This window comes from Desmodus rotundus, chromosome 9 (assembly GCF_022682495.2).
Source record: "Desmodus rotundus isolate HL8 chromosome 9, HLdesRot8A.1, whole genome shotgun sequence".
NCBI lineage: Eukaryota > Metazoa > Chordata > Mammalia > Chiroptera > Phyllostomidae > Desmodus > Desmodus rotundus.
The window spans coordinates 109170590-109235039 of NC_071395.1; the positions used below are offsets into that span (position 1 = coordinate 109170590).

At 58.4% G+C, this 64450-nt stretch overlaps 2 protein-coding genes across 2 annotated transcripts; both read left to right on the forward strand.

Moving 5' to 3' along the window:
- Positions 1–7134: 7134 nt before the first annotated feature.
- On the forward strand, positions 7135–38186 carry TTYH2 (tweety family member 2). The gene is made up of 14 exons (XM_024553634.3): positions 7135–7353; positions 14601–14773; positions 18349–18460; positions 23290–23510; positions 26542–26637; positions 27040–27112; positions 30667–30736; positions 30957–31012; positions 31493–31585; positions 31815–31907; positions 33211–33353; positions 34010–34195; positions 34543–34621; positions 36281–38186. Exons 1-14 carry the CDS (start codon positions 7225–7227, stop codon positions 36359–36361), a joined length of 1605 nt encoding a protein of 534 aa, XP_024409402.1. The 5' UTR covers positions 7135–7224; the 3' UTR covers positions 36362–38186.
- A 2874-nt stretch (positions 38187–41060) lies between these two features.
- DNAI2 (dynein axonemal intermediate chain 2) lies at positions 41061–59250 on the forward strand. The gene is made up of 12 exons (XM_053911944.1): positions 41061–41264; positions 42898–43059; positions 44010–44131; positions 46721–46863; positions 47745–47858; positions 49772–49911; positions 50781–50903; positions 53102–53325; positions 54970–55105; positions 55406–55552; positions 56571–56795; positions 58475–59250. Exons 1-12 carry the CDS (start codon positions 41082–41084, stop codon positions 58595–58597), a joined length of 1842 nt encoding a protein of 613 aa, XP_053767919.1. The 5' UTR covers positions 41061–41081; the 3' UTR covers positions 58598–59250.
- The last annotated feature ends 5200 nt before the right edge of the window (positions 59251–64450 follow it).

The following is a 64450-nucleotide window of genomic DNA, read 5'->3' on the forward strand; positions in this document are numbered from 1 at the left end:
GAGCATATCTGCTTGTTCCCCTCCCTCCACTTTGCTATTTCCTCCTGGATCGAACCAGCAGACGCAAGATGAGCTGACCAGAGAGACCCCGGGAAGAACGCTGCTCTGCCACCTGCCACCCGTCCTGTTACCCACCCGGGCTCCCGGGGCAGCGGCTTTCACCCAGAGCACAGCTGCGGGAACCTCCTTCTCCGGCCCCGTGGGGACCGACTGTGCAGCTGTCAGGTCACAAGCCGGAAACATGGGTTTTGTTTTGACACAGCTGGGCCTTGCCTGGATCAGGGGAGCTCTCCTGGTTTCCCCACTGTGGTCACCTCAGGAAGCCTCGTCCCTCTGCTGGGAGCTGTCCAGGAGCCCCCAGAGCCCTCTCCCTCCAGCTGCATCACGCAGGAGACATGGTTACTCCCTCCTGGACGAGGCCTCTAGAAGCACAGCCAGAATTCCTTTCCACCCTGCAGTTTCTCAGATGTATTTGGAGATGTCACTGGCCCTGAAGCTGGTGGCCAAGTGCCAGGAGGGGAAGGTGACCCAAGGGAGGGGTGTGGATTCCTCCCGAGGCCCCGTTTGTACTTCAGGGGGCAGGTAGGGGGGAGTTTATTCTTTCAGGAGTCTTGTTACTGAACAGAAATTGGGGTCCTGCTGCCCACCGCCACCCTCGAGGCAAAATTCCAGGGGCAAAGTTTTAGTGGTAAAGGAAAGGAGTGTTTATTCAAAAGCTTCACAATTTTGGAATAACTGCTTACCACACTCACTAGTCACTTAAGCCTATCAATTAAGGCTAGACTCTGTAACTCTTTAGTTATGGCTTTGATCTCTTAAACCTGTCGATTAAGGCTAAACTCCAACACCTGAGTTCCCCTAGCATTTTCCCCTGTTTTAGTTCTCTTATTTCTGCAGGGTTAGTTTACAAACTAAAACAACATTGGTACAAAAGCTACACAATTTTGGAAGAACAGAAGGCTTCTGCCTCAGAGTCCGACCCCTCTAGAACACCCAAAGAATAACCCTGCCACCCTCGGCCAGGCCAGCCCGGTGCTAGGCCCCGCTGAGTCCCTTCCCATGCAAACACCGCGCTGGGAAACGCAGGCAGCCGCGGCAAGTCTTTCGCCCGTGCAGCTGCGTCTGGTGGCAGGCTTGGCGTCAGAATCGGACAGTTACTTTAGTCTGTGTGTGGCCCGCCCGTTACATTTTTACCATGTCCGCCCGCGCCTGTTTCCCACACTGCGCACTTGTCTCGGTTACAGTTTTGTAAGCCCACATGCTAACTCTAGCCAAAATGAGTTAAAAAAAAAAAAAAAACATCGCTGGAGAGCATGTTTGAAAAGAGGGAAAGACCCAATGATGAGACAGCAGCAGCCTCTAAGACTGCCAACAAAAAGAAAGCTGTGCTTAAAAGAAAATACCACGAGTCCTCCTGACACTCCGGGTTCATTGCCACAGGCGACTCACATTCTCCGAGCCCACTTTGGATGGTACGTGGGGACCAGCTATCCCACGAAGCCACGAAGCCTTCAAAACTGTTTCGCCACATGGAGACCATTGCATCGAAAGACAAGCCTTTGGAGTTTTTCAAAAGAAAAAAGAAAAAAAAAAAAAGCAAACACAAAGAACAGAAGCAGTTACTGGAGGCCACCGCTGCCTCGAAGGTGTCTGCACTGACAGCGTCGTTCCGAGCGGCTGGCCACACTGACCGCTGACGCTGAGAAGGCTTTTCCTACTGGAGAAGAGTGGGTCCTGCCGCTGCTGAGGACATTTGTCGTGAGCTTGCAGGAGAGGCTGCCCTTCAAAAGGTGGCGTGTGTTCCCCTTCCGGCCAGCACCGTACCTCGACAAATTGATGAAATAGCAGAGGATATTGAGGCAAAATTGTTAGTGTGAATGAGTCACCGGGCTACATAATCCAGGTTGCCGAGAGTCTACCGATGTGGGCCACACGGCAACAAGGCTTGTTTCTGTGCGATATGTTTTTCAGGACGTGCACGAGGATACGTTATGTGCCCTTTTGTTGCCAACCAACACCACAGCTGCAGAGCTATTCAGGTCCCTGAGCACTTACGTACCAGGAAAACTGAATCGGTCATTTGGGGTCGGTATCTGCAGGGACGGCTTTCTGGTTCCACCGTTCGGGGCAAAGAGGTCGCTGCTGAATGTGAGTCTAGGCACTGTGTCATCCATAGAAAAAATGCTGGCTAGCCGAAAAATGTCACCTGAACTTAACAACGTCTTGCAGGATGTGATTAAAATGATCAGCCACACTCAATAAAGGGCATGCCCGTAGCACACGTGTGTTCGCGCAGCTCTGCGAGGGGTGGACGCGGCACACCGTCTTCTCTCACGCACAGCAGTGGGGCGGCTTTCAAAGGGAGAGCACCGGCCCGAGTTCCTGAGTTTCGAGAGCTGCCCCAGAGACCCCTTTTAGAAAAACAGCACGTTTCAGTGACACGGAGTGGCTTGCAAAACTCGCTCACTCGTGGGCCGTACTCGACCTGCTCAACGAACGCACTCTGTCACTTCAGGCGAGAAAGACAACTGTGTTTAAGTCGGCAGATAAAGGGGCTGCGTTCAAAGCCAAACTGGAATTACGGGGGCGACGAGCAAAGATTGGGATTTGTGACATGTTTCACGCAGTAGCTCAGAGTTTGAAAGAGACCGAGCCAGGGCCTTCTCTCTCCCAGCGGGTGCACGGTCCCCTGTCTCAGCTTTCAGAAGAGTCTGAGCGTTCCTCTCCACCACAAAAGCCTGGGAAGGAGTGGATCCGCCACCCATCTGTGAATAACCCCTTTGTCCGTGCTGGAAGAAGACGCACAGCTTGAGATCACTAATGCCGGTGGCCTTAAAAGTATGTTTGAGACGACTTCGAATCTCCCTACGTTCTTGGCCTTAAAGCCGAGGCGGAATACCCTGCAATGGCCACAAAGGCACTGAGAACCCGCTTCCATGTCCAGCGCCCTGTCTTTGTGGGGCAGGGTTTTCTGCAGTGACAGCATCCAAAACGAATTACGGAGTAGCCTGGCCATAAGCAACACACTTCGGGGGTCACTGTCTCCCATCACCCCCCAAATGGGACCATCTAGTTGCAGGAAAACAAGCTCAGGGCTCCCACTGATTCTGCATTACCGTGAACTGTATAATCATTCATGATGTATTACAATGTAACAATAATAGAAATAAAGCGCACAATAAATAAATGTAATGCATTTGAATCATCTCAGAACCACTTCCCTCCCCACCCCCACCCCTGTCTGTGGAAAAAATTGTCTTCCATGAAACTGGTCCCTGGTGCCAAAAAGGTTGGGGACTGCAAAATGAAACTAGGGGCCCGTCCTGGTGTGGAAGGACCAGGAAGCTCAAAGGGGGTCTGGCGGCTGCATCTTCACCATGGAAAGTTAACCAGTTAACCAGTCTGCTTGGCTTTCTCAGAACGAATGGGGACCTCTTTGTAAAGGCTGACAGAATTTTTTTTAATGACACACTAAGTATTTTAGGCAAAACCTTCCCAGTGGACTTAATTTCTGAGCTTTGCGAGCTCCCTTCAGCCAAGCACAAAATCCAGACAAGCCACAGTAACTAAAAATGTATCTTCTGGGCATCTCACTTTTAGGTTTGGAAGCGAAGGGACTGAAGTGAACCAGGCCCACTGATCTGTATCAAAATGTTCAACATTCTTAGTGTCTTGTCTTCTAAGACAGGAAGGGAAGTGTTACCTGGTGACAGCTTCTGTGCGGGTGGGAGGGAGGCCCTGGCTCCAACCTCCTCCCACCCCTGTCTTGGGCTGTGGTCCCAATGGATAATAGAGCGCTCCTTGTTTCAGCCTAAGTTTGAAACTAAATAGATGGAAATAGGCAGGAGGGCCAGACTCTTGTGGAAATAAACCAGTATGCACTCCGGAGATTTAGGTCACTCAGGTAAAACGAGCTCCCCGATAATGAAAATGGTAGTTAAAAGCAGGAGTTGATGTGCCTTGGGAATGGCTGCAAGCTAAGCCATCCTTGGAAGGTGGGGCTGCTCTCCCGTCTGCCATGCTGAAGCCGAAGCCCCGTTCTATCCTAAGACGCTGTGCGTTTCCTAAGTGTCCTCCCTGACAAAGGAGCTGGGGACAGGACTGGCGCGATGAGGCTGGTGCAGGTGAAAGGACAGTTTAGGAGCCTCCACCGCTGAGAGCAGACGACGGGGCGTTAGCCTTGCGGAGTGGGTGGAGCGTTCCCAGGAAGAGGGAATGTCCTGAGACCGGGAAGAAGCCGTTGCACAGGACGGGGAGACCGGGCTGTGAAATCAGCTGACATACAAGGGGAGGAGCCAGGTTCCCGCGGAGGTCCGACCTTGGGCCTCTCAGCAGCGGGATGGAGGCCGGAGTTCACGGGGCGGTGGGTGTGTGGAGGGGGCACTATGCGAACACGGGCAGCGCGGGGTGCGGGCAGTTTAGGTCCCAGCCAGGCCTGACTCCCTGGGGGCTAAATCCTGGTTCCAGCACTTGGTAACCTGCATCATCTTGACAAATCAACTCGCCTCTGGGCACCGTGCAGAGGCGGTGTTCACTGAGCTTGAAGTGTTCCAGGCCCGTGATGCACCGCGAGGCCTCGCTTTCCAGGCTGTTGGATCGCATAACCACGATGCTTATTTCCTTGGTTTGATCAAGGTAAGAGTTCAGTGAGGTAACATCCAAGGTTTAGAAGTGCTCTCGGCCGCGAGCAATTTGATGAAGACGGGGTAATGTCAGGAGTGACCACTAGGTGGAGACATACTCCAACAAATGAGCAGCTGGCCCGGCAGTCGAGGAAAGGTGTACAGGCTGAACTCAGACCGCAGATTTTTCTGTTCAAGCGTTTTAAGGGCGTGAGGTAGTTCTTGAATCGGGTCATCAGAGACATGAATTTGTTTCCTCGAGGGGAGGGGCCCACGGGTGCTCAGTGACTTGAGGGCCCCCAATGGGGAGGCACCTCCAGTGAGTTCGGTCTACGCCCCATTCAAAGTTCAATTCGCAGGAAGGAGCGTGCACGGGCTGGGCTTCCTTTGTCCCGGCAGGTCGTCCAGGGACCCGCCCGGCTCCCAGACGACGATCCCCCCGTGCATCTTTCAAGCCATGCGGTTCTCCGCCCTGGGCTTGCGCCTTGGAGCCACAGTTTGCTCTGGTGGCCGCAGCAGGTTCCAGAGATTGTGGTTAAGCTGGTGGGAGGCCCAGGTGGGTTTCTAAGCCCTCCAGTGGCTGGGCCCGCGGCTGCCTTGCTGAAGTCCTATGGGGCCGTGTGGGACCTGACTTTTGCCTACCTCACAGCCTCTTTTTTCCTTAAAAAATAAATGTATGTCTTTTATCTTTTTATAGAGGTATTTACTCTAAAGTAAGGCTTGTTGGGGGTATAATTCACAATGACACACACCCTTTTGGGGGCACCGGTCTGTGAATGTTGACAAGCGCCCCCAGCTGGGTGACGGCCACTGCAATCGAGAGGGCCTGAGTGTTGCCCCCGGAAGTCCTCGCGCTCCCCAGCCCGGCAGCCAGCCGCTGACCTGTCCTCTGCAGTTTCCAGTCTCTCCTTGTCTCTCCCCGACTTTGGGGTTTGCGTGCACTTGGCTCCCCTTCAGCCCCCTGCCCACTGTGGTCCCTCATCTTGTAGGTACTGCCCCTCTGCTCAGAGTCCCCGCCTCTCCATCATCTTTCCGCTCTCACCTTGTCTCATTCTCCAGGAAGCATCCCTGCCCCGCCCCCGCCCCAGCTCCATCCACTCTGTAACCCCCTCACAGGGGCCCTGTGTGGGACCAGAGGCTGCCCCCACCTGTCAGGCTCCAGATCCCATGCACACAGGGGCCTGTGTGTTTTGCTCATTTCTGTTCCCCCAGGACAGAGGGCATTCCATCAAAACTTCTTGCAGGAAGGGAAGCCCGTAGGAGAGAAGAGTTGTGTCTGGCCTTCTGGCCACCTGCGGGCACCAGCCTTGGCCATGCACAGACGAGAAGGCCCCCCGGTCAAGCTCTGGGAACTGAGACTCACACTGACAGCCAGGAGGAGAGGCCCGACACGGGACAGGACCCCAGGACCCCCTCTCCTGGCCCCGGGGTCTCTGAGGGCACGGGGCTGCTGAGAGCTGTCCAGGTGTGTTTGTGTTTGCGGGTGTTTGCAGACTCCCGCATCCACCTGGTTCCTGGAGCCAGGAACCTGGGAGTCTCCTTCCCAGGGTCTCTGCGTCACGGGTGTCTGCCTCTGTCACTACCACCCCTTAGACTGGCTGTCAGGGGGCAAGCCCCATTCCGTGGCGACCCCTCAACTCCTCCACTCCCATCTTCCCAGCCACAGGCGCCCCGTGCCCTGCCCGGACCTGTCTCAGCCGCCCCTCCCAAGCTGCCTGCGCCGTGTTCTCTGGGCGCACTGTGCTCCTTTCAGCTGTGGAACCGCGGCCTCTCCTGCCCCGGCCTCCGCAGGCCCTCAGAGAGCTCAAAGGAAGCGCACCTGCCAGGCTTTCTCAGGTCTGCGGCTGCCCGCAACTGTGTTTGTCGGCTGACCCTGCTCTGCTTCTGCTTTTCCCCAAAGCGCCCCTAGCATCGCTCCGCCGCCCTCGTGCGTGGGCCGTCGCCATCCGCCCACTGGGTGCGGCGCACCCTCCGGGCAGGGGCTTCGTCTACTTTCGCGCACTGGTAGGACCGTGAGGCCCACAGTGGGTGCTCAGTAAACAGGTGTTGCTGACCTCCCACGCGCTCCCCTTCCGCTCAGGACGGCTCCAGGGGCCCTTCCTCCAGGAGGCCCGCCCTGCTTCGCCTGCCAGGGAGAATCACGTTGCTCCTTCGAGTCTCCATCTTTCGGTTTCCCACCCTCTAAAAGCCCTAGGAGCCGCCGGCCTAGTCTCTCTCCTTCCAGGGCTGCTGGCTGCACTCACCCGACACTTTAAATCCTTAATTAGATAATAAGTAATTAGTGAGAAGCCCAGGGACTTAGAGAGTGCTATGGAGAAACAGATTTAGGAGGGTTCGGGGGCTTTTTTCACTTCTCCTTCCCTGTTCTCCAGTAGGGCCAGCACAGATCCCAGACCACAAAAGGGTTCTTGGGCTAGACGCCCTGAAGCCCGCGGGCGCCTAGGGGGCGGGTCCAAGGCTGGGGCGGGGTCTGGGCGGGGCGAAGTCGGGGGGAGGGGCTGGGCTGGGCGGGGCCTGGGGCCGGCTTGCTTCCTGGGCTGGTGGCGGCTTGGGCTGGTGGCGGCTTGGGCCGCAGCGCCGAGCAGTCTCTCGCGGCCGAGCCATGCCGGCCGCACGCGTGGAGTACATCGCGCCCTGGTGGGTGGTGTGGCTGCACAGCGTCCCGCACCTCGGCTTGCGCCTGCAGCGGGTGGACAGCACCTTCAATCCCCGCGATGAGAATTACCAGGAGGTGAGTCGCGCCGCCCCAGACCCGGGCCACCCCTTCCTCCTCCCCAGCCCTCCACTCTCTGCTAGCCTCTCAGACCTCCCCCTCCACCGCAGCCCCTACTCTTCACCCCGCTTCCCCTTTCCCCCAGGACCCTCGGACCTAGGCCCTCCCATCTGGAAACCTCGTGCGCCCGGGAGTTGAGCCCTTGGTGGGAAAGGGCGCGGAGACTGCCTGCGGGGGGTTGGGGCTGAGCCGCCAAGGGGAGGGCCTTTGTGTCTGTACTCGGGTATTTCCAGCCCGGGCCCAGGGGCTCCCGGCGTTTTCCTTCTCCTGCGGTTTCAAGACAGGCGCTCTCTTTCCGGGGCTGGGAGATCTGGGAGAAGTTTGGTCAGAAGATAAGGGGAGTCTCCCAAGTTCGACCGCGCAGCACCCCACCTTTCCAGCCCAGGCCTGCAGCGTGGGAGCTGCGGCCAGTACCTCTTCCTGGGCCACTCCTGGAAGGCAGCAGGGCTGGGGGAGGCCGAAGGGATGACTTCCCTCTGGTCCCCTGAGAGCCCACAGACTCGTGTTGATGTTTGAAGGAAGGATAGTGGCCTCGGCCCTCCCCATCTCACCAGCGGCACCCTGCCGCCCTCTCCCCCCCCTCAACTACAAACACACCTGGACCCTGAATGTTCGAGGTCTTGGCTTCTTGGCCAGACACTGCCCTCCCCCCTGCTCCCTGCACTGGTACCCTTTCCTCTTTGGACTTTGCACCCCGTGGGCTGGGGGGGCGTGAGTGGGGTGCTCCCCAGGCCTCTGGTCCCAGGCAGAGCTGCAGAACCTCCTAGCCTTCTCAGGTCTGGCCTAACCCAGCTGAGTCAGTTCTCTGCAGAATCAAAGATTTAGGCTGCACAGCCAGGGACGGGGGCCTACTTGTTTAGAGCTTTGGAGCCCTTTTTGGGACTTTGACCCTCAGGGCAGCCCGGCCTGCAGAGTCAGGTTCTCAGGCACCGCTTCCCTGTGTGGGGCCATTTGTTCGGGCCAGCCAGAGACTGAGTCTGTGGTCAGCTGTTCGCCTCTTCCTGCCAGGTCTTCCTCCTGCAGGCCTGGGGACGGGGATCCTGATCCCGGACAGTGGGCAGTGGGAGCTGACTGGGACTCTAATAATGACCCCTGGCACCCCCAGGCCCGGGGCAGTTGGTGCCGGCCCTTCCAGAAGGAGCGAGAATCAGGACCCTCCCAGGCTCCAGCAGGCAGATCCACGGTTTGCCTGGCCAGGCTCCCTCCTAATCGTGTTTGCCCCTCCCTCTGCCAGAGCCCCGCCTGTGGAAGTCAGTGTGCCTGAGAAGGCTGCTTGGGAGCAGCTGGGGACAGCTCTGGGGAATCTTCCCTCCCCCTCCCTACACGTGTGGGGAGAGAGGCGATGAGATTTCAGAGACAGCTGTGTTGTTTCGTGTGTGTGTGTGTGTGTGTGTGTCCATCCCAAGCCCTGTGCCCCAGGTCCCCCAATCCTGCACCCAGGGTCTCCAGTCATAGTTTTCTCCTCCCCACTGGAGGAACTCTAAACTCCTCATGGGTCAGCTGGCTCGCCCCTGAGGCCCCCAGAGACAGCACCTGTTGGGCCAGCAGCTACGGCTCGCTCGGCCTCAGCCTGCTCCATCCCCCTTAGTCCCACAGAGAGGTGTGGCGTCTGAGCCAGAAGGACCCATTCACAGCCCTGCCCCTGTCCTCCCAGGGTTTGGAGCCTGGCACACCATTGGGAACCAAATGACCAGAGAGCATCGCCTTCCTGTGAGCCAGCTCCTGGGCTTCGGCACCCCCAGCCCCAACCCCCTGCTCCTTGGCCCACTTAGGCCTCCTGAGGACGCGGAGTGGGAGACGAGTTTGCCGGGCCGGGATGGGCAGCCAGGCTCTGGGTGTTATTTAAGGCGGCTCCTATTTTGGTAAATCCCCCTGCTGTCTGACTACCGGCTGCCCTGGACATCCCCTTTCGCCTGAGTGGCAGTGACAGCCAGAGTCGGGCAGCAGGCCGGTTAACACCACGGATTGGGCACCTGCTGCTCTCGGTCGTCTCGCTGCTCAGCGGACTTGACTGGAAACAAGCTCTCTGTCAGGCGCGGGTGGCGTGCTGACCAAGAGAGCCAGGGCCTGGCGCTGGGGCTCCGCCATCCGGCTTTCCGGGTTGGAATCCCAGTTTTACCACTTACTGCGTGACCAGGGCAGGTGTCTGTACCTCTCTGAGCCTGTCCTCCCTCACCTGTGAGTTTTAAATGAGGTGTCCCATGTGGCATCCTTAGTACCTAGAGGGTCCCATAGCACATAGTAGAACCCAGTGATATGCGTTATTACACGGACTGGCATTGAGGTTTAGCATCGTGTTCAAGTGCGTACCCCGCAGGGGGCACAGAGGCAAGAAGGCTCCAGGCACTGACCAGAGAAGACTGGAAAACCGCCTGCACACCCGCGTGGTGCCAGCTGGTGGTGGGGTTTGTGTGTGTGCGGGCACGTGCGCGCACCAGGGACCGAGTGGCGATGGACACAGGCAGGGGCGGGCCTGGAGCAGATCGCGGAAAGGAGATGAGGAGCAGGCCACCTGGTAAATGGACTGTCCTAAGCCAACCCAGTTCCCCAACTTCCCTGAGGAGACAGGGGCTCCCACTCACTTTCTGGGGTCTTGGGGAGCTGTGGAAAGCCCCTGATGGTGTGTCCTTCCACCCCTCCACCCCAGTAGACTTGACCCCATGTCCTTGCCCAGGTCCTGGGGAGGTCACACTGGAGTCAGCAGAGCCAGGTGAGCCGAGCAGGGTGGAGGAGGGAGCCCTGGCCCAGCCAGGCCCCCAGCGTCAGGCTGCCCTTCCCGGCTCTGTGTCCAGAGGGGAAGCAGCTGGGAACTCCTCGCCTGAGTCTCCTCCCCTTTGACTGGCGAGAAGGACAGAAGACGGAGTTGATAGAGAACCCAATAAGTTAGTGGGTATAAAGCACATGACCGGGGCCTGGAACCCCATCCATTGCCACAAGTACTGCTGGGAAGGAGACCCCAGCTGGCCAGGTGTGTCTGCTGGGCAGAGGTGGGGACAGCAGGAAGGGCCCCTGGCACTGCCTCCAGCTGTGTCTCCTAGAACAAGCCACCTCACTTTCCTCCTTCAGTTGCCGCCACCACCATCCACTGCCCCCGTCTCGGGGAGACCAGACACTAGTGAGCTAATGTGCTTGATGCGCCAACGTGTCAGTGGGCCCCAGAAGGCTGTGCAAACGCACACCGTTGCTCTGTCAACGTGCAGGAGCCGCCTGTGTGCTTCCGGCCTCCTGGTCCGTGGACCAGCCGTTCTTCTGGGACGCACATGGGGAAGCAGGGATGTTTTCACTGCTCATATTTACACATGCATTTTCATGCCTTGACTTTGGGTGGCTCTGTTTATAGAAACCCCCCCCCCAGAGAGTGTCAAGTGTGTGTCCCCAAGCCATGGGAGGGGACAGTGGGGCCTAGACCCAGAAGTACAGGCTCCCCCACCACCCCCGTCCCCGCCTTGGGGGCAGGTCTCAGGAGGAAAGGCCAGGCGGGGCCCCCCAGAAGGATCTGAGAGGTGCCTGGGATGAGGAAGTCCCATTCATCCATCTAAACATTGGGTCCTGGTCATCAGACAGTCACGCTGGGTCCTCCCCAACCCCCAGCCCTGGCGGGGGCAGGCTGGTACTTAACCCTTCCCAACCCGTGGCCTCCAGCTCCCCTCCCCCTGGCCTCGCCCCTCAGCCCTGGGCAGGCCCACTCTGTCTCCTAGGGTCTTGGGTAGAGGGGCTCAGGTGGTTGCTCCTCCCCCACTGAGTGCAGAAGCCCCTTGGGGTCCAGTTCTAGCCTCAGCATTCCCAGAAAGCACATTGGTCGCTGCTGCCTCAGCTTGGGTCCTGGGGTCCCGCTCTGGGTGTCTCGTTGCAAAGCAGCAGACCAGAGCTGGCCTCCGATGAGGAGAGGCGCTGGGGACTGAGCCCTGACGTGGGGCTGCGGGCACTGTGCGAGGGGCTGGGTGGCGTGGTCACTTGTCCTTTCCAGGCTCTGTCAGAGCAGGACAGTGTGTGTGAGCAGAGCTCCTGGCTCCCTCTGGGCGGGGCTTCTCCCTCTTCCATCCGCCCCCTATGCCTTGCACATGGGGACTTGCCAGTGTTTATTAGAAGCAGGAACGTCATTGCCTATTAGAGGACGTCAGGGGACAGACACCGTGGTGGCTGTGGGAGATGGTTCCGTGGTTAACCCTCCTCCACCCCTCCCCACCTTCCTCCTCTCCTCTTCCCTTACCACCTGCTCCTCTCCCAGCCCCTCTGCCCTGGCCCACCCTTGCCCCCGCAGTGCCTGGGAGAATCCCAGAGGTAAGCTGTTGCCAACACCCTCGAGTCTGGGTTCCCCAGGCCTGGGCTGCATTATCTGTGACCTCAGTGAGGCCAGCTGCCCAGCCCGGAGAGGCCCTGTCCGCCGCCCACCCGACTGGGTTCCCAGGAGGTCAGGAGGCTCGAGTGGACGGTGAGAATAGGAAATGAGGGAGCCAGCGCAGGGACCGAGGGGGTGGGCACGGGCTGTGCTCGGAGAGAATGAAATGGCACAGCCCACAGGTCGCACTTCTCGGGGGCCCTTCCTTGTGGGGTGGGGACACATGTTAGAGGCAGTGGACTTTCCTGTTTGGGGCAGTTGGGAGGCAGGGGCCGAAGTCTGGATGTTAACCAGTCTCTCATCTATACAAGAGGCTTGTCTGGGTTTGCATCGCTTTTTGCCCCCATTAGGAATAACTTACAGGGAAGTGAACAGGGGTGTGGGGCGGCGGTGAGTGTGAGACACACTCCAGAGTCCATTTCTGGGCCTCAAGAGGCCTACTCCCGCAGGCTCTCCCCCAGTCGACGCGCCCCAAAGGTAGCTACTGTTCGGACTCCACTGCTACGGATGCGTTTCTCTGACTTTGCGGTTTACGTAAGTGGAAGCATACCGTCCCTGCTTGTTATTTCCTCCGACATGGCGTCTGGGGGTCATCCACGTGGTCGTGGGTGGCTGCCGCCCACTTTTCGTGGCTGTAGCACACACCCTGTATCTCTGCTCTTGTGGGCATTCGGGGTGGGTCCGGTGTTTGATGTGGCCTCTGTATTAAGTAAGCTGCTGTGGATTTTCGTGTGTGTCTCCTGTGGGGTGGGGGTGGCGAGCCCTCCTTTCTGGAACGTACGCGTGCAGGAGCGGAGTTGCTGGGTGGGGTGTGGGGTGTGCACATGGCCCACTGGTCTGCCACGTGTTAAGGGATCCCTGGGCTTTAGCAGCGGGGCCTCGGAGGCCTGCACTTCCGCCCACTGCTCGGTTAGGCAGGCAGGTACCAGTCCCTGCTGAGCCAGTCTGTCTGAAGAAAAGGCTGAGCCACATGGGAAAGGGTGAGGAAGTCTGTTGACACCGATCATCAATGCTTTCTGGACTTAACGGGGTACAAGCACCTGGGGGGGTCTCTAGGCACCGCCCCAATTCACTGGGTCCACGGTGGGACCTGAGAGCCCACGTCACTACCACCCCCAGAAGGCGTTCCAGAAGGCGGCAGCGCCGGGGCCACGGGTCGGCGAGCTTCACTTCAAGTAGTGAGGTTCTGAACCGCTCCTGTGCTTGGCCCCTTGACCTTGGTCTGACTGAGGCTGCAGGGACCTCCCAGAATGCCGTGGGCTGGAGGCAGGCAGGGGGCAGCTCCTTCGCTTTGTCCCACAGGACAGGGGCCTCCTTGGGCAGGCCTGCTGGTCCAGGCCAGGGCCCCATCCCCTGCCTCACCATGGGGACTGCAGCAGGGTGACCTGGGCAGGTCCACTAGGCCACCCATCAGCCTAGACGGGGACTTACCAGCCACGCTGGCGAGTCGGGGAGGCGAGTTCCTGGTCACACCTGTGACATTTATCCCAGGTGAAGGTGAAAACCACACTTCAAGTCACATTTGCCTCCCCACTCCCAAACGAGCCATCTCTTCTGTGTTCTGGGCTGTCCCCACCGTGATGGCCATTGGTTGCTGAGGCTCAGAAGCCCATTGGCCCAGGTGACCAGCAGGGCAGGTCGAGTCAGGGATCCAAAGGCCTCCCCGGACCAAGCCGCTGAGCAGGCCCAGGAAGGGCTGGTGGACCCAGCAGGTGCCTTCGCCACCAAAAATGACCTCGGTTGCTGGGGTCACAGCCTCCGGTGTCCAGACTTGTGTCCTGGTGTGTGTCTCCTGCACAAGGCTGGCCTCCCCCTAAGCTCGGAAAGGCCCCGCATGTCCCCACTCTGCTGACCTCCACCACCAGCATGGCGGCTCCCTGAAACATGCTCCCCATGCCCCTGGACTGCAGCATCGGGGGCCTTGGACCAGGACCCGCTGGGGGCCCACGGGAAGCCGGGTGAGGCTCTCACCGCAGGAGCCTGACTTGCAGCCAGGTCCAACCCTGGCCAGCAGCCACCAGTCCTGGTGCCAGCTGGTGCCCATCTGGCTGGATAGAGAGTGGAGGGCACGGCGTGGGGCACAGGTCTCCGGACACACAGAGCTTTCTACAGGCCCCTGAGGTCCTTGGTGGGCCTGAGGCTGTACCTGCTCCCCCCCTGCAGAATTCGGGGCGCTGCTGCTGCCATTGGCCCGTGGGGGTTGCCGTCCTATTCAGATGTGGTGAGAGGGACTCCGTAGGTGTGTGTGCTGACATCTCCCCATCCCCTAGCTCAGTGCTGGCTTCTTTCTCTGGATGGACCCCAATACCTGGGACAAGGCTTGGGGGAAGCAGACACGCCAGGCCACCCCTCCCAGGCCCTGTCCCAGGTCCCACTGGGCTTCTGAGCTCTCCAGGAGGCCTGACCCCCTGGTCCACAGGGATGTCCCTCTCCCTGTCTGCCTCCCTCAGTCACACTGGTCGCCTGCAGCCCTCGCTGCCAGCAGACGCCTGCTGCCTGGGGCGTCCATCAGGCAGGGCCTAGTCCATTTCTCCATCCAGGTGTCAGCCACAGACCTGGGGGCCGGCCTTCAGCGGCTTCCCATCCCTCACCTCCTGCCCAGCTCCCTGTTGCTCACCTCCTGCCCGGCTGACCACACAGCCTGTTCACTATTCTCGGGTCCCCCCCAGACCCAGCCCAAGTGCCTGGCACTGTGTTCAGAGCAGGAGCTTCGGTCAGGAGGAAGGACGGCAGACACCCCACTTGTCCCGGCTCCTACACCCACTGCCCCGTGGGAGCTCCGGGCCTGAGGACTGGACGCTTCCCAACCCCCCCACCCCCACCCCAGTGGGAGCAATGCTGACCCTGGTCTTCTCTGCCTCTGCAGTCGCTGCTGTTCCTGGGGCTGGTGGCTGCTGCCTGCCTGGGCCTGAACCTCATCCTCCTCACGGCCCACCTGGTCTGCGTGTGCTGCTGCAGACAGGACGGCGCAGTGCAGACCAAGCAGCGCAAGTCTTGCTGTGTCACCTGGTCGGCCGTGGTGGCCGGGCTCGTGTGCTGGTGAGTGTCCCTCCACGCCAGGCCTGACGCATGTGGCTCGCGGTTCACCGTGTGCACGAGGCGAGGTGGGCCCAGTGGGTGGGAAGCGGGCCTGACCCCCTGCGTCTTACCAATGGTTAGCCCGTGACTGCGACACCCCGTCCTCCCCCTCCACCACCAGCTCTCCCCACAACCCACAAGTGGCTGGTGCGTCCGCTTTCTGGCCACCTTCTCCTGGCTGAGCTCGGGGTACCTCAGTTGGAGAGCCTGTCCCTTTTCTTGCCAGGCAACAGGAATTAGATGCCTGGATGGGTGATGGGGACCTCACTAGTGCACCCACCCCTGCCCAGGTGTGAGCCTGTCCAGCCGGCAGCCCCGAAGGTAGCTCCCTGCTCAGTGTGTTGAATGTTGTGGCCGAGCAGCTCTGCTGTCTGGGTCCCTGTCCCCTCCCAGCTGCTGCCTTGAGTCTGTGAGGTCAGAGGAAGTCTGACTCCAGCCCAGACCTGTGGCACCTCCCAGCTGGATCGACGGCGCTTGCTGCCATCAGCAGGGGCTTCTTCGCTTTGGATGAGGAAGCCTGGACCTGTCACTTCCGGCCGGAGCCTTCAGTGTGTCCACACGCTGGCCCTCTTGTGACTTGGGGCGTTTTTCTCATTTTCGTATCTACAGTGGTTTCTTCCAAAAGTTTCAGGTCTCTGCCCTGAGACCTGCTGGGGGTGGTCGCCCTCATGGTGTAGGGTCTCTTATGGCTTAGCATCCATTTCATGCAAGACCCCGTAGCGGGAGCAACTGTAGCAGGACAGAAGGCAGAGAGGACGCCGAGAGGGCGCCGGGCTCCGCGTCCCAGGAGGCTTGCCCCACCACGGCAGCTCCCTCTGTTCGGGCATGTTCACCAGCGCATCCTGCCTGCAGCGTCGCAGGGATGATGGAGCCCCGAGCGCATCCCCTGGGCGGGACACCAGGCTGGGTGAGACGGGCGGCCGGGGCTCTAGTCATAGACGTGAAGGCGAGAGCCCTAGCCCAGGTCTGGAGCTTGAAGGCCAGTGCGGGTCCCTGCAGAGAGCGGCGCCTTCAGCGTCACCACGGCATTGGAAAGCCTGCTCCTGGGACTCAGCGTGCCCAGGTGGGCAGGGGAGGCGGGGCGTGGGACAGAGGACGCAAGAAAGTGCTGGCACACGGGGAGCCCTCTCGTGTGAACTCAGTTTGTTTGTTTAAGATTTTATTTATTGATTTTAGAGAGAGGAGAAGGAGAGGGAGAGAAACATCAAGCAATTACCCCCCACCGGGGACCTGGCCTGCCACCCAGGCATGTGCCCTGACTGGGAATGAATTGGCGACCTTTCCATTCCCAGGTTCCCAGGCCAGCGCTCCACCTACTGAGCCACACCCGCCAGGTCTGACTCAGATTTTTTTAAAAACATGACAAGGGACAAGAAAACTGTGGAGCAGTAAAAAATAACTTTGGAGGGTCAGTGCCATTGAAGGAAAACTCAAAACAGAAGGATGGCACTTGGCATGACTCATTCTAGAGAGTTCCGCGTGTTGTTTGTGCCGGGCAAGAGGGAGCCAGCGGGAAGAGAGGCACAGGCACCGCTCCTGCCTCCTTGTAGCTCCTGGCGTGCCGGGAAAGGCACGTTCCCAGACCACGCTGGTACGTGGGCGCCGGGCGGGTGCCCCCCACCTACGCTTTCAACGGCGCGCCAGGCGGTCCTGCACTGTGCTCCTTGGACGCCTTCCTGAGGAACGCTGAACCCTGAACCTTGTCTAGGTCAAAGACACCTAGAAGGAGGTTGCTGTAACAGTCTCCCAGGAGACTGCCCCCTACCTCCTGTCCTGTTTAAAGGAAAAAGGACAATATACGTGCATACATGTGTGGATTTGTCTCCCCCCACACCACCCCCCCCCCGGACTGGTGTTTTGGAAGAAACCTCGTGAGACTCCCTGGTGAATGTTCATATGACCCCCAGGGTTTGGGTCGCACAAAATGTGACAGATGCCCCAGGCAAGATTTGAGATGATGTGTTCAGCCTGGAATGTTGGACTAAAACCAACCAGGTGAAATTTCAGAGACAAAGTGCTTCCCTTCGATAAAACAAAACAAAAACCAATTCAGCGCCCCAGGAGGGAGGAGAGACTGGGCTTCATGGCAGCTGCTAGGAGGGAACCCAGGGTATTTGGGGATCCCCAGGTCAGCGGAGGGAGAGGAGGGTCTCGGGACACCAGCACCCCCATCCTGTGCCCAGGGCAGGATGGAGCACCTGGGCCTGAGCGCCTCACTCAGAGGCCACGTGTAAGGGCGGCCTTGACCAGTTAGACCCTGGAGGACGGCAACAAGGTAGACAAGGGTCTGCGGGGCGCATGTCTGACTTGGGAGCAGGAGAGAGAGGGTGACCCAGAGACACGGTTAGGGTTCTGACGGGGCATCTTGCAGAGGTGGAGGTTTCTTCCGGGCTGCCCCGGAGGACACCCGAGAAGCAGCAGGGGCCTGGTTCAGGGAGGTGGGCTTCGGCTCAGGATGAGGCAGAACTTTCTAGAGCTAGAAGGTTTCAGTGGGGGAGGGGTGCAGGGTTGGGGGGAAGGCAGAGAATGGAGAGGGAGTCCCTGACCCCTGGAGGCTTCAAGAGAGATGAGTGTGGTTTCAGGAGACCTCATTGGTCCCTCAGCCCAGCTGTGTCAGTCCCCTGGGGAGCTGGCGAAGACACAGGGTCCTGGGCCAGCAGTCCACCAGCCTTTGGAGCCACAGGAGTAGAAGGCTGGAGTCTTTTCCTGCTGGAAAGATGAACCGCACAGTCGAGCTGGTCGGCCAGGCCAGGGACAAGCTGGCCGCGAGCCTTCACCTCCCACCCTACCTGCCGGAACTTTAGACATCGTCCCCTGCCCAGCCCCCAGGAAAGCATGTTCCAGCTAAAGTGGAAAACCCGCCCTCCGTGGATATTTTACCAGCTCCGTTCATAACCATCAAAACCTGGAAGCAGCCAAGACATCCTTCAGCAAGCGACCATTCATAAACTGTGGTCCATCCGGACAGCAGTAGAATATTGCGCAGCACTTGAAAGAAATGAGCTGTCCGATCATGGGAAGCCACGGAGGAAACTTAAGTGCATGTCAGTAAGCGAGAGAAGCCGATCTGAAAAGGCTGCGTACTACACGATTCCAGCTGTGTGTCCCTCTGGAAAAGGCAAAACCGTGGAGACAGTGAAAGATCGGTGGTTGCCGGGGCCTAGGGGGGACAGAGGAGTGAAGAGACCGAACAGAGAGGACTTTTAGGACAAGGAAAATACGCTGCATGGTCCTTAATGGTGGACACCTGTGATTACACATTGTCCAGCCCATAGAATGCACACGGAGCATGAACCCGAATGTGCCCTGCGAACTTCGGTGAGACAATGTGTTGATGTAGGTTCGTCAGTTGTAATCATTGCCCCACTCTGGGGGGCACTGTTGACAGTGGGGCAATCAGGGAGGGCAGGAAGTATGTGGTTCATCGCTGATCTTTCTGTTCAATTCTGCTATGAACCTAAACCTACTCTTAAAAGTAGTATATTAAAAAGATGCTCTGGTGTCACCTCTAACTTCCTTTGGGGTCTTTCCCCTAGTGCTGCGGTGGGCATTGGTTTCTATGGAAACAGTGAGACCAACGATGGGGTGTACCAGCTGATCTACTCCTTGGACAATGCGAACCACACCTTCTCCGGGATCGATGCGCTGGTAAGGCTTTGGGCAGCTGGCCAGGCTGGGCGAAGCCCTCGAGGCCAGTGTGGTTGGAACAAGGGCCCCAGTCAGAGCCCCGCCAGCTCGGCGCCCAGGGGTGCTGGCCACCCTTTGGAGCCGCAGTTGGTCCTGCCAGGAGCAAACAGGCAGCTTCTGCTCCTCGGGCGGGAGGTGTGTCAGGGATATGAGTGGGGACCAAAGGAAGACGGTCCTGTGCCCAAAGGGGGCACGGGGCGGCGGTGGGATCAAATCCCACTCGTCTTCAGGAGAGCTGCACACTTTCCTGCTCGGCCTGGGAGACCCTGAACTTGGAGAATGAGCCCGTGTTCTTTCTGTGTCCACATTAAGTGCTGCATGGAGACTATTGTGGGGTCCAGGAGGGGTCAAGGGAAAAACTCTTCATAAACAGGTCAATGCCCCCCCCAGGGGGGGTGTCTGGTGAGACTGCCCGAAACCCAGTGAAGTGTCCTCCGGCTCTGGTTCCTGGGCACCGTGGGTCCAGGTGGGGGCTCAGGGTGAAAACTTGTGCTTGGCTGGCCAGAGGAGATGCCAGACTTTCAGGGAATAAAGGAGCTACTCTGCTGAGCCTTCAGCCCGAGTGACAGAGACCGGGAGGGCGGGGAGTCTGGGTCTTGTCGAATGCCTGGAGACCGTCGGAAGCACCAGGTCCTGTGGGCTGGTTTTCTAGGCAGCCCCACTGCCCCTAAGAGGTAGGCTCCAGGGCAGCTGTCAGGGAAACTGGTCCTTGGACATCGTGCACTTCCCAACCCCCTCTGACCCAGCAGAGGGTGACCTAAGCAGGTGGCCCATTTGGGTCAGCCAGCCTCAACCGTAAAAGGCAGCCCCGGCCGGAGCATTGGGACACGGTCTAGGCACCGCTGGAAGAGGCTTCAATCTCATTGCCTCTCCTTCTCCCTTAAGCTCCTCTAAGGCCTAATCTCTCAGCCCTTCAGGAGGGGCTTGCCTTAAAGAGACAGCAGGGCTGCTTCTCAGTGCCCAGGATGGCCGGGGACAGTGGCTCTGGCCTCTGAGAGAGCCTTTCTGGGGTGCTGAAGGGCACATGCCTGACCAGGGCCCAGCCCTCCTGCAGAGCTTTTCCATCCACACCCTGTGTGCACTGGGACCAGTCCCTGGGGACTGAGAGCTCTCTGAACACTGGGATTGGGCAGCTCTGTGGGGCGAGGAGAAGCAGCTTGGACAGGGAAGCTGAGGGTGGCCTCGTGGGCTGAATGCGTCCTGACTGGTGCACGGAGGCCTGGGGATGACCTGGCCTGCTGGGAACTCACCCTCTGGGCTCTTCCTCCCCACCTCCACTCAGCAGCAGCTGGACCCTGGAGGAGGAACTCAGCCCCGAAAGGAGAATCCCCTGCCCAGGGAAGTCCCAGACCCATGACCTTCAGTGTCTGCCTCGTGACCATTGTAAGGAATGGCCCCGTCTCCCCCAGAGCCGTCCTCATGGGAGCACTGGAGTGCTGGACGTCCTTATCCCACAGGAGGAGAGTTGTGCAGGGAGGAGAGCAGGGAACGAGACCCCGCAGGGTCCGTCCGCCGAGCCAGGGGCGAGTGCCCCGGGCCAGGTCCAGGCATTCGCCGCTGCCCCAGGTGCCTCGGTTCCCTCAGGCTCCCTCAGGCTCCCAAAGGGAAGGGCTCTGTCTGTCCCTGGGGTCAGCCCCTTGTCCTCTCTCCACCACTTCTGAAAAGGGAGGACGGAACCCCCAGCTTTTGTGATGGTCCAACCAGTGGGAGCGGCTTCCATTCTGACAACAGCTGCCTCCTGCCCGCTCTGGCTGAGCCCCGAGGTCTCCCGACTCCTGGGCTCCACTAGAGAGGCAGGGTCTCCAGGGCTGCTTTGGGCCTTGGGCTGGGCACCCAGTATTCCCTGTCCCAGGGGCTCCAGGGGAGGCGGCAGACCTCTGAGGGCACCCAGATCCGAGGGGCACAGGCCGCATGTCAGGTAAATGATGTTAGGTGAGATGTGAGATACCCTCTGTGACATGCCAGGTAGTCTACAAATGTACCCTCCAAATAGGTGTGATAATGAGAGCTGTTATTGTAACTACTATAATTAGCTGTATTACCATAATCAGCTTAGAGAGGAGAGAAGGCCTGCGTTGGCAGGGAGGACTTGGGGAACAGGTCAGGTGATTGGGACCTGAGCCAGAGTGAGGTGGACCCTTCTGGGTTCCTTTCCTGGACCAGAAGCCCCCAACGTGTGCCTGGGTGGGAGGGGGCCCAGGCTTAAGGCTCTGGCTGGCCGAGCAGGGTTCTAGGTCAGCTACATGCTCTGACATGGGGGACCAGAAGGGGTCACTTGGGAGTGCCGATGGGTCCTTTCTCGGGGTCCAGTGCCCCTCATCTGTGCCCCAGTTACCCAGGGGACTAGGAACACCTCTCACCCCTCAGGGTCTCAGCCTAAAATAAGGGCTTTACACTCTACCACCCCGAGAGCTCAGCTGTCCCCAGCTCTCAGGGCCCAGGGGCCAGTGTGGCTCCTTGGGGCTCTCGTGTGAGCCTGCAGCAGGCCCGTGGGCAGAGCAGCTGGGGCACAGGAAGGTCACGTCCCTGGCCTAGAGTGGAAGCTAGTACCTTCAGAGCAAGAACTAGGACCGAGGAGGGGTCTGGTCTGCGCCCTCCCCTGCCAGGGTCTGGGATGGGGCTCCTGCCCAGGCTGCGCCCCTTCGACTCCTTGCTCAGCGGCCCTGCTAGAAAACCTCATTGAGTAGAGAAGCGTCCTTCCTCCCAGGGGCTGCATCCGGACCCCCGGAGTGCGGCCTTCAGCCCAGGGTTTCTGATCCTGTAGGTCTCAGTGGCCTGGGAATCTGCACTTATCACGAGCTCCCAGCTGTTGCCCCTGCTGCCAGTGGTCCAGGACCGCCGCGCCATCCGATGGGGCAACCATGCTCCATGCTCACTCACTCCAGTGAGTGAGGGCCCACCTGCTCACTGGCCTCTAACCCGCCCCAGCCTGGGGAGCTGGGCTGGCCCTCTTGTCCACGGACCCTGTTCCACTCCCGGGTGTCCCCCTTTTGCCTCCCTGCTGGGAGCTCGATCTGTGCTGAACCTCTAAGAAACTGGGGGTGGCCTGGAGAAGGGGTGTAAGTAGGTCAGGATTGTGCTTTCTTTTTTTTTTATTGTTCTGTTGGCTATGAAAAGACGACGGGAGGGAAGAGAGGGCTTGGCTTCTGTTTTTATCCAAGGAGGGATCTAAGAAAATAGAGAAGTTAAAAGTGTAGAGCTATGGGAGGGGAAAAAGCGGTCTTACAGAGAAAGGTCACGGATCTTTTACAGTGCTTTCCTCTCACGTTTGTAGTACAGGGACGTGAAAACACCACAGAGCTTTGCACGAAGGTTAGCATTTAATGGCAGTGCCTCCTGGGTCACTGGCCGCAACACTCATGTACATTGTTCTTACTGAAGTAGCAAAGGACAACCTATCAGGGGGATGTTTATTTACTCTCTGTGTTGGCCTTCACACGGTTTTCGCCCCTCTGTGGAGCTAAAAGCTGCCAAGGTGTGGGGTACCTCTGCACCCTGGTATCTCGGCGTGCTAAACCCCCGCGTGAGAACTGGGAACAAGCCAGAAAACGGAACCAGCCGCTGACGGTGAAAAAATAAAAGGAGACAAAGAGAGCTATTCTCCTTTCTGGAACCAGGAACTCAGAGAGCAGTGCAGATGTGAAAACTCGAGCAAAGCCAAGCCGCTGTCCCCCCCACCCCCTTAATCGAGGGTGTCGTCAGCTTCTCCTGCTGAGCCCAGACTGTGGGAAGCGCCTGCCCCTCCTCATGTGTCATTTTAATCTTCCCTCCAGGCCTGGGATTAGCCTCGCTCCCCCTCCAGGCAGTTGTGCTTGTTGGTTTAGCGTGACAACCTCAGATCAGCAAAGCTCTTCTTCCCCTTAGTGCCAACACACCGGCCAGGAGGAGGCCCGGAGGGAGAGATGTGCTGGGGGATCGTGGGCGGCGTCCCTGGGTCTCATGGGGACCCTACGTCTGAGCTGTTTGAGTGTCTTTCCGATGCCAAGCCTTGTGTGTCCCCTCCTGTCAAACCACGGACCGTCACTGCTCTTGTTCTTCCCTCTCTACCTTTGAATGGCAAGGTGCTCTCCTCAGAGTCCACTCGACTCCGGGCCCTTCGGGCCCAGCCTGGGGACGGGAGCCTGTCCATCCACCTGCAGGACAGACAGGCAGGGCAGCGCTCGAGTACACAGAGAAGGGGCTGGTGTCCACCCCCTGCACGTGTCCAGGAGGCAGGGCTGGGCTGTCTGTCCTCTCGAAGTTCCATTGTCTGCCTTCGCTCGGGCTCAGGAGCTGTCGCCGTTGCTGGGTGGACAGGCGGACGGCAGGCCTTTTGTGGGGCTTTCAGAAACCCGGCTGAGGGAACAACAGCTCAGGCGGCAACAGCAGAGGGACTCTTCGCCTTAAACATGTGATTTCCCACTTGAACAAAGAACTCATTATCCAAAGTGTTTAAAGTTTTAAGAGAATCTGCAGGGAAGAAACCTGGGTATTCGTACATTTCCCCTTTAGAGGAAGGTGCTCCGTCTTGGAGCCCAGGGCCCCGTTCAGGCCAGATCGGGGCCTGTCCCCTGGATGCAGGGACAAAAGGGCTGGGTGGGCCGTGGGGCCCCTGTCGTCCATCCTCCCTCTGGGCGGCAGCCCCATGAGCCCTTCAGGGTGGGGGGCAGCAAGCACGCGAGGCATGCTGGTCCGTGCCCAAGCAGCTGTCCTCTGCCACTCACGGGCCTTCTCTGGAGTCAGAGCCGAGGACTGGGCCGCACTGGCTGCCCTCCACCCAGGCTAGATCCCCAACGCCAGCCTCTCCCTAGGTGTCCGGAACCACCCAGAAGATGACGGTGGACCTGGAGCAGCACCTGGCCCGGCTTAGTGAGATCTTTGCCACTCGGGGCGATTACCTCCAGACACTGAGGTTCCTGCAGCAGATGGGCGGCAACATCATTGTCCAGCTGGCAGGGGTGCCCGTGTGGACCGGGGTCACGGCCGAGCTGACTGAGCTGGCCGACCAGACTAGCTACGTGGAGTACTACAGGTGAGGGGCCGGTGCGGGGCAGAGGTGGGGCGGAAGGGCTGCACCGGCTTCCTTCATCCAAGCCTGCATCTTGGGGCCCAGGCAGGGAAGTGCCACCAGAAGGTCTTAATAAGCCCTTAACTGAAATCAGAGAACGTGAGAGCTTCCGGGGGCCAGTGGGGGGAGGCATGTGGAACGGCCTCCTGGCAGGCAGCTCGATGCCCCCTGGGACCAGCATTCCCCCCAGCTGGGGCTGGGTCAAGCGCAAGTGGTTTGTGTGTTCCTCACCTGCCGAGGTTTACGGGGCAGGACCCCCCTGCATCGACAGGCTCAGCCGCGGGATGCAGGGGTCAGGGAGATGGCAGCCACTTTGCCTACACAGAGCGTCCCCTGATGGCAGTTGCTTAGCAAGCCCAGAGACACCCCTGGCCTGAGTGCTGGGGGCTTCGGGAAGCCAGCACGCCTGTGTGCAAATTCACACCCACATCACCTATCGCTTGGGGGTCTGTTTATGTCTCCCTGGCCTCTGCATTCCTCAGACCCCATCCCAGGTGAAGACGCTGGACACAGGTCAGCTGACCAGGGGCCAGCTACCCTCCCTGCCCCCCGTGCGCCAGGTCTAGTAAAGGTCACTCTGGGGAGAGCCAAGGAGGGAGGCAGCGGTCTGGGCTTCAGGTGTCTGCTGGCTGAGGGTCAACATGCGCTCATGAAGCGCATGCATCACCGTACCCAGCGCCCAGTGCAGAGGAGGCTGGTGATGTGAGGGCAGAACGGATACCTGAATCCTGACCAGCAAGTACCAGCTCTTTGGAACCCCTCCCCATCCATTTGTTGGCTACTTTGTAAGCCCTTTGCAAAGGTCAGAGCCTTTACGCCAACATGGCCAGAGCCCTCCCTGCCCCGGGCTCTCGCCTCCCCCAGGGCCAGAGCCAGCAGGGCCCTGACGAGGGGGAGCCCATGAGGTTCTGGGTCAGGATATCGCTCCCCACCCTCGTCCCCCCTCCCCCCCAACCCTGCGGCGTGTCCAGCCCCTGGGTTCCCAGGGTCATGGATGGCTGGATTGAGAGGGACCTGGTCCAGCTTCCCACCAGGTGAATGCTCAAGGGCAACAGCGCCTTTCTCCCAGGTGACAGAAAGAAGCGTCAACTCTAAGGCTGTGTGACCTGTGACCCAAAACAGTGGCATCTGCTTAGTCCTGTGACATGAGGGCCATTCACTGCTTGAGCCTTCGAAATCCTTTGTTTCCTGAGGGGTCAGGGAGGTCAATTTCGTGGGCGTCGATTTCGACCCTGCCATTCCGTCCCAGTGGACCCAGCGTGGGGCCGGGTCCACTTCAGGGCCTGATGTGAGCATTTTGAAAATGACCAGGGGGAAATAAGCCAGAATTTCTATATCAAAAGGAACTTATTTTTGAGGTGATTTCATTTAAAAAGGGGAGGGGAGGGTGGTGCCAACGGCCCAGAAGCTATTTCAGTCTGGCTGATTGACAGGGACCCCTGGAACTCCCGTCCCCAGCCCCTACCCCTTGTTCGGGTCCAGGCAGCAAAGGTCTCCTCCAAGGTGAGCGCCTGTGGCTCCTGAACACCGACAACGACACTCTGTCCCTCGCTCTCACCTTCTGCTGTTGGCTCCGTCCTTCTCTCACCTGAGCTGCTCTAGAACAAGGCTTTAGTTTATTCTTTGGTAATTCCTTTAAGATTGTATTTATTTTTAGAGAGAGGGGAAGGGAGGGAGAAAGAGAGGAAGAGAAACGTCACTTGGTTGCCTCTCGAGTGCCCCCTACTGGGCACCTGGCCCACAACCCAGGCATGTGCCCTGCCTAGAGATCAAACCCGCAACCTTGGTGTACTGGGACGATGCTCCAACCAGCTGGGTTGCCTGGCCAGGGCCAGGGTATCTCAGTTATTTTATTCTTGAACTAACTAGCCTCAGGGGCAGGGTCTCCTCCAGCCAGCCTCCCCATTTTTGTATTTCGGATGGTTCTAAAGTATAGCCATCCAGCTAAGCAATTATATTTTAGCACTTTTATTCAAGGCGATAAAAAGCCTGAACAGACTATACCCCCTTGGAGAGGCTTCTTGCAACAGAGTGAGCAAGTGAGAGCTTCAACAGGCTGGATGTGGGGGGAGGGGGGGCTGGGGGAGGCAGGGTCGGAGAGGCTTCCTGAGAGCCCCCTTCTGGTTTGGAAATACATCCCCAGGCCATCACCCGGCTCTGCTGGGAAAATGCATCTGCCTTGCAGAGCTGTTTCCAGGAACTCCTTACAGCTTGAGGCGCGGGAAAGGCAGCCCTAGTCCTGGAGAGTGAGTGAGAAGCAATCCTAATTTGATTTCCTGCTGCCTAGGAGAGAAGTAACAAGAAACCTTTGGGTCTGAAACAAACCAGGACTTTGAGAGGGGCCGGTGGGCTGGCCTGGTCTCTTGCTGGAAGGCTGGAAGAGGTGGAGAGTCTGGCGTTCCTGGGCCAGGCTCCCCTGCCACGGCCTCAGTGTTCCAATCTGTGAACGTGAGATCCTCACACCAGATGGTCCCCCAGGTTCCTTCCAGCTCTGACTCCAATTCTAAGAAAGCTGGCTCCTTGGTGGCCTCGTCCTAGTAGGGGGCGGGCTCTGCACTTGCCCCAGAGCCCCCAACTCCATTCCTGGCACCTACAGAGGTTGACTGAGCTGTCTTGGGGGCAGAAAGGATGCACTTGGCTGCCAGGTGGCCTCTGGCCATGCTCCTGCCCCTAGGAACCCCGCTGCCCCTCTCTCCCAGCTCCACCCCACTTCCACCCATACTCTAGGCTCTTTTCCCTCTTTATGGTATCAGTGAAGCAGAGCACCATTGCTGGGGAGAAGGGGTCAATGAATTTATTTGGCTGTTGCATTGAGAAAAACAATGAGTACAAGACTTCCCTTTTGGGGACTGGGAGAAGTTCCTTCTCCACCCCACACCCCAGCTCTGGGCAGTTGTTATAATGGAGGGTCAGTGGGCCTGGGGGCTGCTCTTCGGGCCTGCTGGATGGGGAGTTTTGCTCTGCTCTACCTGAGTGCCCCCTGCCCTCCTCCCAGGTGGCTTTCCTATCTCCTGCTCTTCATCCTGGACCTGGTCATCTGCTTCATTGCCTGCCTGGGACTGGCCAAGCACTCGAGGTGTCTCCTGGCCTCGTGAGTAACCCTGCCTGAGGGCCTGGGACAAAGATCAGGCAGGCGAGCGGGGGACTGTACCACGGACAGAGAGATGCGGTGGGGGCAACAGCCTAAAGCCGCCAGCTCGTTATCTGGGCACCAAGCAAGGACTGGGCTTTCCTCCCTGTGTCCCCTCCCTCCTGGGCCTGCTGAAGCAACAGAGCTTCCTACCAACCCTAATCAGGAACCCCCTCAGCTAGTGCCCTCGCAGCTGTCTCTGCAGCCCAGGGGCCTAGGCCCAGGGCTCAGGGTCCATCTCCCTGTCCCGGAAGTCAGCAGGAGCCAGCAAAGGCAAGTTCATGCTGAGAGGGAGGGTGCTGAAGTTGGTGGGCTGACAGCCAGCCTTTGCCTAGATCCCACCCATGGCTGCCTGTCTTCCAGGATGCTGTGCTGTGGGCTGCTGGCCCTGCTCCTCAGCTGGACGTCCCTGGCCGCAGACACCGCTGCAGCAGTGGTGAGTTTGGGGTTGGGGGTGGGGGTGGTCTGACCAGGACCATCTCAGGTGGGTGGCACGTCAGTGTGTCCTGTCCAGCGTCTCTAGGGCAGGGTCAGCTTCCGGCCTCAATCCCTAAACTAAAATCCCAGAATCTCAGAACTGAGGGGGCTGAGCTCTTCCACAGCAGGCCTCTCACTCTTTAGAAGGGGCACAGCCCAGAGAAAGGAAGGGGCTTCCACAAGGTCATGAAGCATTTAGGGCCAGAGCCAAGGGAGGACATCTGAAGCCTATCCCTTCGTCACCCGCTGGCCTCTTCCCAGCCACCTGCTTGTAAGGACATGCACGGGTGACCAGGTGACTTCTCTCTGGACCTGGTGGGGGGGCGGGGCCTGACTCTTGGGCTGGAGGAGCCCCCCACCCCGGCTGCAGCTGCACACTGCACACCCCGGAGCACTGGGAATGTGGGAGGCAGCACTTAGCTGGCTCCACCCCCTTGCCCTTGAACTCGTGCACACTCTGATACACAGACTGTGGTACCTCAAAATGTTAAAAAGCAAACAAGTGCAGCGGGGGGGAGCTTCCTATGGAAGTGCTTGAGTTAAGCTGTGGGCATGAGTCATTCATTCATTCATTCATTCATTCAGCTGCTGCTTGGCTCTGGGGCAGTCAGTGGTGCCAGATGCAAGGACACGGTTGTCCTTGACTGAGTGGCAGCCTGCGGAAGACAGACTTGTGGGCAGATAGTTGAGGTGCATGTTGTGTGGGGGGGTGGGGGCAGGGGCAGGATTTACCGGGGGATTTCAGGGAACCCCTAGCCAACTCCAGGGCCACAGACTGACCCTGTGCCCTGCGTCATCTGCCCGAGCTCCCTGCAGATAAAAGAATGGGGCTCCTGCTGGAAGCCCTCTACCCAAACTCAAGCCTCGCCCAGTGGGCTGGCAGCTGGTGGGGAGCTCTGCCATTGGGCAGTTCGCCCCATGGTGCCCACAGAATGAATGGGTCCTGGTGCTGCTTGGCGCACAGCAGCTCTCTGCAGAGCTAGTCCAGAAGGGAGAGGAGGCGGGCAGCTCCTGTGTGGCATCTTACCCCCAACCATGCAGTGTCCTCTTCGGGCAGGAGGGAGAGCTGGACAGGCACCAGCCCGTGTCCCAAGGGCGGGGGCCCCTTCAGATATAGGGAAGGGCAGGTTGGGTGGCGCACACGGAGCCCAAAAGCATTCTGACGTCATCGGGAGCGGGGAGGGCTGTACACAGCCCAGGGGAGTGACTTCTGGCAGAGTGACAAGCACAGCTGCCTGGCGCCCTGCCTCTCCTCGGGGACAAGGGAAGCTCCCACGTGGTGTGCCTCCTGCCGCCTGGGCAGCCTCGGCCCCCTGGAAGCAGCAGCAGCATCCAGCTCGTCCCCATAAGCTGCCCTTTGGGAAGCAGCCCCCTTCTGGCTCCTTCTCACTGGGCTTTGGTGTCCAAGGAAACCAGAGGCGGTTTAATCTCCCAGCTGGGCGCAGTGGAATGCAAGGGTGCCAAGAGAAAGGCCATTTCCCTAACTGGTTCGGTCAGGCCCCTCTGTGCCAGAGCCAGTGTGAATGAGCCTTTGATTGGGCTGCGGAGCCTGCTGCATGTTAATAGGAGTGGGGTGAGGAGGAGCCGGGAGCGCGGTGGGGCGGGGGAAGCAGACTGTCAAAGGCTACCGCAGGCAGCTTTTGTGTCGCTTCCCTGCCCCTACCCTCTGAGGCCTAGCTTTTTTTTTAGAGCTATGGGGCCAGAGGATGGACACTGTGCCCTGACCTGTCCCCTACCCCCTGCCTTTGCTGTTCCCAGAAAGAACCTTCCCAGGGAGGGACGGGGCCGGGAGAGCTTTGGCTGCACACCAGTGCTAACTTGAGGGGGGCTCCCTGGGAATCCGGCGCCCCTCCCAGCTGTGCAGCTCTGGGGGAGTCATGGAGGTTCCCCAGGCCTCGGCTTTCCCCTGCGTGGCTGAGGCGAAGTGGGTCACAGCCCTTCCACAAAGGCTTGTGGGTAGGGTGAGGTGGGTGGCCAGTCCGTGGGAGGCATACAGGAAATGGTCAGTCAACAGGAGCCACCACCAGTTACCACAGTTACTGCCATTATGTGAGGGTCGAGCTCAGTCCTTCAGACTGACACCTCTGCTCCCAGGAGCTGCCAGCAGTCTCCGCCACCACCTGGACCGGGCACTGGGTGGCTCCTCCACCTGCCCTAACTGTGCTCGGGCCGCTTTCCCTCCCTGCCCCACCCTCATCCCCGTTGCCTGGAAAACGCACACCCAGGCCGTGTCCTCGCTGCCAGGGAAGTTGAGTCCTCGTGGGAGAGCCTGAAGGGCAGGACTGACCTGAGGAGGGGACAGGGAGTCCACGTCCCTGGTGGAGCCTGTGACAGGGCCTTCCGCCCCTCTTTGAGTCCCAAACTTCTTGGGGTGACCCAGACCAAGATGGCGGCCTTGCTTTGTCCCCACCCCAACTCCGGCCGGCTCCCCTCTCTCCAGTGACAGGGTGGGGTGCACCTGAGCCAGCTGGTGCCGTGGCTCCAATTTGGAGCAATAAAGCGGTCTGGATGCCGGCGCACACTGGCGACTTGCATGCAGAGCAGTGTTCTCCAGGCCCTGAGCATGTGGCCATTTGCATAGGTACATGCGCGGCACACACATTGGGAGCTCTGTATCTGGAGGGGCGTCTCAGTCCCCAAATACATCGACTTTCTAAACCGTGTCGCAGTACAGCTAGCTACTGCCTCCCATGCCTGGCACTGGGCATGGCGCCCCGGACGTACTCGGTAAACATCTGTGGACTTCATGGATGAATGAGTGATGGCCCAGAGTGGACCCCGAGGCAGCCGCTCCTGAAGGGGAGCAGGGCACTGGCCATGCAGAGATGCGGGGAGGGCTCCCCTGCTCAGGAGCACACGCTGGGGCAGGGGTGGCCCCTAGGACCCGGCCAGAGGACCATAGCTTACCCTGGCTGCTCTGAGGAGTGGAGGTCCCCTTTACTGGACCCCGGCTGGGTCTGGGGAGGGCTGGCTCAGAGAATGACATTCTTGCTGCCACCTGTCCCAGGGCCTGTGGTCACCTAGCCAGGCCGTGCCGTGTGGCCCAAGCCCCCAGCTCACCACTGGCAGGGCCTGGAGCTCGTGCCCTCTGACTCCCGGCCCCGCATGGTTTCGGGAGCAGGACCTGCCCTCAAACGCTCGGTGATGGATTTGGCACTGACGTAGTCTGGTAAAGAGTCGGTCCCGGGAAGGCTTCCCAGATCGACACCCCCACAAGAGGCATCGGAAACGTGGGATACTTTACGTAGATTGATCATAAGGGGAATGGTGTTTTCTCTCTGTATTATAGATGAGGCATCTGAGACACAGAAAGAATAAGTCACTTGTCCAAGGTTACAGAGCTAGGAAGGGGCAGAGCCAGGACTCAAACTCAGGGGGCCCGAGTTTCCTGAGTGTTGTTGTCCACGCGGGACGGAGCCCAGAGGTCCAGGTGGCTGGGGCTGAGGGCACGGGGCCCCTCCCAGGGCCCTGGTGTCATGACCCCCCCACCCCTCTTACCTTTCCCTGGCCTAGGGCGCCAGTGACTTCTGCGCAGCTCCCGACACCTTCCTCCTGAACATGACGAAGGGCCAGCTCAGCGCAGGTAAGGAGCTCGCAGGCCTCTGGTCAGAGCCGCTCTGGCCGGCCCGACTGTGCGCTACTCACCTGTGGTCACCCAGTCCCTCCCAAACCCCGCACTCCGGGCCCACGGCACCTCTGGGCCATTTCGTAGAACCTGCCTCCTTGGGGGGCTTGGGAGTGGCCTGGCCGCAGAGGATGGATGAGAGCCTGGTCCCCTGCCTGATGTCATCTTTGCCTTGCAGAGGTGACCCGCTACTACCTGTACTGCGGTCAGAGCGTAAGCAGCCCCTTCCAGCAGGTACGGCTCGCCCCGCCCACAGTCCCCTTTGTCAGCGTGCTCTCTCTAGACCCCCAGCCCCGGCCCTGACTGGGAAGGTGGAGGTGGCTAGGTGTCTTTGCTTCACTGTGGTCCTCTCATGGGGCAGTGCTCTTGGTCAACCTCTAGATCAGTGTGTCTCACACATGCGCCCAGCACCGAGGGTGTGGTTAACACGTAGATGCTGTGAAGCAGGTCTGGGGTGGGGCCCGAGAGTCCACATTTCTCACAAGCTCCAAGGTGAGGCCAGTCCGAGGTCCATTTTGAGTAGCAAGAAGCAAGAGGCCTCTCAAGAAGCCTGAGGGAGGAGGAGAAGCTTTCCTGCAAGCAGGAAGGGCCATAGTCAGGGATGTGAGTGCAGATGGGGCGGGGACAGGGGGGCTGCAGAGGAACGGGCCCTTGGCAGCTGGGGGGCTCGGGAAATGAAACCTCACAGTGGGTCTGCGGTCTGTCCTGGCCCAGGCACTGACCATCTTCCAGCGCTCCCTAACCGCCATGCAGATCCAGGTGGCGGGGCTGCTGCAGTTCGCTGTGCCCATCTTCCCCACGGCAGAGGTGAGGCGGTCTCCCCAGCATCCACGCTGAAGGGGGGGAGCCCCAGGGCCAGGCTGTAGCCCAGGCTGTAGAGAGTGTTCTCTCCCCAAAGTCTGGCTCCTTCGTTTGGCTTTAAAGGTTGCTGTTTGGGGTTTTATCCACAAGCCCTGCGCCCGCCGCTCGGTCTCTGCCTGCCTTCCTGCCTGTCTGTCTGTCCGCATGTTTGCCTCTTTCCTTTTTCCTGCTTCAGAATGAGCTGCTCAGAATCCAGCTCCTGTTAAACTCCTCGGAATCCAGCCTTCAGCAGCTGACAGCCATGTTGGATTGTCGCGGGTTGCACAAGGTGCTGGGCTGGCCCTGGGGGGCGAGCGGGGGTGGGGGCGCCCCAGCAGGCCCGTGCAGTGGAGAAGCTGGAAGCTGGACAACAGGGAGGTGGGAGAGGTGCTTGGCTTCTTGATTCTCTCCAGTAGCTGAAACAGGGAGACCCAGTGAAAGTACCAGGGGGCGAGGTAGCAGGACTGGGTCAGGTTACCGCTAGGACACCGGTGATGGCCCTCTGGTCAACCCATCCACCTCCCGGGGTTGCAAGTTGGCATCCCAATCTCATTGCCAGGGTTGTCTCTCCAGGAATTTGAACTGTCAGACACTCATGCCGGGAACACACTGGGAGTGTGTGAGCCCTCCCTCCCCCCCAAAGCAATAAGCCAGCGTGTGCTGACAGCTTTCCCATCTCAGGTGGATGCAGAGCAGACAGTCATGCTCACGGTCATGGCTGCCGCCGACTGAGGACTCGGTTCCGCACTCCACCTTGTGCCGTGTACTTTGTGTCTGATGTGCCGTTCAGTCCTCGCAGTTGTTCTGTACAGCACATAGCATTTCGTGGGGAATTTTAGATAAGGAGAGTATATGTGTGGATGGATGGATAGGTGATAGATAGAGTGTGCCTGACTCACTGAGGGCTCCAGACTCCGTGAGTCGCTTGGGCGTTGGGTCCTGGCTGTCTGGCATCCGGCTCTCTCCAGCTCAAGCCCTGGCCCTGACTTCCTAGCTGGTCTCCCACTTTCTCCCACCCCCTTCCCACCTGTGGCCTTTCATGTGCAGCAGCCACAGTGGTTCAAATTAAAAACAAATTGGATCTTGTCCCTTCCACCCCAACTCTCCGGTGTCTTCCCGTCACGGTATGATAAACTGCAAACTCCTCCCCTGCCCTGTGAGCCCCGGGGTGACCTGGCACCAACTCAGCCCGTCTTCTGTCGGCCTTGTTCCTCTTTCCTGAACCTGCCAAACTTGTCCCTTTGCGTCACTGCTGAAGGCGCCATCCGCTCCATCTTGCCAACCCCTGGCCTCAGAGTGAAGGCCCCACTCTTCTGGCTCCCCCACCCAGACCCCCACAACCTGGCCGTCCTTGTTCAGAGCTCACCCTCCAGTGCCTAGAACACAGTAGGTGTTCAGCAAATGTCTGTAGAGTGACCCCGAGGAGCCCCATGGTGTTGGGCTCCAGAGTGTGAGCCCCAAATGGCTGTCAGGGTGCTGATGATGTGAAGGGGGAGATTCGGGGCCAGGCTGAGGGGGAGGGGCTTCCGGAGACAAGCGCAAGCCCAGGCTGCGCCCCACTCCCTTCCCACTGCGTGTCCCTCCTCCTCCAGGACTACCTGGACGCCCTCACTGGCATCTGCTACGATGGCATCGAGGGCTTGCTCTTCCTCGGCCTCTTCTCCCTCCTGGCCGCCCTGGCCTTCTCCACCATGACCTGCGCGGGGCTGCGGGCCTGGAAGCACTTTACCACCAGGTGGGCTGCCTGGAGGGGACTTCCTTGGGGAGCAGGTAGGAGGCTCCGCTCTGCCTGAGCCAGGGGCTGATAACCTTCGAGGGACCAGAGCAGCCGAGGGCCCAGGCATCCAGCCCCAGCAGGCTGCCTAGCTTTCTGCCAAAGTTTCCCTGAGAGTCCAGACAGGCCCCCAAAAGGGGGCTCCTGGGGAGCCAGGGCAGGAGTGGGTCTGAGGATGGGGACAGCGTCATGCCACAGCCTGGTACCCTTTGCCACTCCTTCGCAAGACTGTGTGGTGTGAGGTAAGTGAGGAGAGCTCTCACTGCTGGGCGGGGTGCTGCCAGCAAGCCAGGGAGCAAAGGTTGTAGCAGTCACCAGGGACCTACCTACAGTCTCACTGGGGACATGGATGGAGACGAGGTGGTAGGTCAGACAAGAGGAAGCAGCTTAGGGAGGGTCAGTGTGCACGTGGTCAGCACGGTGGGCTCCCTGGAGGAGGTGGATGTGAACTTGGGAACAGGGCTGAATGGTCTGTGGGAGGTACAGCTGAGGACCGTGTCTCAGAGGAAATTCAAGGACACACCTGTGGCCAGAGGGGAGCGTCCTGGGCGGGGACCCCACTGCCTTGGAGCCTCTCTCGCCCTTCATGGTCGGCTGTGTTCTGTGTTTCGTTCTAGGGACAGAGACTATGATGACATTGATGACGACGACCCCTTCAACCCCCAGGCCCGGCGCATCGCTGCCCACAACCCTCCTCGGGGGCAGCTTCACAGCTTCTGCAGCTACAGCAGTGGCCTGGGCAGCCAGACCAGCCTGCAGCCCCCGGCCCAGACCGTCTCCAATGCCCCCGTCTCGGAGTACATGTACGGCGGGGGATCCCGGGCCCCCCCCCCACCGCCTTGCCCAAGGGAGATAGGTCCGAGGGTCCTGAGAGCCAGGCGGGGAGGAAGGCATCAAAGACGGGCAATGGTCGCCTTGCTGCGGCCGCAGATGCCCGGGAGGAAGGCATCCAGTGAGCATCGAGTCACGTGACTCCTGCACATCCGAGTGTATGGAATGAAGATCTTACTGCATAGATGCAGGCCTTTCTCCATGAGCCCACAGGGTGGGTCTCGGGGCCGAGAATTGGCATTTCTCACAGGCCCTCCTGTGGAAGTCTGAGTCCCCTCCCCATGCCTTTCCCCCCTGAGCTCTCCTCTCGGCCCCGCAGGAACCAAGCTGTGCTCTTCGGTGGGAACCCCCGCTACGAGAACACGCCACTCATCGGAAGAGGCTCTCCGCCTCCCACGGTAACCGGGCTCCCGCAACAGGGGTGGGCGGAAGAGTTCTTGAGCCAGGTGTCTGTCGGGGAGGGGCCTCTGCCTTCACTGGGCTGGGCACGGTGCTTCACCTGCCCCCTGCAGGTGCTTTTAAAGGGACCATCCAGGTGATAAACTAGGAGCACTGGAGACCCAGGGCCATGGGATCGGTGACACAGGCCTGGGCCTTGAGGACCAGGATGCTCACGGGTGTCCAGCAAGGGCTCCCGGAGAAAAGCACAGCACCAGCCCCAGGGGGAGGAGACGGGACCCAGCCCCGGTCTTCAGGAAGCATAGGACCTGCAAGGGGGGACAGTCAGCAAAGCTGCTGGTAGTAAGTGCCACTGGTACTTCAGGAGGGACCTGGAGTGGGGAGCCATCCCCACTGCTCTGCGGGCCCACAGAGGTCCCGCGGAGTGGGTGGCGCCAACGCATCTAGCAGAGCAGCGGGCCTCACCTGGGCGATTGCACCCCCCGGGGAAGTTTGGCCACATCCCTTGGTATTTTTGGTTGTCACATCTGGCAGTAGCGGCTTCTGGCACCTGGTGGGTGGGGACCAGGGGTGCTGCAAAGCCCCCTACAGCACCCAGGATGACCCCCACCACAAACAGTGACTGGCCCCAGGGGTCACTGGCGTTGAGATTGAGAAACTGCTCTGACCAGCCATCTGTCTGTCCCTGCATGACCCCACCTTGCAGTTTTTGCCTAGGGCCCCTAACCCACTGTCATTTTACAAACAGCACTAGACCTGGGCCAAGCTCTTGAGTCCAGGGCCCCGAGGCCCAGAGACTGGGTGGGTGGGAGTCAGCACCTTTTAAACAGCCCCTGTGGCTTTTCTCTCTAACCGGAAGCCTCCTGGGCTCCTTTTCCTCACCACTGGCTGCAGGGGACCCAGGAATGCAGGTTGATTTTAATGTGAATCTGAGCACAGGTAATTGGGGAAGTCTGCTGCTGCGACAAATGAATTACTCAAAGCACCAGATGCCAAATAAAATGACTCTCGGATTACCTTCTGCTTTGAAAGATCCAGGCCACTCTCCCTGCCGTTAGGAGAGACAAGCAAGCACTGGCCTTATTTGCAAGGCGCAAGAACAGGGAGCAAGGTTGAGTCAAGGTGGACGAGGCAGCCCCCGCCAAGGGAGAGTGGCTGGTCCGTGCGGCCACCATGCGTTTGAGGCTGGGAGCCAGCGGTACTGATGGTCCCCGGGGCTGGCAGAACCCCAGACAGGAAGCCTGCACGGGCCACTCCAGTTCCTCTGGTCCCCATGATGCCCTGTCATTAAAACTTGGTGCCCACCCTGACTGGAGTGGCTCGGTTGGTTGGGTGTCCCACAAAGTGAAAGGTCACCGGTTTGACTCCCAGTCAGGGCACATGCCTGGGCTGTGGCTTCAGTCTCTGATCAGGGTGTAAGAGTGGCAACCAATCGATGTTTCTCTCCCTCTCTTCTTCCTGCCCTTCTCTCTCAAAATAAATAAATAAAATCTTAAAAAACAAAAAGTCTTGGTCCCTGACCACTGTAGCTAACTAACTGCGCTGGCCCGACTCTCTCTTCCTCAGAAATTCCCGGCACCTTTGCTAGGATGGAGTCCAGTGTGACTGGTAATATGGTATGACCCTGTTCTGACTGTCCCCTCCTGTCTCTCCCACAGTACACTCCCAGCATGAGGGCCACCTACCTGTCCCTGGCGGATGAACACCTGAGGCACTACGGCAGTGAGTTCCCAGCCTAACCACCTTTCGGAGGGCACTGTGGCCTTGACCCATTCTGGGTTGTCACGGACTCACGTGAGAGCTGTGATTCTTCGGTGGAAACCAAAGGCATCTGGAAACTGGTCGCAGGACTGGAAGGGCCCTGTTGCCACAGAGGAGCCACTGAGAGTCAAGACAGAATCGGCCTGGGTGTGGCTGCCCTTGGCAGATGGAAGGCCAGCCTCCTCTCCACACCAGAACTGTCCCCCAGCTGCTTTGCTGTCCCTAAGCTGGCTAGCCTGGCTCAGCTCACCCCTACACCCCACTCTCACCAGAGTGGGGAAGAGCAGTGAGGAGGGGCCAGGTCAGGCTCCATGGTCCCATTGCCAGAACTGCCCCCTGCGAGCACAGCCTGAAAGCCAGGAGACCACTTGCTGAGTGACCTGTCTCCTGGCTGTGTGGATGGTAGCATTTTCCTGTAGGTAAAGGTGGAATTGCTGGTCAGGAGATGCTTTTAAGGAAGGTGATGTCCCCAATGAGACCAGAAACTGTCCAAATCGGTCTCCTGGGGCCTGGTGGGTTTCTACGGTGGAAGAAGAGGAAATCCCTCTTCTGGGCCACAGAGGGAAGGTGTTGGAGAGCTTTGCGGAGGAGACAGGTGGCCCCAGGACCCGGGGACTGCAGCCTCCTGCCTGGTGGGTTTCTACGGTGACGCCCAGTGGGAATGGGGGCAAAAGTCTGCCCCATCCTGCCGGCCTTTCTGCAACCCTCCGTTCCAAAAGCAATGCTGTGAGCTCGTTCGCCGCAGGTAGGGACGGTCTCAGGTATTAACACACACTTAGAACGCAACTATAACATTTTTTCCCCAGTGTTTTAAATACTTTGATTATCCAAAGACTTGAAGCTCATAGCACATCCGGTTTTTACAATAGACTTGGGGCTCATTCCTTACACTTGATTTGTCTGCCATTCCTTTTCTGAGTTTGCTGCCACCGGCCAGTTCTTTAAGGATCTGAGGGTGCGGGAGGGGAATTTTTAAAATAAAGATCAGCGAGACTTCCTGTCCTAAGCTGCTGTTAGATGGGAACGTGGGTTCATGCCCCGCCCCCCGAGATCCTTTAAGGAAGGAAGGAAGGGCAAACAGCCTGAACGGCCCTCTCCAGGGGAATGAATGGCCGGGTCAGCGCTCCCCTCCCTCTTGTCTGCAAGTGAGTTTGTCAGTAAGGATTTTAGCAAAGCTGGACAACCCAATAGGTACACAGGTGTCTTCCTTACCTCCCCCACCCCGTCGTCCCAGCCCCCTGCGCTGTACCTGCTAGGTGAGAAGGAGCTTATTAACCAGAAAAAAATAATGACCCGTCATTCTGCCCGCTGAGGAGCCAGGGTTAGGGTCTGGTGCTGCCAACATCCTGCCAAGTCGGAGTGCCCAGCACCGAAGCCTCCACAGCCTCAAACGCCAAAGCAGGGACATGGGGTGGCATGGCTTGGGACAGGGGCTCTATCTGCATTTTGGAAGAGCCACCTTCTCATCAAAACTATGACAGCGCGTGGGTCTCTGCCCCCAGCCCAGCCCCCACAACCATGGGGCCACAGGGCAGCCGGGGCTCTCAGCTGTGTTAACCTCTACGAACCAACTACCATTAAACACCCCTTTGTATGGCCACGTCATGGGCAGGTAGAAGTTCTGTGACAACAAGGTGTTGCTTCTTAATCTTTCATGATCGGCCACTAGAGAGTTGTTTTTAACGCATGTAAACTAAACTAGAACCCTTACGTGGTGCCCCAAGGAGCGGGGCGGGCACAGCTCTGCTTGGTGCGCCTGCGCCCCCTCCTGGAGGACAAATAAACCACTTGTACTAAAATGTGCGCTTGGTGTCTAATTTCCTCCGCTGCCGGAATAAGGAGGGGACCGAGGGGCCCCTTTTGGCTGGATTATGTGGTCGAGAGCTTCAAAGCAGATTTCAGCGTGAGGACTCACGCTGAGCACTCAGACCTCGTCTCTGCCCCAGTCTTTCTCCAAAGGCCCCTGGAACAGTCGTTGCTCTTAATGTTGCTGGTAATAAGCAGCGGGCATCGAACCCCTGCGCTGTACCAGGAACTGTCCCAGGTATTTACGTGACTAGTTCATCAAACCCACTATAACCCTATGGGGTCACTCATTTTGCAAATAAGCCAACAGAGGCACAGAGAGGGTAACTTGGAGCAAGTGCCAATCAACCCAGAGCCCTATCTGGGTGCCTCTGTGCAGTGCTGTGGGGTTGGGGCAGTGGTCACACAGCGGGCTGCTGCTCCCCACCTCCCCCCCAACCCCGCTCTGCCGTGGGTCCTTTCCGTTGCGGCCATTTGGTCAGACTTCGGATTCTTATGTGACGCGCTGGGGGCGATATGGCAGCAGAGTAGAGGCTGGGGTTAAAACTCCCCCGTAGTGGCTGAGGACCCTGCAGAGCAGGGAGGCAAACGACCTGCCAGATCACAAGCAAATCAATAAATAGCAGAGTCCAGTATCACCAACCAGGGCTCAGGACTTCGGAACCCTGACTACAAATTGGCATTTCCTCCGGATCCTGCCCAGGGCACATTTGTAGACTGGGCTACAAACGCTTATTGTGACCGGCGTTTGGCTGACTTGTTGCTTAATTTCCCTCCTAACTCTAGAGACCTCCAGAGGAAGGAGGAGGAATCCTCGGCGCCCCGGTGTTTCCCTAACGCGAGGTCACGTGCTCCACTCGCCCCAGCACCTCGACGTCCTGCGGCTGGTCAGATTGCTAGGCAACGGGTAAACGCCGCGGGCTGGAGCCGTTTCAGCGGCGCTGGGGGCAGCCCGGCAGCTCGCGCGCTTCCCCAGCGGCCCGGCGGCAGCAGAGCGGGAGGTTAAGCGAGGGCGCCGGAGGACGTCGGTGACTGAAGAGGAGAGCAGAGAGAGTGAAGGCGGGAGCCACTAGGGTAATAATCACCGGGAGTGCAAGGAATTCCTGATGGGGGCATCCTCCGGGGATAGCTCCGCCGGGTGGCGGATGCCAGGACTAGCGCTCTTAAGGTGCCCTCCGCGTTTGTCCTCGCTGCCCTCAGCACGCCCGAGTCACAGGGCCCTGCAAGTTCTAAACACCTTGCCTCCCACACCCCTACTCCCAGCCAGCTGTCCAGATACCTACGATCTGTCTCCTGGAGGGGTCCGGAGACCGCTAAAGGGTTTACAGCTGAATGCAGGGGAAACAGCCTGCGCTGGGGTGGCGCGAGGGTGGGCAGTCAAGGAGAGAGCTTGCTGGTGAGAGTGGAGGGAAGGGACCTTGCAGTGAGGGAGCCGAGCCCCTGCTGGGCGGCAGGTCCTGGAAATGCATCCTCAGGGCTAATGGCCGCTGCAGAGCCAGAGTCCCGGCCCTGCCTCTGACAGGACTTAAGCGCTGTGACCTTTGCCACCGCACTTAATGTCTCTAGGCATCGGTTTCTCCATCCGTACAATGAGGATTGTGGGAACTGTTTGGGGGACTGTGGGGGGCACACAGAGGGCCTGTGCACGTGTTCACAGGGCCCAGGGCCATTTTTTTTTAAGATTTTATTTATTGATTTATTTGTTTTTAGAGGGGAAAGGACCCACAACCTGAGCCCTTGGGGACTCGCCATCAGAGGCCCACTCTCTGAGAGTTAGGAGTGTCCCTCACAAGGACAGCCCCACTCAACTCTGCAGCGACAGGCCCGTCAGGTGACCAGCAGTTTAAGCCAATGAGGAGCATTCAGACCCCACAGAGTCTGTTGGCTGTGAGAGGGGTTAGAGGGATCAAGGGCTCTTCTGGGGTGAGTGAAGAACAATTTGTGGGAAGTGTCCACTGCACTTCTAAGACTTCTAATCAGCACCAGTAAAAAACACGCTTCCTTGCGTTGCACCTGAGCACTTACTTTTCACGCTTCTCCCAAGTGTGTCAGGTCTCAGAATGACTGAGTGGCCCAGCCAAGGTCAAGTAGCTGGTGAGTGTCAAGGCCAGAACTTGAAGCCCAGACCCGGCCCAGCCTGCTTTCCAATTCCCCATTATCGGTGACATTAATGACCAATAGCATGACTCAGAGGGTTTCCCTAAGGCCTGACTATTCTGCCTGCTGAGGAAGTGGTCCTGCCTCCCTGCTCCCATCCTGGGCGGAGCAGCGTGGGGTGGGGGGTGTTTCCTGGGGGTTCCCCAGAGAGTGGCGGAGGGTCGAGTCTGGTAACTGAGAACTCCAGAACAGGTGAGCCTTTGGACAATCTGGTGGTTGAGTGGGAGACTTTCTTGAAAGGCTCAAGGCTCTCAAATCTGTGGCCAGATGACCAGGTCCAGCGCCTGGAAAGAAATTTAGCCCAACATAATCACCATCAGTACTTCCTCCTGCCTTGCAATAGGCATATTAGCTCAGGAAAAACTGGACCCTGCCAGGAGTGAGAGCTCTGGAGCCGAGCAGACCAGCTCTACCACTTGCTAGCTCTGTGACCTGGACAAGGCCCTCGGGGTGTCTCTGAGAATGGGATTCCTCCCGAGTGAAATGGAGACTTTATGGTCCACTCAGGGCAGTGACAAGGGCTGAGCAAGGTAATGCCTAGCATGTCGTCATTACTCAGTGAATGATTTCTTAAAGATTCAACTTCTGGACAAATCCCCTAGGACCCCTCCCCTCAACCAGACCGGGAACCTGGAGCCGTGCCCCTCCTGGTGAGGCCCCCAGGGACAGGGGAGCAGCAGCCTGGCGGGACCCCTCACTGCACACTCTCCCTCTGACCCTGCAGCGGCCGCTACCATGGAGATCGTGTATGTGTATGTGAAGAAGCGAAGCGAGTTCGGGAAGCAGTGCAACTTCACCGACCGCCAGGCAGAGCTGAACATCGACATCCCGCCCAATCCCGAGCTGGCGGAGCTGTACGTGGAGCGGAACCCCGTGGACATGGGCGTCCAGTGCTCCACCAGCATGTCAGAGCACGAGGTGGGTCCCTGCCCCAGGCCTGGCCAGAGAGGGTGTGGTCTGGGTGACCTCAGCCACCTGGAAGCCAGGCACAGTGGACCGCTGTGTATGCTGGAAGTGTGGGGGCAGGATCGCCCCACAGTGGCCAGGGGCAGACCCAGCACCCAGCAGTCCCTGGGCCAGGTGAGTGCTGGTCAAGGTGCTCTCTCTCCCAGGGCGTCTGGCTTCCCCTTTAAGACTCTAGAGTCGTTTTAGGTATTTGGTACAGGTGGAAGAGGTATTCTGAGGGGGTGGAGTTTTTACTTTATTGTATTTTATTTTATTTTTTTTTAGAGAGGGGGGAGGGAGGGAGAAAGAGAGGGAGAGAAATATCGATGTGAGAGAGAAACACTGAGCAGTTGCCTCTCCTACACACCCCATCGGGGCACTGCACCCACAACCCAGGCACGTGCCCTGACTGAGAATTGAACCAGCGACCTTTTGCTTAGCGAAACAATGCCCAACCAACTGAGCCACGCCAGCTCAGAGCACAAGGGCACAGAGATTTATATCCACAGGCAACTGTCCAGCTGAGAAAGGAAAGGTTGCCATAGAAAGTTCTGGTCAGAGGGGCCTCCAGGATAGGAGAACTGGGTCATGCTGCGGTTCGGTCTCCCAGCAAGTTGCCCACCTGTCTAAACCAGATGGTCAGCTCCTGATTATATCGGGGACTGCCGGGAGAAAATTAGACCGAAGGGGATAACCCATTTACCATGTCCCAAATCAGCCAAGTGAGAATCAGAACTCTGCTTTAATCAAAACACACGGTGAACACACGGCTAAATGGTCATGACAAGTCACAGTTCAAAAGGAACAAAAGCAGTGAGTCCCAGGGCTAATTGCTGTCCCGGGGTCCAGGGCAGTTTTGTCCGTGGCGTAGAGATGGCGGCCACAAAGGCCACCCCCCATTAGGGCCTCCCGTCTGCAGCTCTGCTCTGAGAAGGTGGCTAACCGTTGTGAGAGTGGGTCTCTGGAGGGACAGGAGAGGGGAATGACGGATGAGTGGGTGCGGGGTTTCCGTGGGGGGTGACGAAAAAGTCCAGGAAGCCGAGAGTGGTGACGGCAGCACAATGCTGTGAATGTCCTTGACGCCGCTGAGTTATACACTTCAAGTATTTAAAGTGGTAGAATTTAGGCTGCGTACATGTTACCACAATGTTTAAAGTGGGAAGAAATGGAAAGGAGGCAGACTGGTAAGTTTAGGGGTTACGACGGCGTCTCTGCCCTCCTCCCCACCACAGAGAATGGGCAGAGCAAATCCAGACTTAACTGTTCGTGGGTTTCATTCCTGTGACATTGTAAATGGTAGGACAGAGAAGGATATTCACTTCTTCCTCCTCCGGGATCTCACAGAACACACAGGTGGGATTCGGACAAAGTCAGAGTGGGTTTTCCACGACCAGGACATCAGCACACACACAGTGGCACGTTCGTGGTTGCCTGTGACTCCTGAGGACCAGCGACCACCTTCCTGGTACCTGAAAATCTTGTGGTTTTGGCCAAAGACACTTCATGGGTCCATCCCTGGGCAGTCAGGGCTCTGGATCCTGGGTTGCAGGCGTGGCTAAATGCTTGCACCCGGGGCGGGCGTACTCAGCCAGGGCTCTCTGTTCAGGCCAACACAGAGCGAATCGAGATGGAGACCCGGGGTGTCAACCACATCGAGGGGGGCTGGCCCAAGGATGTGAACCCCCTGGAGCTGGAGCAGACGATCCGCTTCCGGAAGAAGGTGGAGAAAGACGAGAACTACATCAACGCCATCACACAGCTGGGCTTGGTGAGGCTCCCTCCAGCCCCAGTGGCCAGAGCTGCTGCCTTCCCTCTGCGTCCTCTACCGCATGTCGGGCCCTGATGTGCCTGGCCCTGTGCTCAGCTCTTGTGGCGGCTCAGGGGAACAACACAAGCTACCGTGGGGACCTTCTGGCTGGGAGCAGGCAGACAGTCCACCACAGGCGACCTGAGGGGAAGGCGGGAGGTGTGGGGGCTGAACAGGCTTTAGAAGGAGTCTGAAAGTGGTCCCTTTGGGCAAAGAGAACCCCCAGGAATCCCACCCACCAGCTACCTACCAGTAGGGAACATTTATTCATTCGACACATTTGGACCAAACTTCTGGAGCCAGGCACAGTAAGAGAATGCAAAATTAAAATTCACATCCATCCTGCTCCTAATAGTTTATAATCTGCCAGAGGTCAAAGACAAATACAGAGAGACCACCACAGAAGGTGGAAAGACGGGATGACTGGCCATTTTGCTCCATAAGGAGGGAGAGTTGATTTCCTGCCAAAGGGATCGGGGAAGGCTTCCTGGAAGAGGTGGCACTTGAGCTTGGGCTTTTCCATGATGGACATTTGGAATAATGGGGAGGGCTTTCTGGGTGAAAGAACTGGAAGATGGGTGCTCTGTGTGGAGTCACGAATACTTCTGTTTGGCGGGAACCCTGAGTTGTCACCTTGTTGTCATTGTTGTCCCTGAGGAACCTTTTTAGATGTTCTTTTCCTAATTGCCTCCCCCCATGAAATTCCAATTTCCAATGCCGTAAGTATGCTGTGTACCTGTTCGTGTACTGTGTGTATACCTGGGCTTTGAACATAAAAAGTAATCTTATTTTACCGCTGAGAACCAGTTTTCACGCACCGGGGACGACACTGCCCCACTGAAAGTGTGTGGGCTGGCGGCGGGGGAAAAGGACTCCTCTTTCCCGCTAAGGACCCCCGGTGTGCCCCCCAGATCATGGAGCACTGCATCAAGCAGAATAATGCCATCGACATCTACCAGGAGTATTTTGATGACGAGGACACGGTGGAAGTGACGGAAGAGGCCCCTTCAGCTAAAACCATCAATGTTTTCAGGTATTTCCAGAGTCAGGCTGGTGCTGGCCGACCCCCGTCCCCTCTGCGGGTGGGTGTCCCCCAACACGACTCCTTGCCAAGCCCTCTGTGCTCCAAGCTTGACCAAGGGCAGAGAAACACCGTGCCCTGCAGCCCCGTGGTCCCCACCGTGGGAGGGCCTGGTAGGTGGAAAGGGAGGACAGAGGCTGGTGAGAGACAGGAGCAAGCGTGCAAAGCTGTGTGCAAGGAGGGACAATGCACACAGCAGAAGATACGTGCAAAGTGCTGAGCGTCAGGGACCCAGCCTCACTGTGGGCAGCAGGACCCTCACCCCCACTACGGGAGGAGTGTATCTGGGAGTAACCTCTGAGGACAGCAGTTTGACAACTAGAACTCATCACACAGACACGCGCGTGTGAAATCGCTGTGTGTGTGGATATTCTCCGCAGCAGAGGGGTGTACCGGGCCAAGACCCCCTAAATCCATGGGTGGGGGCTGGTTCCAGCAGCTCAGGGACGCCCGCATGGTGCACAGCCGTGCAGCCGTCAGAATGAAGGAGGCGGCTCCGCATGGGACTAGAGGGAGTGTTTCCAGGATCCCATATGTGACACCAAAACAAGACACAGCACAGCACGTAGAGAACACCACTGTGTTTGAAATACGCCTGTGGGGGAGGGGGGTATACGTAGTGGGTATCTGCATGTCTGCATGCGTGTGTAAGTATAGGCTTGAATATGCAGGAAACACCTGTGATTTCAAAAGCGTGCAGCCTCAGAGGCCGACCCCGGGGTATTCATTTCGCTCCCAAGACCCACTGAAGTCCTGGGAAGTATTCGACCCATCTCCACAGGGACAGGAAGGACCCTTTCTGGCTGAGGGCTGAGCTGTGTTGTTCTGAGGAGGACCAAGTACAGCCCAGGAGAGGGGCCAGGGTGGGGCAGGGGCTGTGCTGCAGGCTGCCTGAGCCTCCCTGCCTGGACCTGCGTGGAATGATGCATTACCGATCCTCCCACCCAGACTCCAGAAGAGGAAACTGGCCCCAGGGGGCGGAAGTGCTCAGAGCACACGGTGGGTGGGTGGCCCAGCCCTGGACGGACCTCTGATCTCCGGGACCCCAGCCTGAGCTCCTTCTCCTGCAATAGTGCTCGGGCGGGAGTGAACCACACAGGGCAATTCTGTCTCCACTTTCATTCTCCACTTCTGTATACTTCAAGGAGAAAGTCTCATTTGGGGGCCAGTGAGTCTTTAACACTTAACTCTCTCATTCTCCACCCCCCACTCTTGCTCTTTAAATTAAGAGTTTGTTTTTTAGAGCAGTTTTAGGTCCATAGCAAAATCCTTCAGGAAGAACAGAGTTCCCACACACACCCCTCCACCCCCCACCCACACAGCCTCACCACTACCATCATCACGCCCCAGAGTGGTACCTTTGTCACAATGAAGAACCCATGTCGACACGTCATAATCACCCTGTCTTACCCTGTCCCAGGCTGCTGTGGCAAAATGCTAGGTAGCTTAGGAAACCCATTTGCCACAGTTCTGGAGGCTGGAAGCTCTGAGATCAGGGCGCCAGCGTGGTTGGGTTCTGTGTCTGGGGGAGACCCACTCCTTAATTCATAGATAGCTGTCTGCTGGCTGTGGGGTGAGGATGCCCCCTCCCTGGAGTCCTAGTTATCAGGGCATTCCACCCTCCCGACCCTATCACCCCCAAGTCCCCACCTCCGAAAGTCAGCACACTGGAGATTAGGTTTCAACAGATGACTCTGGGCTGGGGAGGGGGGACACAAACCTTCTGAAGTCTCTAGCACCCCCAAAGTCTATAGTTTACAGCCCACTCTGTGTCCTACATTCCATGCATTTTGGCCAAACTATCAGACAACGGTTTCGCTGCCCTAACAACCAGCTGTGTTTCGCTGAGTTATCCCCATTCTCCGCCCAGACCTTTGGCAACAACCATTTTTTTTTCTTTTACTGTCTCCATGGTTTCGCCTCACCCAGGCTGTCACGTAGCTGGAAGCACACAGCACCAGCTTTCCAGATGGGCATCTCTCACTTAGCGATGCGCTTCGAGTTCCCACCGAGCCTCTGCGTGGCTTGGCGGCTCGTTTCTTTGTATTGCTGGATAATATTCCAGTGTACGCGTGGGTCACACCCGATCCACTCACCCACCGAAGGGCAGTTTGGTTGCTCCAAGTTTTAAGAATTACGAATAGTGCTGCTGTAAACATCCACGTGCAGAATTTTGTGCGGACGTAAGTTTTTGACTCACGGGGGCACACGCGGGAGCCTCACTGCTGAATTCCTCATGCTCCCTTGTAGTTGAGTATCCATGGGAAGTCAAGCCTCAGGCTCAAAACGCTCAGCAAATAAAAACAGCACACTGGAATTTAATATTTTGCTTCCATGTTTATTATTAGCTTTTACGTATGGCTCGTAGAATTGGGTCTCTGATTCAGGGAGTCTTATAAACTTTGTTTTTAAAATAAACTTCTCTGAGTGAATGCTGAGATATGCTTACACATGTTTGAATGTCTCAAAGACAAGATTTAGTAAGTGAGGCACGTGGGGAGCCTCGCACTGCAGCTCCCCGCCCTTTGCTCTCCCCTAAAGGGATCCCCAGGAGATCAAGCGGTCAGCCACGCACCTGTCCTGGCACCCCGACGGCAGCAGGAAGCTGGCGGTGGCCTATTCCTGCTTGAATTTTCAAAGGGCACCTGAGGGCATGAGCCATGATTCCTACATCTGGGACCTGGGTGAGAAGTGGAGAGGCCCCGTGGCCAGGGACAGCTGAGGGAGGGGCAGGAGGAGCAGCCTCGGGCCGGGGCCCCGAGGGCGGGACCAGGGGCCAGGAGGAAGCCTCTCGTTCCATCCCTGTGGGGGTTCAGGCGCAGCCACGCAGCCATGGCAGGGAAGCAGGTAGCCCGCTTCATCTCCCGATCTGTAAGCAGGTCGTTCAAGACCAGGCCTCACAAAGTCCCAGTTCTGGGCACCTGCAAAGCGTATCAGATAAAACGCCTGGCAGACTGAGAAGGGACCCAAGGGGGAGGGGAAGGGACTCACTTCTTCCCCACCTTTCCAAGTGTTCATCCGTGAACACTTGGCAAATAGGAACAGCACGCCCCCCCACCCCACCCCCACCTCCCCTGGGGAGCACGAGCCTTTGTTGACAGAGGGGCTCACTCCAAGGGCAGAGCCTGGCAGGTGGCAGGCAATGGTGGGTGTCACGCTCTCCCATGTCCCTCACTGCTGTCACTGAGAAAAAGAGTGTCAGCTGTTTCCAGTGGGGGTCGGCACGGGGCACAGAGCCGAGCACCCGGCACTCTTGAGCGGCTAGTCCTGCTGTGGGGCAGGCCCACTGTCGGCCTCAGAACACAGGCAGGAGAACCGCGGGGTCAGACCTTCGCTCCACACCAAACCTGGGAAGCGGACTTGAATTACGATGACACGTGTGTGCGCACACAACTGCGACCCCCAAAGTAAAACCATGGAAGGGCGCAAAGGGTCAGTTCTGGCCATGGGGCCCGGGGGGAGTGGCCCAGAGAAAGGCTTCCAGGCTCCCCCCTCCCGTTGGGCCCCGCGCTTTCCTTTCCAGGCCTGGTGGGATTTTCTGGGATTTCTGCCTCCTGCTTTTCAGAAAACCCCAACAGGCCCGAGATTGTCCTGAAGCCGTCGTCACCTGTCATCACCTTGGAGTACAACCCCAAAGACTCCCACGTGCTCCTGGGAGGCTGCTACAATGGGCAGATCGGTAAGAGGGACCCGGGTTCTGAGCCACCAATCGCCGTAGCAAAAACACCTTTTTCACTGGGCAAGCTCTGAGTCGAGTCGAATAGACAGCCTTGCAAGTGGGGTCTTGTGGCGGTGGGGGGCACCGGGCCAGTCAAAGGACAATTCTTTGGACTGGAGACCCAAGTGAGCTCCAGCCTCACAGCGCCCCCTCCTGGCTGTTGGGCTGTGGTTGCCCCAGGAAAGCAGGGTGTCCTTTTGCAAAGCTCTGGTGGAATGGAGAGTGTGGGGTCTTAAGTAGGGCAAGTTAAAATGCAACAACACTCACTGTTCTTACCAAGAGTCAGCTGTTTTCCGTGAAGCAACACTCTTTGGATTCCTGCAAGCCTTTGCTGAATTTCCAGAGTTGTGAAAAAGTCTATTGTCACAGTTTTCACTAGTTTTCTCATTGCTTCTATGGAGGAGGCTGTCAGAGGTCCTTAACTCCTCTATTGTTGCTGCTCGCACACCCAGAAAATGGAGTCTTCGGATGGCTAGTGAGATCAGAAGAGACCCGCCCATGTGGGCTCTGAACGCCCCGCCTGCCCTCCCCCGCTGGCCCTGGAGCAGCCAAACCCTCGCCCCACCCCCATCTGCACCCCAAGCCAGACTCGGTGGGCATGAAAGGGGCTCCCCACCCTCCTGCCTACACAGGCTCTTAGCTTCCCCTTCTTCCTCGGGAGGGGGTGGTAGGAGCCAGATTGGCTGGGTCCATTCTTCTCAGAAACAGTCTGTGGCCAGGCTGCCTCCTGGCCGGCCGACATCTCTGATCTCCCTCTCAGACCTGCTGCCGCTGTCCTGGGGAGGCTGCCAGGTTAGGGGATGGATGTAACCCTCCCTGCCAGGTCTCCTGGGTGCCAGGGCTCTGAGAGCCGCGCTGCCATCTTTTATTCAGGAGACCTGCCTCACTCATTATTCATCGCCCCTCTCTGTGGCTGCCACGCCTGCCCAGGCCAGCCCCAGCTCCGGGGCTCTGCTGCCTGTAAGGACCACCAGAGCAGGACCCACCCTCGGGCTCTCCTTTGCCCATGCAGAGCAGGCTCAACTGAGAAAACCCCTTTCCGGGCCAGGCAGGTGCAGGGCAAATTCTCTAGACTCAGATTCCATAAATCAACACTTAAGGATCAAGTACTTTCCTTGTTTGTTTTACAAAGTCAGCTTTCCTAGAAACAGCTCTGAGTAATGGTGTGGGTCCTTGCTGTTCCCTTGCGGGACAATGAAAACAAAATCTATTAGGACAAATAGCAGATAAGCGGTGTTTCTTGGTACAGCAGGAGAGAGGAGCACTAATAACGGATCGGAGTAAAGGCGAAGCTGCCTCTGAGAGTTTTGTTTTCCCATCGGAGGCAGCAAAGGCACAGAGAATAAAGGGAATGAGTTTATGCAGCAGGAGAGCTTTACCCAAAGGCGCTTTTACTTTCAGGAGCTTCTCCCCATGGTAGAGACACTCCTCTCTCTCTGCCTGGCTCACTCCATCCCAGGCTCTTCCTCAGTCTTAGTTTCCTCTCACCTCCTCCAGGAAGCTTTCCTTGACCACCCCCATGTGTCCCCCACCAGAGAAATTGCATCATGGGCTGTATTTGCAGGTCCCCTTCCTGCCCCCCAGGGACAGAGCCTGTCCTATGTGGCTTTCCCAGGGCCCAAGGTGGCGCTCAACACGTGGCAGGGGCTCAGCAGAATAAATGAAGCATGCACTCTGGCAGTCTCTCTACAAAGGCTCTGTGGGGTCTTCAGGGGCTGGCAGGAAACTCAGGCTGGTTGGAACCTAGCCTTGATTCTAAAAACCCACGTGTCTGCCAAACCAAGAGCAGCAGCACCCCTCTGTGCCCTTCTCCCTGCACCAGGAAAGGAAACCTGTGCCCTCATCCACCTGCCCCTCGTTTCCCTCCCCACCAGCCTGCTGGGACACCCGCAAGGGCAGCCTGGTGGCAGAGCTGTCCACCATTGAGTTCAGCCATCGAGACCCCGTGTACGGCACCATCTGGCTGCAGTCGAAGACGGGCACGGAGTGCTTCTCGGCATCGACTGATGGACAGGCACGGAGGGGCAGGTTCTTACGGGCCACGCGCTATAGGGATGAGGGTGGGGGGTGGAGTGGGGTCACCAGGGAATGTTTCTTCTGCATCTTATTTTTAAATTAAAAAATAGACAGTGTATGCACACAGGAGGAAATGCAACAGATACAATAGGGCAGACAAGCCTCGAAGGTGCCCTCCCAGCAGGCACCGCCCCCCTCCCCTCCAGCGTCTTCATTGGCCTGCAGGGATAGTCTCTGAGTACAGAAGCAAACACACTGTCGTCTTCGCCCGCTATTTGCACACCTTACATGTGGATCTGCCCTTGATGTTTTTCATTGAACGGATCTTGGAGAGGATTGCATATTTCAGAAAGCACTGCCCTGTGCCTGTTAAGGACTGTGTTGGGTGTGGCCTCATTTCTTTGAGTGGCTTTCAATATTTTATTGCTACCAAAACATGTAGCAAAGAACGTTATTACACTCATGGGAAGGTGCTTCGAGAACATACGTTCCTGGAAGTGGGGTTTCTGGGTCAAAGTGCAGGTGCATTTATCACATTGCTACCTTGTGGGGAGCCTGTGAGAATGGAGATGTTGGGGCTCACGCCTGGGGACTTGACTCAGCAGGTCTGGGGGTGAGGCCCCAGCATGTGGATTTTATGATGCTTGCCCGTGACTCTGATGACTGGACAGGTTTGGGACCGCGGACCCGAGAAATCACTCTCAAAGCATGTTTGTCTCTGTGGGTTGATGGTAGCCTCTGTCACACACCCTGAGGACCACAGCGACGGACCCAGGGATTTGGAGGTGGCAAGGAAGACGTAAGCCAGGAGAATTGCAGGACCTCAGGTCTCAAAGCTGTCCCCCCCCCCGCCCCCGCCCCAATCAGGTCATGTGGTGGGATATTCGGAAGCTGAGCGAGCCCACCGAGGTGGTGATCATGGACATCACAAGGAAGGAGCAGATCGAAAATGCCTTGGGGGCCATTTCCCTGGAGTTTGAGGCTACTTTGGTGAGTGTCCCTTCCTCCCTCTTCCCCTGCTTCTATGGCTGGGGCAGCTGGAGCTGAGAGAGGGCTGCGGCTGCTACAGCAGATGCTTTCAGACCTCAGGCTGCCGCTTCCCTTGCACCCAGTGCAGCTCCTCGGAAGGAGCATCTTCCTAGACCTGGGGTGGGGTCTTTACAATGACTTGCCAGCAGGGGGCAGCAGAGCTTCCTGAGGAAGGAAGCCATTCTCATTCCCAAGGAGTCCCAGGCTAGTGGCTGGGCTGGACAGAAGGCAAGCTTTCAGACAGGACCAGATTCCAGAAAAGCCCCTTCTAGGTAAGAGGACCTCCCCGGACCAACATCAGGAGGCCAGGTGCTGTCTCAGCCTTGCGTGGGACCCTGGGCTGGTCAGTTCACTTCTGGAGGGACGTGCTTGGCAAACCATAGCACAGGTATGATTACGGAATCCAGTGACTGCCATTCCAACAGTAAAGACCAGAGCCGAACAGTAATGTGAATGTGTCAGAAGAGGGAAGCTTCTAGAAGCCGCAAATGGAGACTCCCTCCAAAGGAGGGGTAGGGGCGGGAAACCAGCTTTCTCAGAGGGCTCTTGGCTTGGGCTGGTTCCTGTTTATGTTTCACTGAAGCCCAGTCCTGGCTGCCCCCTGGAATTGTCACTGGTTTGCTTTTGGTTCCTGTGATGGCATTTCTTGGCCCTTGAGAGGTGGAGGCGCTGTGGCCTCACCCTTGCCCTGGGAACGCTCCCCCAAGGCTGGTGGATGAATGCCAGTGGGGTGAGGTGAAAGACAGCTTAACTGGCCCCCCAGCCCTGGGCATAGGGGTCGAGGTAGGAAGGACTCAGAAAACCATCCTGTCCTGGAACCAGACATTTCTGGGCCAAGAGCTAGACATAACGACCATGCTACCACTAGTTCCCCCATGCCCCGTGCCTGTCACCGATGGCACACTCTGTGGTGGACACTTATAACTGCCTTGTGGGATGAGCTTGTGGAGTCGCCTGTGGCCGTGTCGGGAGCTAAAGTTGTTATCCCCCATTTACTCAGAGAAGCAACGAGTCTTAGTGAGGTTAAGTCATGGGCTGTAGAATCTGAAGCTGGGCCCCCGCCCGGGGCTCCAACCCCAACACCCAGACCCCACCGTGACCCCACCACAACCCCACCACGTCTCAGGCTGGGTGGGGTCTGATGGGCCATCCACATCTGGGGGAGCTCCTCTCCCCTACTCGCTTGCAGGCGCCCTGTGGTTGCCTTTATTACTTACTTTTCGGGGCCTCTCAAGCTGCATCTCTTCATTTTCCTTTGACCCCCCAACTTGTAGCTGTCATTTTTTAAATTGTAGTCGAATACACCTAACCTCGAATTTGCCATCACAACCGTTTTCAAGCGCACGACTCCATCGCGTGAAGTACATTCGCAGTGGCGTGGGGCGGGTCCCCAGCCTTTTCATCCTGCAAACAAACTCTATAGGGCACTTGTTACACGGCCACTCCCCATCGCCCCTCCCCCAGCCCCTTCTGCTTCCTGTCTCTGCGGGTGCCACTCCTCCAGGCACCTCGTTTAAGTGGACTCGTTTGTTCAGTATTCGTCCTTTTGTGACTGGCTTATTTCATGTAGCATTAACGTCCTCACAGTGCATCCACATTTCTGGCAGGTGCCAGAATTTCCTTCCTTTTTAGGGCTGAATAATACTCCATTGTATAGATAGGCCACATTTGGTTTACACATTCTCTGTCGCTGGACACTTGGGCTGCTTGCACCTCTTAGCCTGTGAATAACGCTGCGATGAACTTGGGTGCACAGCCTAGCCCAGGTCTCAGGGAGTAGCTCGAGTTGGGGGAGCTCTTCCAGACCATGGTTTATGTCATTCATTCCATCAATTACTCTGCCTGTAAATAGACATCAGGATCTTTATGACAGATACCTCGTGGGCACAGTGGTGGGGCAAGGAGCGGGCTGGGGATGAGTCTCCAGAGCCGAAAGAGTCGGTGGGGGGGGGCTTCATTGAGCACGGGGCCCTTGAGCAGGTTCTCAAGAAGGGTGGGGTCTGATGAGGCTGGGAAGCGGGGTCAGCCCCCTAGGCACAGGTGGGACACAGCCTGAGCAGAGGCTGGAAACGCAGGTGCGCCCCAGAACCTGCTCGCCATGCCAGCCAGGCCTGAGCTGCTGTCCCACGGAGACTCCACCCCTGCCACCCCCTCCACAGCCAACCAAGTTCATGGTGGGCACCGAGCAAGGCATCGTCGTCTCCTGCAACCGCAAGGCCAAGACGTCGGCCGAGAAGATCGTGTGCACCTTCTCTGGCCACCATGGCCCCATCTACGCCCTCCAGAGAAATCCGTTCTACCCGAAGAACTTCCTGACCGTGGGCGACTGGACCGCCCGTATCTGGTCGGAGGAGAGCCGCGAGTCGTCCATCATGTGGACCAAGTGAGGGGGCGGTTTGGCGGTGGGAGAGGGACGCGGGAGGGTGGAGGGGACAGAGCGGGCGGCCCAGCCCCAGAGTGACCTGAACATTTATTTGTGTGTCCACCCATTAGAGGGAAAAAACACCCCTCTGCAAACACCAGAGCCTATGCTAGGAAGTGGCCTGATTCAGGCACTTCGCAAAGGAGTACGCTGCAGACCGCCTGGGTCAGCGGTGACAACAGCCACAATTAATTTTCGTAGCCCTCAGGACAACGCTAGGAGTAGGGTAGGTTTGCACTCCGGCCACCTCATCGTTTGCGTGAGGGAACCAAGCTACAGGGAGGCAAAGCCACTTGCTCCTGGTCTCCCGGTGGGTGAGCCCAGTTTGCTTACCCATTCGTATGTTGCCCGGCGGACACCTGGGTTGCTTGCACCTCTGTGTTGTTGTGACTGAAGATGCTGTGAATTCCGTGCCTGGCGTAGCCCAGTCTTGCAGGGAGCAGCTGGAGGTGGGGGAGGGGCGCTTCCAGACTCAAGTTCTACGTTATTTATTCGGTCATTTACTTTATCTGTAAACAGATGTTCAGGATCTTTATGGCAAAATGCCTCGTGCACACATTTTTTTGAGGGACCCCCCCACGCTGTTTTCCACAGTGGTGCACCAGTTTGCATTCCCTTCCCACCGACGGTGAAGGAGGGTTCCCTGTTCTCCACATGCTCGCCAGCACTTGCTACCTTTTGCTGTTCTGATAATAGCCTTTACAACCGGCAAGGTATGATCTCACTGCGGTTTTGATTTGCATTTCCCTGATGGTTAGTATGCTGAGCACCTTTGCATGTACCCACAGGCCATTTCTGTGCCTTTTTTGGAGAAATGTCTGTCCAGGTCCTTTGCCCATGTTTAAATTGGGTTCTTTCATTTCTATTGAGCTGTATGAGCTCCTTCTAGGTTTTAGATACTAACCCCTTATTCGATACACGGCGTGCCAATATTTTCTCCCATTTTGGAGGCTGCCTTCTCATTTTGTTGACTATTTCCTTTGCTGGGCAGGAGCTTTCAGGTCGACGTCCTCCCTCTTGCTTATCTCTGCTTTCGCTGCCTGTGCTTTTGGCGTTGTATCCGAAGAGTCGCTGCCGAGGCCAGTGCCCAGGAGCTCCTTCCCTGTGTTTTCTCCTGGGAGTTTTATGGTTTCGGGCCATGCCTCTAAGTCTTTACTCCGTTCCATGTTGGTCTTTGTGCTGTACGATAAGGGTCCAATGTCCTTCACACCAGAAATCGCGTAAAATCGAGATCACACCATGTAGGAGGTGTAACCTGCTCCTGATCCCAGTGTTAGGAACTCTTCCGGGCACCTCCTTCCTCTGCTTCTTTCGTGAGTCCCAGGACGCAGATGCAGCAATGCGTGCCCGTGCGCTGGGGTTGGCTGTGGGAGAGGCCAGTGGCCAGCCTGTGGGAAGGGCAGGGCCCTTTGCAGTGCAGCCGGTGAACTGAGGGTGGGCGAGGCCGGCATGGCTAGAAGTCGGACACAAGGAAGGACTTCCTGGCCAACAAGGAGACCCTGCAGCCCAGGAGGGGCTGGGGGAGCAGAGCCATGGCTCAGCCGCCTGCCTCCCTGTTCCTCCCAGCCACAGTGGTCCCTAACTGGCAGCACCGGCCCCCCACAGGTACCACATGGCGTACCTCACCGATGGCGCCTGGAGCCCGGTGAGGCCGGCAGTTTTCTTCACCACCAAGATGGACGGGACCCTGGACATCTGGGACTTTGTGTTCAAGCAGTGTGACCCTGCTCTCAGCCTGAAGGTCATGCTCACCCCCTCCCCTTGCATCCAGGTCCTCAGGCCCTGGCGGCATGGATGACTGTGAGGCAGAAAGGGGGGATGAGGGTGTGGGGGGCAAGGTGGAAGATGAGGCTGGGCCAAGGGGTCAAAGGGTCCCAACAGCCAGTCTCAGAGTGCGAGCTTCATCCTGCGGGTCGTGGGAGTCACTGCGAGGGTCTAAATGGGACAGGTTGGCTGGCCCTTTCCGGGAGCCAGACGGTCAGACACAGGCTTGCTTTGCTCCTCCCGCCTTCTCAGTGTGGTCTGTCTGGCCTTCCAGCAGGTGTGTGACGAGGCCCTCTACTGCCTCCGGGTGCAGGACAATGGGTGCTTCATCGCCTGTGGCTCCCAGCTGGGGACCACCACACTGCTGGAGGTCTCGAACGGGCTCTGCACGCTCCAGAGGAACGAGAAGAACATAGCTTCTTCTGTGAGTGCCCGGCGCCGGGGACACGGCGCACTCCCGGCCGTGATCGACCTGATGTCTGCAGAGCAGGCGGGTCAGGGGGCACCCAGGGCCACTCCCCCTCGCCCCCTGGGCAACGGGTGGGCACTATGGGGAGGCAGCGTGGAGTCCTGAAATGAGCACTGTAAATGGGTCCCGAGGTGGGGGTGAGGTCTGAAACCTCCCTGGCTTGGTCACTAAGTAGTGAAGTGGCCTTGGGTGAATCACTTCACCTCCTCAGGCTGTAGCTTTTCCTGTCGACCAAAGCGGTTTGACGAGCTCAGTTTGTCTAGTTTCAAGCAATGTACAGGGTCCGGCCCAGATAACACCCCCTTTTTATTATAAAACCGTAAGCACGTGATTCTGTACCATAATGAAATCCCACGCAAGCACGCCCTATAGCACGCTAGGCGCCGTGTTCAAGCGGCCGTCCACCTCGTGTGAGACTCTTGTTCCCTCCCAACCGCACTCCCGCCGGCCTGCCTTCTGCCCGACACCGCATGATTTTTTGCAGCAGAACCCATACAATGAGGCTTAGGAGACTGCCAGTAGAGGGGACAGGTGGCAGGGGACAGCCCTGGGGATGGGGCCCTGGGGGCTGAGATCCATCACTTCACCTCGCCCTGGCAGGGATCCCAGGAGGCAACCCCACCCCCAGGGACCCCCACAGGGTGCCCAAATCCCCAGTGCGGAGACCCAGGAGGGCCTCCCGGCTCTGCCTGAGACTGGGGGCCCACCCTGGGCTGGTCCTTCGTGTTGTGCAAATGCAGAGGGCATTCGTGACGCTGTCGTCCATGTTCTTGGAACCCCTTGGAACTGAGTGACCTGTTGCCCCCCCCTTCCGACCCCAACATCCAGCCCTCCGCCCTTCCCATTAGCCCTGAGTCCAGACCTCTTTGGAGGCTGCTGTGAGCACAGCGAGGAGAAGCCGGCCTGGCCCCTGTGCTGGGAGCCCTGGCTGCCACCCTCTTCCCAGGGGCCCCTCTGACCCTGTGTGTCCCAGATATTTGAGCGGGAGACCCGGCGGGAGAAGATCCTGGAGGCCAGGCACCGGGAGATGCGGTTGAAGGAGAAAGGCAAGTCGGAGGGCAAGGACGACGAGCTGAGGGAGGAAGAGACCGCCGTGGACCTGGAGGAGCTGGTCAGCAAGGCCGAGGAGGAGTTCTTTGACATCATCTTGTCCGAGCTGAAGAAGAAGGAGGCGGAAGCCTTGAGGAAGTCCAAGCTCGTAAGGGCCTCTGATGGGGCCCATGGGGGCGGGTAGGAGGCCTGGCACCAGGTTCTGCCTGTTTGCTCATCTGCTGGGTGACCTTGAGCGTGTAACCTTATCAGATAAACCTTAATGTGTCCATCTGGCCAAGGGGAGGCCAGTATTACTCCTTCCTCCAGAGGAAACCTAAGCCTCCAGACGGACGCCGGCCTGACGAGGGCAGGAGCTGGGCTCCGTGCTTGTAGGACCCTCCTCTCCACTGCTCCCCCCCCAAGATGGGCACCTGGAACATGCACAGGACCAGCCGAATGAGGAGGGGGGCTAAGGGAGGTGTCAGATAAGAGTAAGCCTTGAGGCCCGGGAGGCGGGGCTGTGACACCGTGGTGTGGAGGACGGTCTGGTGTCAGGGGTGTGACTGTGCTGAGTTTGGTGTCTGTGGCCTGGTTCTGAAGCACTTCCTACCAATAACAACCGGCTGGCCACTTCACTTCTTGGTCCCTCATTTTCATTCTGCAACCGAGATTAGCTATAAAGGTGGTGTCTGGTCACCTTCCAGGCCCTCTTTGGCCCCAAGGGACAGAGGAGGGGAAGGGCCGTGTCATTCTGGGCCATTGCCTGGAGGGACCCACAGATAGCGTGCCAAGATGGGCAAGTGCCAGTGAGCTGTGCAGAAGGGAGACGAACATGAGAGCACACGTGTGTGTCCGCCCTTGTGCGCAAGACCAGGTAGACCAGGTGCGCCTTTTGGGGGCGTGGCCTAGTGCATGTGGAAACAGAGGACCCCTTGTTCAAAAAGCCTTGAGAATGACAAGACAATGACAGCCGGGCCGGAAAGCAAGCGTGGGCCCTCGTGTGCCCAGGGTGCCGGTCCTGTGCACGATTACTGTGTGGTGCGTCCTTGGGCACAGATGTAGTAGCCAGGGCAGCGGCGGCTGGGTGAGCACATGGAGCGGGTAACTGCCTCCTCCTCCGACCTCTTCCCTCCCCTGTCGCCCTCCCCCGGGTCTAGGCACAGGCTGTGATCTTGCAGAAGCATTTGCTTTTGGAGTCCTAGGGTGTGAGCGGCTGTGTTCTCACACTCTCTGTGTGGCAGGGGTGGGGCAGGGCGCTCCCTCCAGGTGCGGCAGGGACGAGACTGGACCGTAGCCCTGGGCTTCCCGCCAGCCCCCTGCCGCTGACTTTCCAGCCCTCCAGAAGGCGAGGGTGACACTGTCCACCTTCCACAGTGCAGTGTGGCTCGCAGACCTGGTTCTTGGGGCTGGACGTCCCAAAAGGTGCTCCTCACAGGAGGGGTTAAGGTTCACCAAAGTTGGCCTCTCCTTCCTCTGCGCCCTCCCAGCTTCTGACTCGTGGCCTCTGAGCTTGGCCAGCACTTTGGGAGTCAGAGCCTAGGAAGCAGTTCGGGGTGCGTAGCTCTCTTCCAACACCAGCCACAGCCCCGTGAGGAGTGCAGGTGGGGGGCCCAGCAGGGGCAGGCCGAGGTCGCCCAGGCAGGATGCGGCAGAAGCAGGACTTGTACCTGGGCCTGTCAGCCGCCCCACTGTCCCTGCCACACACACCCACTGGCTCTGCGCGTGCACCAAGCCCCCGTGGCCACAGCCCATTGGCTGCTTTTGGCCTTGGGGCTTAACCCCCAGGGTGCAGGGGAGGCCTGCCCCCACTGGTGATTCTGCTCTGTCTCTCTCTCTCCCTGGCAGCAACAACCGGGTCTGAAGCATGAGGAGGAGACAGAGGGAGAGGAGGAGGAGGAACGACAGGACCAGGCGGAGGGAGAGGACGAGGCAGAGGAAGAAGGGGGCCCTGAGGAGACTCCAGCCTGAAAAGTCAGCCCTGTGGGCAGCACCCCCACGTGGGTGCCTCCGTCTCCCACCTCTTGGCACCACCCTGGTTTTATAAGTGGGGGGCTGAGCTCCTTCCTTAAAGTGTCACTGGGAGAGGGCAGGGGGAGAGGGAGGGCAGGGGGTGTGAGAGGGCCCTGGCCCAGCTGCCACACTTGCCCCACTAATGGCTGGCCCACACTGACTGGCTGAGCCCGGGCCCCAGTGACCCCTTGGAGGGAGGGCCAGGGCAGGGCTCGTCCCTCAGACAGGTGCCCCTGTCTCAGCCGCCGTGGCAGCACCACCTCAGCTCTCACTCAGCCTCTCAGCCTGGCCCCCCACGTCCCCTTCCACTTCTCAAGGGCCATCCTGGCCGTCATTTCCCTCCACAAGCTTGCACAGCCTCCCCTGGGCTGGTCACAGCCACGCAGGGCCTCGGACAGACCTGGGGCGGGGGCTCTTCTTCGCCTGACCCTCCCCGTCCACGTGCGACCCAGGAACAGGGAGTCTGTCCACTCTGAGATGTCTGTCCAAACAGCGCCCCTGGCCTCTTTCCCTCCAAGAGGGTCCAAGGACATCCATGAATCGGGCTCGGTTATTCCCATGCTCTGCAAGCTTTCTGTTATCTCCATTCTTGTAAATTAAATCAATGCTAACAACGCTAACGGTTCGTGCTTGCGATGCATCCCGCTGGGAGGTGCGTGCTCTGATGGTCCTTACCCTCCCCTGCAGAGGAAGGGCCAGGTTCCAGGAGAGGCGAGGGACCTGCCCAGGGCACAGGGGGAGTGAGGGGCCTCACTCCCAGCCCTGCACATCAGTCACCTGTAGGCCAGGCCATGAGGGGGGCCCATGGAGCCTCGGTGGGCTGCCCTAACCCCACGGCACCGCAGGGCATTTGGTGACTATTTCCAGAAGTGTCACAGACAAGAGGACAAGCGTCCCAGGAGAAGTCCCTGCCCACCATTCATTCTGTGGGTGTCGGGTGGTCCTGACAGGGACCCTAAGCACCCTCGTTAAAATGCCTGTGTGAGAATTTTATTAGGGAGAGGCCCGGGACCAGCTCCTCTGCTCTTGTGCCCAAATGGGGCACAATTTTGTGGGTCTACTATGGCTAGACCTTGATGAAATAATCTCGGTGGGTCACATTTATTGGGCGCTTGAGCTTCAAAATAGCCCCAGAAGGGGTGCTGTCACCATGTGCCATCCCTAAGTCACAGACATGCCCAGTGAGACACACAGAGAGGGAGCGGGCGGCAGGCCCGGCCTTCAGCCCACAGTCCCGGCCTAGCGCCAACACCCATCCACATCCACACCCAGCAAGAGGCTTCCAGGCAGAGGGCGGCCACAAATCACGAGTCCCTCCCTGTACGGTCTCCTGTGGTGGGCCAGCCCCTCGCTGTGCCAGGCCGCAGGGAGCCCCGGGGCATTCATAGAGCAGTGGTTTCAATTGGCGGGGGTGGGGGTGGGGGATTTTGCCCACAGTGGGACACTTGGCAACATGTGAGCCCAGGATTGACGTGACTGGTTGTGAGGAAGACACCGGCACGCGGTGTGCAGAGGACAGGGGTGCTGCTTAGAGTCTGCAGTGCCCAGGACAGGCCCCAGACAAAGACTGATCTGGCCTGAAGGTCAGTGGAGTCCAAGTGTAGAGACCAGGACTTAGAAAAATCTATCCAGACGAAGCGGGTCAGGAGAAAGTCCCAGCTCCCCATTGGCCCCGGCACACGGATGGAGCTGCCAGGTGGATGAGCTCCGAAGGAGAACATTCTTTTCCTGCAGTAGAATTTTGGCTCTTGCTCGTGCTGGTAAAGGTGGGTCTCCTCCTGGGGCCGGAAAACCATTCGCTGTAGATACAGAGAATGATACTGTGCTTCGAGGGCCTTTGAGGAGTGGGTGTAGGGGAGGAGAGGGGGGATCCACAGGCAGCACTGGGCAAGGGGGCACGCGAGCTCTGGGAAGGCAGTACCCCTCACTGCTCATCCTCACGACTGTGACCTTCCCCTTCTCATCGCCAACCCTGCCCAGAACCCATTGCTTAGTTTCTCCCAAGGGAGTAACACAAAGCCACGATGCCTCATCCGAGAGCCAGAGACTGCTGGGAAACCCACCGCCACCGTAGGCGTGGAATGTGGAATGTGGAATGTGGAATGTGGAATGTGGACGGTGGCCTGGGTGCGGGGATGTGTCTGAGCAGGGTCGGAAAGTGGCAGAAGCAGCAGCTGGACCCGAGAGTCCACAGCACAGTTAGGTCCCTCTGCCCACGCGTGCGCGGGGAGAGCGTGCTCCTTCTCTTGGACCTGCTCTGCTCAGCTGACCTGATAACTAGGCCACATAACTGATGGAGCCTCAACCTGTAGGCAGAACAGCCCGGGGGGCTATAGCAGAATCACTGTCCCACTCTCCCTTCTGGGTGGTGGCTGGCTGCTATGGGCCCCAGGGGACCCTTTGTTAGAAACAAAATAAAAGTGTCCCTGGTGTTCAGAAGCCCCTGGGATGACAGTGACCCAGGGGGAGGCAAAGGTGGCTGCTGGTAACCCAGAGGGTCAGATTGGCATCCCTCTTGGCTCTTCTTTTCTGGCTCTTCCCAGAGGCCCAGGCGCTGGCCCCTCTGGGTGCCAGGGGCCTTCGGGATGGAAAAGGGAAGGTGGACGACATGGTGGTTTATGGAGCTCACAGCAGGCGGAAGGGCCTGGGCTTTGAGGTCTGTGTCCGGCTCAGGCACAGGCTGCCCGGGGCACGTGCCTTCGCTCAGCACTGTGCAGGCCCCGGGCTCAGACCTGCTCTCCCGGAGCTTGTGTGCTAGTGGCAGAGACCAAGAGCTGACAAACACAGAGAAGTATAGAATGACGGTTGTGCAAAGTGACCTTTTAGGGAAAGTACCGGGTGCTGTGAGAGGGATAATAGGAGGAACTAACTGGGCTCTGGGGGAGGGAAGGAGCTGACAGGAAGGCTTTCGAGAGAATGAAGCTGAGACCCGGAACGAGTATGAGGCGGCCAGGTGGTGCGTGAGCAGGTGCGTATGCAGGTGCGTGCACACATGTGACTATGGGGCTGCACAACGGAGGGGGCGTTCCAGGCCGAGGACCGGAGACGGCTGGTGCCGCCGCTCTGGTGACCCACAAGGAGAAGCCGGGGTGGCCGAAGCACAGTCGCCGAGGGCTGGAACGAACCTGGAGAACACGCAGCGGCCAGGCCGGCGGGGGACCTAGCCGTCCTGTTAGGGATTTTCACCTTTCTCCTAAGATCGTTGAGAAGCAGGAGAGAGGTGTGGTCAGATTTGCTTTTTTTTTTTTTTTAAACAAAATCACTGAGCTGGTCATGGATGAGGGCCTGGAGGGAGGCGGCCCTGAGGCTGGTTGGAAGGACAGACATGAGGGGTTCTCTGTTACCTACCTCAGGGGTTTGGGGGCGGAGTAAACGAAATAACTCATCAACAACACAGCTGGGTTCAAAGTGAACACTCCATCAGCCTCCTTCCCTCACGGGGAAGCGACTGGTATCCATCCAAGACAGCCTTCCCCATGGGCACCAAGTTCGAGGTCAGTAGGAACTGATATTGGGATGGTGTGTGAACTGCTTTCTCAGCACCCTGTCAGCATTGGAACCCCAGGCCTGGAGGGATGCTGGACTTCTTCAGGGAAAAGTCCTCAGCGGGTGTGTGTTTCTCTTTGATTTCACCTCCCAAGCTCTCACGAGCAGGGGGCTTTGGTCCCTTGGGCCCTGGAGGGTCACAGGGCTTGAGGAAGTGCTCGGAGCTCATCGAAGCCAGTAGATTCCAACTACAGGGGGCTTGGAGGCAGGAGAACGTCACACATCGCTAATGGAAAACATCGTTACTACTGGGTAACGATGGTCACCAGTGGTGTTCACACTCAGCGGGGCAGCCGCGGCCTTTTCATCCGGTAAGGGAGCTTTCGTCCCCTTGGAACCTGCAGGGACGTGATTGAAGAGCTCTGTGTGCTCAGAGAAGCCAGAAAGCAGGGAGGGGACATGAAGGTGAGTTCTGAAGGAGTTAGCAAGTGGGAGACGGACCTCCAAGACTGAGAGGCAGGAACAACGCCCAGGGATGGAGGAAGAGAGCCGCCCCTTCGGGAGGGTGCGCGTGGGTGAGAGCAGCCAGAGCCAGGGCAGGAGGAGGCGACGGGCCCAAGACGAGGCAGGGGAGAGCCAGGCTCCAGGCGTAGGTCAGACTCCCGATGGAAGGCCACAGGGAGCCAGGACCTTAAGTGAGGTAACAGCAGCGACCTGTCCTCTAGAACGATGATGGTGGCAGGAGGTCGGCACGTAGACAGACCGACAGACCGTGCAGGCCGCTGTGGCCGTCTAACTGGGACACAGAGGTCCCAGCAGAGGGAGAACCTCAGGATTTGATTGTAGAGGATGAGAGGAAAGGGGAAGGCAAAGTGACGCAGATTGTGGGACTAGAGAGGACGGGGTTGGGGCGCTATTGATACAAGCTCGGAAGTCACGCAGAGGCAAGGGCTGGAGAATAAAGATGACTTTGTGATGAGTCTCCACCTGAGAGGGGCTGGGTCCTCCTGCTCAGAAGCTTCTCTTATCCCTGCCACCCGGGGCCATCCTGGTGGGGTCTGCGCACCTGGAGGGGCGGAAAGGAAAAAGTAGCTCTAGTCCCACTGACCAGGGGCCTCCTGTGGCTGACCAGCACAGGTTAGATTCAGGTCTGAAACGTAAGTCTGGAGGGTGTTTTCTACCCAAATGACACACCTTTGAACTTACCTGGTGATTGTTGCAGCCCTTTGCAAACCAGCCTCGGTGTGCAGCCTCGGTGTGCAGCCTCGGTGTGCCGCCTCGGAGCAGCCTGGGCCAGAGAGCGGGACAAAACCCTGGGACCCCCCTGCAGGAGTTTTTGGTTTCTACCAAGCTTCCTTCGCTTTACCCACTTATCAAGCCGAAGGCCACTGGGGGCCTTCTGCGTTGCATATTAATAGCAGTAACACGCAAGCTCCTGGGCAGCTGGGGAAGCCAGTCTGTCCCCGGCGGCAGGCTGGCATCACGCTGTGCTTCTGGCTGTGCGCCAGGCTGTCTGAGAGGCCCTCCTGGGGGACGGCTCACCCTCACCCAGCTCCTTCCATGGGAAGTGAACCTCACTGGCTCCCCTTGCCCAGTCTTTGCAGGGGGTGGGGGGCACTCAGCTCCACTTAGCGGGGGGCAGGAGAAGACAACGAAGTTGGACCATCAGAGACAGAGCAGTAACTCCCCTGCCCCCAGGAACCTAGGGCCCTGAGGGGGCAGGAACCCGTGGCTCCAGGTGGTTTGGCAAGTAGGATGCACGGCTGGGACTAGAATGCTGTGTTCCAGGGCCCCCTGAGGCCAGACATCTTCCCACTGTGCTCCCTGGTTGTGTAAATGCTGTTATTCTCACCAACAATGGAGCCGGCTGCCTTTGGCCTATGCTTTCTTGCCCAGTCAGTCTGGGGGTGCTTCCAGCAGGCGGGGAGCAGGAGGGCACACAGACCCGCCATCCTGACCTAGATTCTGGGTTTTCCCACAGGGCCTTGTTTGCCAGGGGGTACATTGAGGCGGGTTCGTAGTGACACGTCCCTAATTAGTAATTCAGGTGCTCCAGCCACCACTTGTGTGGGCAGCCAGGCTAAAGGGCAACTGTTACCCCGTGTCATCGGAGACAGAGACTAGACACCAGCCACAGCCACGATGCATGCAGCGCCCATGGAAACGAGGCAGCCAGCCGCCGCCCTGGAGACGCCAGGAGACAGACAGACAGGCAGGCAGGCAGGCAGACAGCAGAGGCGCTAGTGGCCCGGGAGCACCAGCGTCCGGCGAGCCGCGCTGCCACAGAGCGCCCCCTGGAGGGCAGTGGGAGCGGGGCCCGGGCCG

Excerpts from the sequence above, each read along its gene's own strand:
- TTYH2 (XM_024553634.3), top strand. The coding sequence starts at position 7,225 with ATGCCGGCCGCACGCGTGGAGTACATCGCGCCCTGGTGGGTGGTGTGG. Across the intron at positions 26,638-27,039 it reads TCGAGGTGTCTCCTGGCCTC|GATGCTGTGCTGTGGGCTGC; the intron begins GTGAGTAACCCT and ends CCTGTCTTCCAG. Across the intron at positions 31,908-33,210 it reads ATTGTCGCGGGTTGCACAAG|GACTACCTGGACGCCCTCAC; the intron begins GTGCTGGGCTGG and ends CTCCTCCTCCAG.
- DNAI2 (XM_053911944.1), top strand. The coding sequence starts at position 41,082 with ATGGAGATCGTGTATGTGTATGTGAAGAAGCGAAGCGAGTTCGGGAAG. Across the intron at positions 46,864-47,744 it reads TTCCTACATCTGGGACCTGG|AAAACCCCAACAGGCCCGAG; the intron begins GTGAGAAGTGGA and ends CCTGCTTTTCAG. Across the intron at positions 55,106-55,405 it reads ACCCTGCTCTCAGCCTGAAG|GTGTGTGACGAGGCCCTCTA; the intron begins GTCATGCTCACC and ends GCCTTCCAGCAG.